The following is a 72089-nucleotide window of genomic DNA, read 5'->3' on the forward strand; positions in this document are numbered from 1 at the left end:
TATTCAATGAAATCAGCGATGACATTAACAAACGATCCAGAAGAGAGGTGTCATCGACTTTGCAGCGCAAATATGCTGATAAAAGCTCAGCGACACAAAAAAAAAACCCTGCGACAAATGCACAAGACAAGGCCTCACGCCTGCATACACCCATCGACACACCAATTCTGTACAAAAAGCATAACTGCTGCTGAATAGCAAAGCAGACAGCTATTTTAGCTATCAGTTGCATATATTGCTGCTAGCAACCATGCAAGGTACAAATTCTCCCCAAAAATGTAGAAGTTCTTACAGCAGGTACTTGAATGCATTCTACCGGGCCTTGAATAATGCCGCGTGATCTGCTTCGATGCATTTCTGCCACGTATAGTGCGTCGCAGCTTTGCAGCCACGTTCTATGCAGAATGATTCTGAGGGTCTCCGAGGTTGCCAATGGTTCTAGAATGCCCCAATACCCAGGCCTAAGTACTAACTTCTCATGTAGGCAAGCATAGCGTATCAGCCAAGTGTGTCGGGCACTTCCGCTACCATGATCAAGCTATTGCTTTCTAAGTAAGCTTTTGCTGTACATCCTGTGTCTCGTGACAACTGCGATTCTGTGCACATTTACAAAATGCATTGCGCGCACACGAAAAAGTGGGCATCAGAACTACAACCAACATGAAACTACACACCTACAGCTCCACAATGCCCAACAGTTCAATCCACGTTAAAAATACAGTTCCCTCGTGGCAAATAATGCATAGCTAAAGGTGACTCCAGCGGAACCAAACATAACATGAAGAAAGAAGTGCCTTGGAGCAAGACACTTGGGGGCAGTGGTGTGCATTGCACACCATTCATCTATGTTCTGCCTTTCGCAATGTTACTGAATCGCTGAATCAATGACTCCAGCTGTCTCAAGCGCAAACTAACCCTGCGCCGTGCAAGAGACACAATATTAGCTTGTTTCCACATGCTCCGGTCAAACTGGCATGGGCTAGAGCAGATACCAGTAGGACCAATTAAAACTCCACAGTTTTGTGACAGTCCAGACTGCTATGGACTCAGGGACATTCTAGAGCCTAACCACAGCCACATCAATTAAAAGGCAGGAATGTAAACGCAAAACCGTAATACCTTTAAACCTGAAAACCATGCACTGATCTGCAGCATGCTGTAGGATAGACTAAACAAAATCAAATGATGTAAGCAAGTTCAGAGGTCGCCTCAAGTTGAAGATATCTTCTGTGTAGCCATCAAACACGGGGCTTCTCTGCATAGATTTTCGTTTCAGCTTAGTATAGGTTTTAGCACTGTGCAAGCGTTTAAGACATTTCCAAGCTCACCAAGGGCTTGACAGAAAAAATCTATACGTCTGTGTTTTTAAGGTATCTTCTACTACAGTTTGTCTCCATTTGCCTAACAGGACTGTGCCAGAAAACAAGCAGAATAATAAAAGTTTAAAAGTACTCATATTTGGTACAGATCAGAAAAAAAATATTAAAATAAAAAGCAGGGTGTGTTGGGAAGGGACAACAAAAGATGCTTCACCACAAGAACTTGCAAGAAAATGATGTGAAATGCCACTGACCAACAGTGTCAGTGTGAGCATGAACACTATGATGAAGGTCGATGAGAACTGCAAACCAAGGAAAGTGCTGATGCAAGCTGTCAGCTCCCTCAAGGTACTTGGAAACGATGAGAAGGATGTAAAAAGTGCTTCATGGACAATGTTTCAACTGAACCGCACACAGCTGGCATGCCTGCAGGCAAGCACAGGTACTTACTTTCCTCGTGTGAGGCAGAACAAAAACAATAAGCAGTGAAAGAAAAAGGATGGCAACGCTCAGGGCTAGCAGGGCAGACTGCTCTACAGTCACTGCCAAACTGAGACATAAACATATAAAAGGAAGGCTCACTCCATTTGCAGGCCACGACAGTGTCACAAACAAGATGACTCATGCAGATCCATTAACATGTGGTGCCACAGGTGACCTGAAATGCAACCATACCTACGGACTTGTCTCCAGAACGGTTTGACCATACCAGTGGCAAAATTCTCTATGAGACCCATGCATCGAAACCCAGGACCCCTGACTGGTCCATGACTCTGCGGTTAACTCACTGTAGTGCTGATGGACTCTGAGGTTTGACTGGTCCATGATTCGGAAGTTCTAATTCTAGTGCTGCTTGTGGAAGTTAGGGACACCTAAACAAAGTAACACTGGCCTAGATCAACTTATTACCCCTTTCTAATGACCAACAGGCCACTTTCTCTGAAAATGAGGCTAGAAAGACAGACAGGTATAGTCACCACAGGCTGTTACGGCGACCAAACTGCAGTGATATCAGGTAAGACTTCGTTAAATAAAATCGAAGACAAAAAGTGCCTGCACATATATTAACTTCTACATCACTACCGTTGAAACATTTTTACTGCACAAAAAAGAAGACGAAAACTAACCATATAACAATTTAAAAAATGAAGCAAACCTATTAACACTCAACAGCATCACCAATGTCATGAGTTCCAAAATAGTCCAATTTTAGTTTCAAATTTCTTAGCCATGAAAGGCCTAGCTATCAGGTCTAATTAAAACCTGATGGACTCCTTCTCCATATCCCTTTAAACAAACTCTCAAGGCACTCAAAAAACCAAAGCTTGCTGTGTGGCACTCATAGCCTGATCACACAGGGTGTTTAACCTTTATATATTGGCTGTGGCGCAATCTCGGGCTTCGATTCAGACTTTCATAAAAAGTTTGGCTAAATAGCTCCGCTTTCTACTACGCTCATACCGAGTAAAGTGCTTCAGGGCCCCTTTAAATTGCGCCCATTAATGTGTTTTGGTGTCACTCCTCATGGAATACATAAACGGAGGGATGGCTCCACTTCGAGTTATCCGGTGCCTCCACTGTACAAGCCTCAATGGGTGCCTTCTTAATATTATGCCTATTTTAATATCTGCCGGCGGAGAGGTGACTATTCCATATATGCCTCTTCATAATGTGCCATTCTCCACTTAACTATACAGAGAGATGACCTTTCCATATGTTCCAGCTCAATCCTCTAGGTGTCGCCACAGCATGACCACCCCCCAAGGTAATTCCACTTAATCAGCCAGTGTCCACTTATTCACTAATGGAGAGATGCCCTCCATATATTCCACTTTCTGTCTCTAGGTGTCACCACTGTGAGACCCTTTATTGGTGCCTCTTCATAATGAAACAGCTGTATCTTACCGGTACTCAATTATAGGGCAGAAACGTGGAGGCTAACGAAAAAGGTCCAGCTTAGTTAAAGGTGCACTGAAGAGGAATCTGAACTCGTCTTTTTGCCGCGGGAACTCGATCTACACGTTCCGAGCATTCTTAGAAACTTCGACTTATTGCCCTGTGTGGCCGATTTCCCTAATTAAATCGAATTAACATCCGGCTCCCGCCTTTATTTTTTTAATTCTCCCCGTACGGTGGGCGGAGTTGACCAACGTGTGGAGTGCCTTTCAGCCAGCTCCGTGGAGGCTTTGATTTCGCTTTATTTTGTTTTTTAGGTTTCCGTGAATAAATAGTTTCATTCACAGATAATATGGCCACAAAATAAGCCTGCAGAAATAAAAATACGCGCGGACTATTTGCCTCTACGGATTACTACGTATTACTCCGCTGGTGGCAGAGCGGCAAGCCGCCACGGGACTGGTTGAAAGGCACTCCACGCGTTGGTCAACTCCGCCCACCGTACGGGGAGAATTAAAAAAAAAAAAGCTGGAGCCGGATGTTAATTCGATTTAATTAGGGAAATCGGCCACACAGGGCAATAAGTCGAAGTTTTAAGAATGCTCGGAACGTGTAGATTGAGTTCCCGCGGCAAAAAGACGAGTTCAGATTCCTCTTTACTGCACCTTTAAGGACAACGCAGTGAGCTATGGAAAGAAAAATGATAGGTGTGACGTCAAGAGACTGGAAGTGGGCGGAGTGGGTGAGGGAACATACGCGGGTTAATGACATACTCAAGAGGAAGAAATGGGCTTGAGCAGGGCATGTAACGCGAAGGCAAGATAACCACTGCTCCTTAAGGGTAACGGAGTAGATTCCAAGAGAAGGCAAGCGTAGCAGGGGGCGGCAGAAAGTTAGGTGAGCGGGTGAGATTAGAAGTTTGCGGGGACACGGTGGGCGCAGCTGGCAGAGGACAGGGTTAATTGGAGAGGCCTTTGCCCTGCAGTGGGTGTAGTCAGGCTGATGATGATGATCCAGTTGTCTGCCAGAGGTGAAATGCCCCTTCCATATATTCTTCCTCTACACTGCCAGACAGTCTTCAGGCAACAAACAAATTAAACAAACCTACGCCTGAAGCTCTCTTCCAGACTGCGGAAATTGGAGAACAGAAGAGCCCAGCCCAGCCAAGTAAAATGGAAAGGTAGTGCGCGTATGGAAAGAATAAATAAAGCACCCCAGCTACGCCATTTTCACAACTGGACTTTCATGCAAGCTTAAAGGTGCACTGAAGAGGAATCTAAACTTGTCTTTTTGCCGCGGGAACTCGATCTACATGTCCCTAGCATTCTTAGAAACCGCGACTTACGGCCCTGTGTGGCCGATTTCCCTAATTAAATCCCTAATTAATTTCCCTAATTAAATTAACGTCCGGCTCCCGCCTTTATTTTTTTAATTCTCCTCGTACGGTGGGCGGAGTCGACCAAAACGTGAAGTGCCTTTCAGCCAGCTCCGTGGAGGCTTTGCTTTCGCTTTATGTTGTTTTTTAGGTTTCCGTGAATAAATAGTTTCATTCGCAGATAATATAGCCGCAACATAAGCCCGCAGAAATAAAAATACGCGCGGACTATTTGCTTCTACGGAATACTACGTATTACTCCGCCAATGGCAGAGCGGCAAGCTGCCACGGGACTGGGTGAAAGGTACTCCACGCGTTGGTCGACTCCGCCCACCGTACGGGGGTGAATTAAAAAAAAAGGCGGGAGCCGGACGTTAATTCGATTTAATTAGGGAAATCGGCCACACAGGGCAATAAATCGAAGTTTCTAAGAATGCTCGGAACGTGTAGATCGAGTTCCCGCGGCAAAAAGACAAGTTCAGATTCCTCTTCAGTGCACCTTTAAGTGTTAGCTTGCAACTTATTTACACTTAATATACGGCGAAATGTGATTCCCTTTGAGGAAACTTAAAAAGACTGGCACTCAGCATATACAGCCCAACAATTGCTGCCTCAAAATTGCATTCTTACAATCATTACATTACATTACACTCATAACTTTTAACACCTAATTCTGCTCACAAAATATGCGAAGCTGACAACAATGAGCTAAGAACAAAACTGAAATGAATCACCAAAAGCGAAGCTTTGACTGCCTATAATGATCTAAAAGTCTGAACAGCATGCAAATTTATATAATTCACGTCTTCAGTATGAAAAAAGTAAAAAGAAAAGCAAAGCAATAAAGGAAGAAAGAAATGTCCTTAGAAAGCAGCTTGCAAGATTTGTACGCTTTCTGCTACTGACTTGTAGTCCAAGGCCACCCACTGTGGGCTTGTTTTTGCTTTAGGGACAGTCTGACAATGTTCGCTAAAATATGGCACCATCAAAAAAACTCCAGGAATTTTTGGAAGCGCACATAATTTAACAAAATTTCTACCGTAGGCTCCCCTCTGTCATGATAGTTTCTGCCAAATAACACAGCCATATGACATTTTGTTCTGACCCAAATAACTTTTAAAGCTGACCATTTTCGTGGCATCAGTTCTCGTGATTTCTATGGGCAACACTGTACAACATCACACATATTACTAGCTCATTAGTACCTACTGCGCGTTTGTGGAACAAAAATAGATGGACACGCATTTGGTCGCTTCGGGAATTCCACGAATGGAGCCATTGCTTCCAGCTGCTACTTTAGCAATTCAACAAGCATATGTGAATTTTTCCAAAATATTTGTGACGTCGCTGCATTGCCTTTGACCATGCAGCCAAGTTTCGGTTTTCGCCCCAAAAATATTTTACCAAGTATTAAAAAAACAAAGTAGTGTAAACATAGAGGACTCTAAGGAATGTAACGCAATCCAAACAAAATGTTAAACATAGAAAACACTGTGGTTGCTCTTTAAATTGCATTAGAGCAACGTTTTCTGAAGAAACGATAGCTTCAAAGAACACGAAAAAAGAAAACAAATCTCAGATCTTTCGCCTTCTATCAGAGTGAACAAGTCACTACGATTTATGCATCTTGCCTACCCCATGAATATTCACATTTCAAAGCCCAGATGACCCCATCAATCCTCCTCTCACTAGACAATGCCAAGAACCACTGAGAAAGCCTCTCAGACATCAGCTTTAAGGCGGGACACTGCCCTAAAGAGTGAACTTTTGAACCGCTTGCGAAACTTGCAAGGCTAGTTTATATCACCGCTGAGACTATCTCTGCCAAATTTCATCATTCTAGAATAAGCATGAAGCCCGTCATGCAACCTTTATGACAAGGATGACTAAGCTTGCTAACGAAAACTATCGTTCGGGAAATAAGTGGAATTTTCCCAATTTTTCGCATTATGTGGCTTCAGGAATGTCCAGAGCACATATAACTAGAGAATTATTTTGCTTAGTTTTGCCACATTTTAAAAGAATGCTGCCGTATATAAACGACACTGGTTTTTCATTTCAACCGTTTTGTTAAGCTCATTCTTTAGTATTAAAAAAAGGAAAAAACAGACTAACTGAATGCAGAGTTGTGTTCTTCCTGCCTGCTACAGAACTAATACTACCCAGTAATTTTGTGACAACAGTTTTCCTAAGCTGACAATTCAGTGAAGAAACAGGAAATGACAAATATGGACCCACAAGATTGAAAATCACCCCACTTTTTTTTTTTGCACTTCAATGTTCAAGAAAGTCCCCCTGCCGAATAATAAAATTTGGCAGAGATGGTCCCAGCAGTGATATAAACCAGCCCCATAAGTTTATCAAAATTGAGCAAGCAGTTGAAAAGTCCACTCTTTATTTATGGGTAGTGTCCCCCCTTAAAAAAAATAAGACAGGGAAGGGTGGGTGATACTGGAATATGTTAACCTGTATAAACTAAATTAACCTGTGCAAGCTTAAGCTCAATCCAGAGAGTCAGGCAGGCCCCTTTCCTGCTTTACTTGCCAAGATTCAAGAAAGCTTTCTAGAATGAGGTTGTTAAGATTTCGCAAGCCCAATGCCCAGCTTGAATACCAAAGAGTGAATCTCTCTGTCCACTACTAAGCAACCTCCGGATAAGCCGGCGATTAAAGAGTGCACTACCAAATGTTCGTGCAGGAGCCTCGCAGTCCGGGCTCATCCTCAGCTCACTGTGGACCATCCTGAACGACCACAGTGGCACCTTTTGTCATCGCACATCATTATCGGTGCCAATATGGAAGCAAACAATGACACAGCCAGTTAAAGAAAATGAAACAAGTCACACACTCATTTCAATTTCGGATAAAAAAAAACTAAATGTGCAGCTATGGTACAAGCAGGGCAATGAACAATGAAAATGACACAGGAAGCAATGACGGACAGATGGGAACAATGTCACAGCTTGCATGGTTTCGACTTTTAGCAGGGGGGTTAACCAACTGCACAAGACACTTTCTCAGTCACTTCGCAAAGTGGGGGTTCAACAAGAACTGGGAAAGGTAGGCAGCAAGAGGGAAAGACTGCACATTACACCACTGCAGAAGCGTGAACCGTCACGACGGGGCTTGTGTGAGGGAAGAAACGAGACGCCTTTGCAATTGGGGGTGGGGGATGGGGGCACTGCACAGCTACTAAACACCATGGTGGGACACACACACACGCACACACACGCACTTGCACACCACCAGGGGGCACTCCAGTCACCACCAGGGGGCACTCAGCCATCGGCTGCAGCGGAGGCTGCACGCTCTGCTGTGCGTTTTCGCTTGGCAGGGGTTGCCTTCTTTTGTTGTTCGCTGCCGTCCTCTTCGTTGCTGTCGTTGTTGCCGTCCTCGTCGTCCTTCCACTCATACTCGTCGCCCGACTGTTCCCCTCTCTCGTCTTCTTCCTCTTCTTCCGATGATCCTTTCACCTTCCTCCGCGGTTTTGCTGGTAAAGGCAAAAGGGTTTTGTGTTCTGGCACAACTCTACGGTTGAAGAGGAGTTGAACCCAGTTTATGGGCTACGGGTTGCCGGCCAGATCTTAGAACAGAGCTCCGAAGGTGGCAGTGAATTATTAATGGCATCTGTCCTCCAAAATGTAGGCATAGACACCGCAGAAGGTTTAACTCTAAGACAGTTAGGCTCCAGGACAGTTACGTTATACAGAGCCGTTTAAAAAAATGGTATTGCCAGTAGTTTTCAAGTCGATGCGGAGTATACTGCACGACACAGTAATGATTAGTATCCGCTGGCGCAGAGATTTATTTTCCAGCTCGTTTTGTTCCTGTAAAAACTAAAGGCATTTCAGAAGATATCTGAGACATGTGAGGATAAATAAAGAAAGGTGGACTTTACAAAGAACGCTGACAACTAGTGGCAAGCCCAGCTAGTGGCAAGCCCAGTAAGGGGGCGGCCTGCCGACACTGCGGGGAGAGACCAGAGCAACACTGAGCAGATAGCGACCAACAGGACATGCTGAAGGATCGACAATTTTTCACATGGCACTACTCCTATCAGCACTATTGTCAACTGTGAACAACGTTAGTTTTTGTCATGTAACAGCCACAAAAGCTGAATGGATCACCTTGGAAAAATGCCACTTATAGGAAACGACACCAATTCCGTAGCTCAAAAATGGTATAAGCCGTCAGAGAACAGACAATGCATTACAATGAAGGAAAAAAAAAAAGTTGATTCAGATTCCGTCCCATTTTGCGGAATATAGTTTCATACTACTACTACTACTGATTCAGATTCACTTCATGATTTCGCACATCATCACTAGTGGGAATCTGATAAGCCGCTGCCTTCAAAATCCTTGCCACCGCTTTCAAAATAGCAGCCAGCTCAATGTGATGGCAGAAACTTTCTGCACTTACCCTTCTTGCTTGTCTGCTTTGGGGACTCCTTCTTCTTGCCTGTTGCGGGGTGCCTGAAGTTCTTCAAGTGTTGGGCGTTTTTTCTGCGAAACGAAGAAACACCAAATTCAGCACAACTGTCCAGGCGCTCTTTGCATTCAGCCAGTTACCCAACCCCTGTGTGCTGAAGTGTTGTCCAATGGCCCAGAACTGCGCTACAATAACAGACCCTTTTACCTTAACGCCCTGAATGAAATTTACAAAAGTCAATAACTACAGACTTTCCACACAACCTTATCTCAGATATGACAAAACCTCAGTTCAAATATGGACATCCGTCCCGATTCAAGAAAAGGTAGCGACACGTGTTGCCTCCAAAGACTAGCACATGGGACTATATACTTGGTTGAACAATTATACAACAGCTGTATCTTACCGGTACTCACCTATGGGGCAGAAATGTGGAGGCTAACAAAGAGGGTTCAGCACAAGTTAAGGACAATGCAGCGAGCTATGGAAAGAAAAATGATAGGTGTAACCTTAAGAGATCGGAAGGGGGTGGAGTGGGTGAGGGAACAAAAGCGGGTTATTGACATCCTGATCGAAATCAAGAGGAAGAAATGGGCTTAGGCAGCGCATGTAATACGAAGGCAAAAAAATTACGGAAGACACTTTAGAAATTTTAAAGTGTGCTTGGCGAAAGCCTTCTGGTCAACCCACCGCCGCTTCCCCAAATCACTTGCCAAACCGCTTGGTGCATGGCGGCTTCCAGCATGTGCGGTTTTTATTGTCTTTGGCAACTGTGGTCGATTTTTTATTGTAGTGATGTAGAGGCAGCTCTTTTGCTGTGTCTCCACTGTTTGTTTGTTCTGTTCATTAGCATTGGCATTGACCATTAAATCTGCGTAAGAAATTACCTAATTACTCTCTAGAATTTAAGATAGGTAACTCTTGATCTAAGAACACCAGCTCAATTATGACTACATTTTTGAAATAAGAAGAGAAAAACACATCTGTATGCAAAATGTCATCAGATTCTAGCCACAAATAAAAAGGTCAGTTTTAAGACCCTTGTCCCCCTTAATAGCCGCTGGGCCTCAAGGGTAACGGAGTGGATTCCAAGAGAAGGCAAACGTAGCAGGGGGCGCCAGAGAGTTAGGTGGGCGGATGAGATTGAGAAGTTTGTGGGGATACGGTGGCTGCGACTGGCAAAGGACACGGTTAATTGGAGAGACATGGGGGAGAGGCCTTTGCCCTGCAGTGGGTATAGTAAGGCTGATGATGATGAGAGCAAAAGCAAAGAACATTACGTGAATATGGTATGGTCCAATATGGTATGAGAGTTAACTTCCAAGAGCCGCACATGGGCTCTGAGAGATGCTGCAGTGGATGGCTTTGGATTAATTTTGACGGCCTATAGTTCCTGAACAGGCACTGACATTGCATGGCATAAAAGCACTTTGGTGTTTCCACTTTTCGACGAACCAACCGTGCAGGTATGCAAGCCACTGCCTCCTTCTTGTAGCTTCCAATCCGCTCCAAACAAGTATTGAGATGAAATTCGGGCTCTGCAAGACTGTGTTTTTCGTCTCTCTATTTTGCCTCGCCTTTCGAGGCCGCGCACCAAACTCTCAACATAGAATGCTAGGACGTTGCACAAGAACCTTAGCCAACACGACGCACATGTGCACCATGCAAAGTTTTTTTTTTTATATTTACGACGAAAGGTGCATCTTTTGTTCATGCTTTTATGCTACTGATTTGTGCTGTGCTTGCACACTGTTCTGAGTCATGCACAAAACCTTCGGCCTCTCACTTGACTTGATGTGGTTTTTATAAGTCAGTTCGCAGAGAGTTACCGCAGGTGTAAGAAACAAAAGTACTAGACCAGTAAGAGCGGTATACAACGAGAACACAACAAATTCTCAATCACCAACTACTGGTTCACAGTAAGAGCTACGCTACGAAATAAGACAACAAACAATTCTGAAGTACAGGCCTACAGTTCCGCAATGCAATGGATCGCAGCAATGAAAGGTGAGTGCAACTTCCACTCAATACTGCTTTAGGAAAGGTAGTATGCTTAAAGTAACAATTTCACACAATAAGTTGGGTAAGACAATGGTTATGAAACTAAGATTAAATTTCACTACCAATTTCAAACCAAAGCAAAGATTTATTTACAATTCAACCAGTCACAAATTATGCAGACATAATTAAGCCTCCAGTACGTTGTCCTTAAGGGGGGACACTGGTCTTGAAAAAAAAATTTTTATTAATGAAGTCACAGTTACAAAATCTTCAGGGAATATGTATTTTTGTGTGCTGATTCTAAATATGTCATTTAATTTCATGTAAAACAATTTCTTGAGCACTTATGCACTTTTTATGCAAGTATTCTGCGGAGAGTTTTGAAGAAAATTTGCTGTGGGAAACTCGCTGAAATGTATGCCATTGGGTTCTCTTGACACCAAGGAATACAATAAGGGTGAAATTGTCTTCCTGCCTATGATAGAACTTTAGTTATAGAGTTTTGAAGTTGTCGCTTCAGAAATGAGAAGAAAAGTGTGTACTCCTGTTTGTGAAGTGGCAGCTTTAGTACCCTGTAACTCAAATTCTATGACAGCCAGGATGATAATTTTACCCTTATTGCATTCCTTGGTGTCCAGAGAGCCCAATGGCATGCATTTCAGCGAGTTTCCTGCAGCAAATTTTCTTATATGCTCTCTCCAAAAGACTTGCATAAAAATTGCACAAGTGCTCAACGAATTGTTTTACACAAAATTAAATGACATATTTAAAATCAGCATACAAAAATACATGTGGCCTGAAAATTTCATTACTATATCTAGATTAATAAAATTTTTTTTCAAGACCAGGGTCCCCCCTTAAAGTAACAATTTCACACAATAAGTTGAGTAAGACAATGGTTATGGAAACTAAGATTAAATTTCACTACTTCCAATTTCAAACCAAAGCAAAAATTTATTTACAACTCAACCAGTCACAAATTATGCAGACATAATTAAGCCTCCAGTACGTTGTCCTTAAAGTAAGCGTGGGTAGGCCAGTAGGTTTACAAGGTTCAGTTCAGTCCAAGGGTTACGACGAAAGGTGCATCTTTTGTTCATGCCGCCGCGGTGGCTCAGTGGTTACGGTGCTCGGCTGCTGGCCCGAAAGACGCGGGTTCTATCCCGGCCGCGGCGGTTGAATTTCTTTGGAGGAGAAATTCTAGAGGCCCGTGTACTGCGCGATGTCAGTGCACGTTAAAGAACCCCAGGTGGTCGAAATTTCCAGAGCCCTCCACTACGGCGTCTCTCATAGCCTTAGTCGCTTTGGGACGTTAAACCCCATAAACCAAACCAAACCAGTCCAAGGGTAGTAGCTACTTGTACGCACCATGCCATACCATGTTGTTCTTACTTGCTCGTGTAACAAATAAGGTTTGATCTGTCCTTTTTCGTGCGACAAGCAAGGCCCCTCTAACCTGAAGCACTCCTTCCCGTATCGGCACATTGGTCTGTCGTCCTCATCTCCGCTCTCGTCGTGGTCGCTCTCTTCCTGCAGTGGCTTGGTGCGCTTTTTGCTGGCAGCAGTAGCAGCGGGTCGCTTGGAGGCTTTCTTGCCACGGTCGCTGTCACTCTCCGCTTCGCTGTCATCGGTGTGGTCCTTTGCTTCTTCCTCGTCTTTGGACTCTTCCTCGTCAGCCGAGGAGCCCTCGTAGTCAGAGTCCTTGGGGTGACTAAACTGCTTCACGTGCTGTGCATTTTTTCTGCACCCCGGGAAAATTAACGGAAAATGCAGTTAAAATTGTTGGCCATCACAGAGGGCACGTTGAAACTCCAATGAAATGTTACCGACCAGGCCCAAAGAGCGCATTCATCACGCACCAAACATGCCGCATGCTCTTGGTGGCTGCTCTTGGTGGCTTGTGTGCTGTGTACTGGCTTTGAAAGGTGTGTGGCTTCAATGAGTTAGTCACACACACACTCCCTCTCTCTTGCACATACACACGCAAGCATGCACTCACACATACTTAGCCTTTTATCTCCTGCCCTTTTTTTTTATCACTTCAACTTGAACTCTCTACAGAACTCAGCGTGCAACACAAGGTTCTCGTTCATAAGCTGGCATAAACTGTTACTCTTATAGTAAACCACGATAACATGAGAAGCGCCTGTCTCCTGTTATTCTTTGTCTGTGTGCTGTCTTTTGTGCGCTTCATCTACTCATGGTACCGTATTTACTCGCATATAGGTCAACCTTTTTCTTCCAGAAATGTTGCCCATAATTAGTTATCGGCCTATATTCGTGACCAAAGAGCCTCGACCTATATTCGTGACACAGGTCTTCATCATGCGGGTGCACACAGTGAACTGCTGTGTGTACCCGCATTGCTTTTTCGCTCATTTCTGTGGTCTTATCGTGGTAGACAGCTTAGGAAGCAGTATATTTTGGCGTTCTGGGCAGGAGCGGCAATAGTAAAGCACGGGAGGTTTTGGAGGCGTACCACATAAGAAAAAGAGGAAAAAGTTGTGTCAGCGATACATCTGTGAATCTTTTTAAAGATGAGATTCCATGAATGGTTCTGTTGATTGCACATCAGGTTTCTTTCTGCGCATGCCTAGGTTTCTGTATATTTTCTCGCTTTTCAGAGATTAGAGTCAGATGAAGTGAGTGCTTGTCCTACGTCGTATGTGCATGTTTTTCAAAAGATATGGGTCGACTTATATTCGAATGTTTTTTTTTTTATTTCTCGGTGAGCCCAATGTATAGGGGTCGACCTATATTCGTGGTCGACCTATATGCGAGTAAATACGGTACTCTTCTAGGTGACACTTTTTCATTCCCTCTTGCTACAAAAAAATCTGTTCACGCTTTTCTGTTTTGGCGCCAAACGAAAGCATGAAATCTGAAGATCAGCCTCGCATGCATAACAATGTCCCAAGTTCAGAGCACCCTTAATGCCTCTACGTAGAGGAGAGAGAGAGAGAGAGAGAGAAAGAAAGCCGGTGACTGCACTGGACCGTGTGGGTGCTGACCTGAAACACTTCTTGCCATATTTGCAGGTGGGCCGCTTCGCAGGCTGGCGCCTCTGGCCCCTCCTGACAGGCGTCTCTTCACTCTCCTCGGAGCTGCCGCTTTCCGAGGTCGACCTCTTCCGCCTGTTCCGTGTCCTCGTTGCAGGCTGAGCAAGAAAAGAAGAACAGCAAGCAAACATTTCCAACGCCAGAACACTAACAACCAAAACAGAAGTGGCAAAGGTTGACAGCTTTCACACGTTGTGCGACGTTATTAAGAAAGAAAAGGTAAACATTCTCAAGCTCCAGTGAAGACAACCTGACAGAAAGCAGGAGCTCCCAAAAATGCAATAAAAGGTGCCTTCTTTAAAACTGCTGCTTTCCAACATTGCCCCCTTCCTCCCGTTCTATGTTGCAAGAAAACGCAATGCTTTAATGCAAACATTCCAAGAAGAATGTAAGTATAGCAATGCACCACTGCATCCTGTCATAATCGCTTTTATGCCTAGAGAACATAGCTAGCAACACTCAGCAAAGGCCACGAGAGTGACACTGCAACAGATTCAGTTGATCCACCAACATGCTGCACTGATGGGAATGGCGCAATTTCGACCAAACTACACATCTTTGCAAGCTTCCATCAAAAGGTCCTACCAGTGGTTCTCAAACAGGGACCTACAAAGCGTGAGCGCTCACCGTGCATTGTGCCCGCGTTGAATTCGACAGTAGAGTCCACAGAGTGTCACACCTTTCGCAGTGCTATGCGAGGTGGCACACAGTGAGAACCCTTCCTCTTGCCAAGTGTTGACAAGGTTTGTGTTGATGATCATGACACGCTAACAGCTGGCATGACACACGCTGAGTGTCGCCACAATATCGAAGTTACGAGAGTACAAAGATTAGTTTCCTAAAGTTCAGGTTTGCCGAAATCAATGGCAATGCATTTTGTGCGGTGAAGTGTTTGCACAAAGTTCCCTCGTGCCAATTGCCCGCCACCTTTGCCCAAAGCATGCAGCCTATCAGGGACATTGACTTCTTCGAAGTGATGTCTCAGAAACTGGATACCCAAACAAACTAAGATCACACTATTAGACAGTTTTATAACAAGGCCACCAATGCTTTATTCGTCAACTGACAGAAGCATGTCTGCTGGCTTTCCACATGCTGTGATCGTGACAGCAGGCACTTTCACAGGTGCATAACTGTAAAATTACACTTTGCTAATCCACTTCACTGCCTTAGTGCTTTACACATAATCGGCACCTACGCCGCACGCCGCTGTCAATGAGCCTGCAGACCGCATTATTTCATTTTGGCACTTCTGACCCAAGCCTCTGCATAAATTTTACTATAAAAGACCTGTTTCTGCTCTTAAGCGATAGTAAAAGCAAGCTACATCATTAGCTATCACGTAGCCAAACTGATGAAATCTCACGACATCTCTGAGACACTGATCATATCCTGCATGAAGTAAGCTGCCGGCTCTGTCATTGGAAATAAGCATGCGAGAACATGTGAAAAAATACCATGCTAAAATCATTTGGTTGCACAAACAGTAAGAGAAATGGCGTCTGATGTGCAAAATCAAATAACTCAATAACTGAAGTCCACAGGGAAGTTTTCTCTTGCCGTGGATGAGAGCTGTGACGCGTATGGTAGTGCATAGCTCATTGGGTTTGCATGTTTCATTGATAACATGGTCAACACCCAAGAGTTGCTTTTGTGTACCCAGTTTGAAACGACAGTGGAAAGTCAAGACTTCTTCAATGCTATTAGCAGTTTTTTTGTTCTGCACGGACTTAGTTGCGATATGAAATGAACGGTGGTGCAACAAGGACACTAACAAGAGAGAGGGGACACCACATGTGCACACTACCAACTGTTTACTGCATGGAAAGGTGGCATATTTAAACATACAGCTCAGGCATGACACTCATCGCATTATCGCTCCAAACCCAACACGTGGAAAAAAACAACATCAGGATAACAGACAAGAAACCTTTAACCTCTGCATAAAAAACTAAAAGATTCTGATAACAGAACTTAGAGGAGGCCATCTCATAGCAAAAGCAGAGTAAAACATGAGAAGCAAAAGCAGTCAAAAAGAAATTACAATCGTAGCAAAGGCAGAGTCAAACGCATTAAGCAAAAGCAGTCAGAACCCGAAAAAACAACAAAACGGAAAAGACAAAAACGGTAACAAAATTAACAACCTGCCTAAACAAGCAACAGACGGCCGCTAGAAATGCAGGGCTGAAAAGATGCACAGCACATCTTTGCATCTTTTTGTTGTACTGTGCATCTTTTCAGCCCTGCATTTCTAGCGGCCATCTGTTGTTTGTTTAGGCGGGTTGTTAATTTTGTTACTGTTCTTGTCTTTTCCGTTTTGTTGTTTTTTCGGGTTCTGACTGCTTTTGCTTAATGCGTTTGACTCTGCCTTTGCTACGATTGTAATTTCTTTTTGACTGCTTTTGCTTCTCATGTTTTACTCTGCTTTTGCTATGAGATGGCCTCCTCTAAGTTCTGTTATCAGAATCTTTTAGTTTTTTATGCAGAGGTTAAAGGTTTCTTGTCTGTCATCCTGATGTTGCTGCTTTTTTCCCCGTGTTGGGTTTGGAGCGATAATGCGATGAGTGTCATGCCTGAGCTGTATGTTTAAATATGCCACCTTTCCATGCAATAAACAGTCGGTAGTGTGCGCATGTGGTGTCCCCTTGTTAGTGTCCTTGTTGTGCCGCCATTCATTCCATCATGCACCAACTCGCCCCTCAGGCCATTCTTCTTTAGTTTGGATATGTGTGTGGGAATGTGCACTGATGGTACCCACGCAAGCTGGCAGATTGGCAGGTTTGCTAGGCTTTGTCAAGCAAGTGAAAAGTTCGGTCATGTTTCACAGGGAGGCTTTGGCATCAAAGGAACCGAGGCAAAAACTACCAAGTGTGAAGCAGCATGCTGCCAAAGTTGTGAACAACCCCAAAGCAAGGTCCATGGCCAGTCAACTTTTCAAAGTGCTTTGTGAAGAGCTCAAACACAAGCATGGAGATGCATTGGCTGCCATGCAGAAGAGTGCTAGCTAGGTTTTCTGAGCTCCAGAAGGAAGTGAGCATTTTTCTACCAGAGGACAGGGGGCTGGGAGAGACTTTCAAAGACCCTACCTTCCTCACTAAGCATGCCCATCTGTGTGACATGTTTGAGCAGCTCAATCGCCTAAACTCCAGAACGCAAGGGGTTGCACTGCAGTAATGTATAAAACAGTTACAAAGTGAGGGGCTTCTCCAAGAAACTTCAAGATTGGCTGAGCCGGTGGGAAGAGATGACTATTCTCCATTTAAATAACTGACCAACTTTAAAAGACCTGGAACAGTATTCACAGCTTACCAAGAGACAGTGATGACACACTTGGGAACACTCAGGTGTCACCTAATGAGTTACCTCACAGAGTCTGCTCTAGACAAGACTTGTGACCCCTGTATGGGCATCGGTAACTGGCTTTACTCGTGAAAGCGTTGATGCTGAAAATGAGCTGATGGAGCCTCGAGAAAATGTTGCAATAAAGGCAGAGTTCGCGCTATGGACCTCTTATACGATTAGTTAGGGGACAGCTTAAATGTTTCCCCTACTCTGCGAAAAGGTTGCAAGATTGCTGTTATAATTATCGACAACATATGCACATGAAAATGGATTATCAAGACTTGCTTGCTTGAAAAGCAAGTATCGCAACTGGCCGAACATCGGTGCAGACATTCACCTATATGTTTAAGCAACCATACCACGAATTGACGAGCTAGCAAAAGCAAAGTAAGGGGGCCGTTCTGATGCGGTACTTGTGCGTGCCAATGAATAATGTCCATTTCATGTACAGTCAAACCCACTTATAACAATACCGGTTATAACAATATATCGGATATAACAATGGTCAGTTGCGGCACCGTCAGCTTTTGCATGTGTTCTATGGTATTTTCGGCACAACCCTGTTATAACAATTATTGGTTATAACTATGGTATTTCCATGGCACTTCAGTATTGTTATAAGTGGATTTGACTGTATGTGAATCAATAAACAGTGTCCCTTTCACATTGCAAATATTTACCCCCCCCCCCCCCCCCCCCCCTCTCAACCTCGGTCACCAAATCACTCGGGGCAGCCCACAAGGGGTCCCCAACACACTCATGGTTGAGAACCACTGCCCTAGAGTTTACATTGCTGTCATCGTTGGTTGTAGTTGTCATATATGCATGTTGTGGGAGAACAATCAGTGACGCACTCGAGGAATTAAGGACTTCTTGCATAACATGCCATAGAGGACAGACACCAGATTCAAAGTGTACAAGCCCCCCGCCATTGTTTGGTCCCAATACTTGGCGAAAGACACTGCGGCCACCCACCTTCTTCCTGCGGCTTGAACGCTCCCAGTCACTGGCGGACTCACTGTCTGATGCAGCGTAGCGCACAGCAGTCTTCTTGGTCCGGCGGTTCTCCTCTTCCCAGTCACTGCCGGAGTCGTCCGCCTGTCTTCGCCGCTTCTTCGGCTTCCATTCATCGGAGCTGTTGTCCCACTCATCGTCGTCACTCGCGATGAAATCATCTGCAGGTGAAAACCACGAAGAACAAATGTAAAACACACACACACGGGGGAGAGAGAGAGAGAGACAAAGAGAGAGAGAGAGAGAGAGGTGGTAGGGTTTGAACGCAGTTAAACCGAGCAGACGTGTGAAAGCATGTGTTTAGCCTTATTGGCTTATTAGAGTCAGGTTAAAGCTCTGATCAAGGTTATAAGCCAACCTGATCCGTTCGCGTCGCAGATGAAAGTTGATGAAGACAACAATGTGCAAGCACAGTGCGAGATTGTGTTGCAGTTTAACACTAGCCGTGATTGGCTGCGGTGATAGCATAGTGCTCTCGAGCAATGGCCAGCAAAGCTGATCTGTTCAAGCTGCTGCGGGTTCGAATCCGTGTCATGGCAATATTTATTTATTTCATCAAGGTGAAGGCTTCAGCAGTGAATCGGCTTTTGTAGCTTTAAAAAAACTTTAATCTTCACACCAGTCTGGAGTAGGACCTGCGGTGCTCACAAGAGAGGCATCACATGATCATACATTACTAACACTACCATGCTCAAAAGCACGAAACAATACAGCAACCTTCTAGTCCATGAAGAACAGGAAAATTCTCAGATGCAGCCAACATCAGTCACTTATTTCCAGCTGTTATATGCTTGGCCTCAGTTTGAAACACAAGGCCTCCACAGGAAGAAAGAAATTTTTTTGCGGATTTCTCTAATGCCGGCAGCTGGCCATGCTGACAGCATTTATTGGTTGGGCTTCTTTGAACACACAGTGCAACATTGGTTAAGAGGACAGATGAGGCGTATACAGTACTAAAGGGCGGGCACGTAATCAAGAGGAAGAAGTGGCTGGCACAGGGCATGTAATGCGAAGGCAAGATAACCGCTGGTCCTTAAGGGTAACGGAGTGGATTCCAAGAGAAGGCAAACGTAGCAGTGGGCGGCAGAGTGTTAAGTGGGCGGGTGAGATTCAGAAATTTGCGGGAATACGGTGGCCGCAACTGGTGAAGGACAGGTTAATTGGAGAGACATGGAAGAGGCCTTTGCCCTGCAGTGGGCGTAGTATGGCTGATGATGATGATGATGAAATTGCTTGCGCTCACATTTCGGTATATCCACTGTGCAGTTCGTTACAGAAAGCGTAGTCCACATGAACAATGATAAAACAGCTTCGAGTGTTTGATATAAGGTTGGTTTATTGGTTTATGGTGTTTAACATCCCAAAGCGACTCAGGCGGCGAGGGACGCCGTAGTGAAGGGCTCAGGGAATTTTGACCACCTAGAGTTCTTTAACGTGTACTGACATCGCAAGGTACACGCGCCTCTAGAATTTCGCCTTCATCGAAATTCGACCGCCACGGCCGGGATCGAACGCGTGTCTTTCGGGACAGCAGCCAAGCACCATAACCACTGAGCCACTGCGGCGGGGCTGTTTGATATAAGCCCAATTCGCTCTACCTGGGTTCGTTTAATTTGGTTTGACCACACGGACCAATGTTGCGAAGGCGCTGAGAGAGGAGCAATCACGAGGAATTGTTCTGAGTGCGCTTCCTCCTTGCCGAGGCAATACACTCACCCAAGGAGATCTTCTGCATGAGTCCCCGGTTTTGCCTCGAGGATCGACCACCCTTCCGATCGCGAGCTGGGGCAGTAGGGCGCCGTTCTTCTTCCTGCTTCTTCTTCTTCTTGGGCTTGTACTCTTCCTCAGACTCCTCCTCGCTACCCTCGTCCTCCGACTGGTCCTCGGGCTCATTCTCTGGCTCACTCTCGGAAACCTTGGCTTGCCTTCCGCGGGCCTTGGCTGCTGGTTCCTTTGCGCCCTTTCTGGGGCTCGTCGGTTCTAAGAAAAAATAAAAGGAATAAAAAAAAGAAAAAAACACAGGTGAGGGGGTAACACTTTAAGGAGAATACTTTATCAACTACTGTAACAAAAATGCAGTGCTATATAAAAAATCTATGCCTCTCCAGTAACCAAGAGTAGAGTAAGCATGAAATGTTTACGGGCCTAATGTCATCTCGGTGGACACCCGAAACGCACTGTACAGGGTAAAGGAAGGGCCGTTGGGCGCGATGCCTTGCCCTTTGAATGCTGCGCTTCTCCCCTGGGCCCCTGTGCGAAGCCCCTAAGAGATCACGTATGACAACGAAGTGTATCGTGGCATTTATGTGCTTTTTGCACGCGTTATTAGAAATCGGAAATTATAATTCCGTGCATTACAAACGCACAGCTCGATTGATATCTTGATAAACATTGAGAAGGCACTGGCAGCAGTTATTTTTTGCGACTCGTTTGGAGACCAACCGGCGCTTGCATGCCGGTCGCGTAGGAGGGCTTAGAGAGTCTCGTCCAATCTCGTACGGTGCCCGGATGTTCTCGTTTCAGAGCCCGGATGTTGGCTGTCGGTCTCGGCGTGACGTCACCACACTGCCGACAACGGGAGCTAAAAGCATTTCATGCTTAAAAAAATTTGTAATCGCACTATTTGCAAAACGAAGTGCAGGTGCTCCCTGTGGCCATTTTTTTCAAGCTAGCACACAGACCCACCAATGGGCTATGGCATCACCAACAACAGACACCTAGATTTTTCCAAAAGGAGCCCTCAGTAGTTCACTTCGACTGCTACAGGTGGCATGACAATTTGTTGACCAGCAAGTTTCGCACCAGTCAGAGCCCTCAGTTCCAAAATATCAGGTACAGTTGAACCACGCTGTAACGATGTTGAAGGGGCCTGGTAATTGCTTCGTCCTAGCCATAGCTACGTTATAGCCTGTGTTGACTGAACTTCAGAGGGAAACCGCCATTCTTTCACTATATCCATTACTTCGTTCTGTCATAACGAGGTTCCACTGTATACACAGGGTTCCACAACTGACATCAGGGGCCACTGCTCTGTCGCTTTCAAAAATGAGGAAAAGAACTACATCAAACTTAATCATCTGGCTTCAGTTCTCCTCGTGCAGAGTCCTGTATTACACAAAGAAGAACAAATACACAGTTTCATAATGTTTCAATTGCTCAACAAGGAGCCCTGTCCTTCCCCACACACAGGCAAGAGCCTAAGGTGCAAATACTGGCTCTAGTGTAACAGCAACCACTGAAACTGCAATGTCACAAGGCCAAAATATTAAATACAGGTGTCGCCATCACTGCCAGCCAATTTCGCAAGCAAACTGCAATAAGTCGAGACAGTTTTTTCGCACGTATCACTGAGGCCGGGCTACACTGCCATTTAATTCGCTGCAGTGATCACAGAGGCCTTTTCAGTCTTGACATCATGAGTGTGAATTTGCTGCCACACAAACATCAACGTAGCCAGAAAGAACCACGGGACCAATTTTCGTCAAGACCAAAATTTGGATGGATTTGTCCTCAGCGTGCCTTTAACAGTGGGAAAAACGTGGATGTAAAAACGCCGAACAGCAACTGTGACTGCTTGTTGCGTCCAACTGAAAAAAAAAATTCCTCCTCCTGAACTATCTTGTCATGCAATCATAGCGACTTGCGGGCATATGTAAAATAGCGAATAGGGATCAAACAACGTCATGTAGCTACCATCGCTGGGATCTACCAATCAGGTGAAACAAAGGCAATGAAAGGGGTACAAGGCTACAAACTCAAATGTGTTCCGTTTTAAAAGAACAAAAAGAAGGTAGCAAAAAGTGAGAACTGTACAAAAATCATACAAGCCGCGACAAGCAGGCGTATCTACACCCTTCCAATTTTGTAATGACAACACGTGTTGTATTGCTAAATGCGACGTGTAAACTGCTGCATTCATGCTATAATTTAACACATGACGTGGCATTTAATCGCCCCTCTTTTCTAAATAACAAGCTACTTGCCCGATTCAACCAGAAATGACTGAAAATGTGCATCATCTGCTGCGACAAAAAGCCAAACAAGCAGCAATCACCGCGATGATTCTTCAGGAATGTCTACCCTAAAAAGTTTGCTGCCACTTCCACTTCAGAGTGGTCGCTTACCCAGAGGAAGTGAGATGGATCAGAACCACTGCTGTGTATGCTGCTTGATCTGGCTCTCTGTCACTGCAGACGATGCAGATTTTTAATTCTGACTGAATCAAGCAAGTACTGCATCCCAACACATTCCCAGAAAATAGGGACCATTAAATGGCACGTCATATGTTGAATTGCTACACGAACAGGCAAGCTGCGTAGCCGAGAGAAGCATTTCACCCGTTGCATTTAGTGATGCAACGTGTGCTATTATATATATATATATATATATATATATATATATATATATATATATATACATACATATTAACCAGACAAGGGAAGGGGAATGAGGGGCTCGTTATACATACGAGAGAAGCCAACAGCCACAGAAACCAAGGGACTCAGGGGGAATTTTTTTTATTTATTTACTTGTGGTGTTGATCAATGGAGAATAATACTGAATGTGTTATCACTTAAAGATAATTGATTACAAAGGCAAAAGAAAAAAAAAAACCACATGCCGTCGGTGGGAACCGAACCCACGACCTCCAATTACGCGTCCGATGCTCTACCAACTGAGCTACGGCGATGGCTGTCAGATCTTCTGCTTTCGGGGGTATTTATGTTTACAAGTGACCTAGCCTTGAGAGTGTTCATCAGCGCCACCCACGTTCATAAGCGGAGGACGTAGCACGTCCTGAGTTACCGCTGGTGTGACGTGGAACGTCATCGAACGGCGAGGGTGGAAGCTGTGGAGAACCCTCTTATGCTTCCTATGGCATCAAGGCTGCCAAAACCGAGGCTGCTCCTTTTATTCTTGCACACATGAAGTCATGTTTCACAACTGCCATTGCATAATTATGACCAGCAATTTACTAAAACCGCTGCACCCCCCATTTAGTGTCCAACAACGGAGGATTTGAGGTATAAGTATAAATAAAATAAATGAATAAACTTGCCCCATAAGGCGCACGCTTTATAACGAACGCCTTCAAAATCTGACGACAGTCGGCGTCTAGCACAGTATAAGGCCTGTATTCTGGATGTGTCCACAGAGTATGGGCATGGATTAAACTGCGTGCATTCTCTTGGTACACACAAAAAAAGGAAGGGGAGGCAAACGCCGCTACCATCTCAGATCACGTTAGTTTAAAGCATGGCAACTTCCGCTGCCTCTAAATCTAGCACAGCCACCCATTTCTGCTTTTTGAAAGTGTAAATGCTAATTCTGAGAATTCCCAGCACTAGTTTTGTAACATTCGCTTACAATCATTATTCCAGGGAAGATGGTACGACATGGAATGGTATGTGGAGTTCAACAAGATGCCACTGTGGAGGGCTCCAGATAAATTTCAACCGGTCACCTGACGTCACACAGCTTCCACCTCCAGATGGCGGTGGGTGCAAAACCGATCTGAGCGGATTGAAGCCGGCACGTCGACTTAGTGAGCACTACCAGACTTATACCTGTGCCACACGCGCACAAGAAATGGCACTAAATGCTTAAGGCCTTAAGTTTGTTAATGCCATTATTTCCGGAGTTGGTGCTACATGTCCACATTTAATGCCATTATCGGAAGTGACGATGGCGATAACGCTTGCAACGTAGTTAAAAGTTTCATCTGAATATAAACATTCTTAATGAGCACAATATATCGGGAATGTTGTTCAAATGTAATGTAAAAACGATTTTCCAGAAAATACGGCTGTTCCTGCTTTACAAGTCGAAAAAGTAGGCATAAACTCGCATGTCAGCACATAAGTCGAAAGTACCTGTCAATAAGGGTGTTTAAAATGGCGCTCTTCGCATCGAAAATGCAGTATAGATGCCTCAACTGACTGAAAGTTAAGAATTAACCATTTCCTACTGGTTAGGTAGTTGTTACTAACAAAGCTGCATGCTTTTCTGCGTGTGGAATGGGAACGAGAGTACGCATTGCACGGGCGAATGAGTTGTGGCGAACTCAGTAGGTCGCGAATGGCAGTAAGGCTAATGCCATTAAATTTATGCGTGTGGCAGCGCACGAATGCCATTAAAACTTAAGGCAGTAAGCACTTAATGGCATTAAGTCTGTCCGTGTGGCACGGGTATAAGGGTCTAGCTTGCTCCCACACCAGGCTATCCACTCACCGGAGGTGGCCTGCTTCCCTTTCTGTACACTCGAGGCCTTGGCTCTGCCGCTGGTTGGCGCTGATGAAGACTTGGCTGCACTGTCCAGCAGCCAACGTGGCAGCGTCCTCGTGCCCCCAGACGCGGCCTTGCTCTCGCCATCGTCGCTCGCCTTGGCAGCGGCACTGCCCGCACCCTTCCGCACCGCCGCCGCTGGTGGCGCTTTGGAGACGGCCTCGGGGCTAGCCTCTTTCGAGCTTCCCCGGTCCCCGTTTTCGGTCTTGGTGGTGCCGGATGTCGTCACGTGGTGGTTCTCCTCGGCGCTCCCGTTCTTCTTCGCCTCCTCAGATGGAATGACTGCTGTCGCCGGCTTCTCGGCTGCAGAATTCAACGAGCATTTAAGGGGGGATGAGGAGATCGATGGCAACTTTTCTATTTTTCGACTTAGAGTGATGAAATCTGGCAGACTGGCTTAAAACAGCATCACACAATCAGATGTAAAGTTTCACAATGACAGCTTCAGTAGGTTCCCTTTTAACATTGTTTATATGTTGTCCCCATGTTGCTTGCTTGTGGAAAGCCTAGCATGACAAAAAAAGAGGCTACAGGTCTGTAAATGCTTTTAATATTTACTAAGAAGTGTGGTGCAAATCAAGACTCTTATATTTTTTAAAAAAATTTCTCTGCTCTGTTTTTTTTTTGAAGGACACAATATGCACCATCTTTTATGTCTCGAATGTACCACGCTCTAATTACCATGTAATAAAAACATAAGAGCCTGAATGGTAAATCTGAGACTGTCTTGACACAGAACACATTGCAGAGATCACAACAAAACAAACAGGGTAAAAATCCATGCACCCATTGCTGTGCTACGCTTTCCACAAGCAAGGTATTAAGCTCAAAGCAAACTTTTGAGAAAACAGGCCTGAAAGTTCTAAGCTAGCACACACTGTCTATGTGTAGATGCCGACAAATACCTTTATTTGAAGCGCTTAAAGTTTTTTTTTCTTGAGAAATATTTCAGTAATTTCAGTACAACACAGAAACATTGTTGGAGATGCCGAAAAGTGTACTTTTCAAAAATCAGCTTCTTTTGCAATTTTTGCGATCTGATCCCCACATCCCCCCTTAAAGGGGCCCAGAAACACAATCTTAGTTAACTGTTTTGCCTGTTTATTGCATACAGTGAGTTATAATGGTGCTATTAGCGTCGGTAATACCGCGTACATTCCGTTTTTTAATATTTTAATGTCCTCCCAAAAACAAGTTCATGGCTCTGATGGTGTCGCCACACAGTGGCGGGTTTTTAGCAGCGGATATGACATCACCTGGCGCGAGCTTGATGACTGGACAAACAGTAAATATACTGCAAATTGTGTGAATAAATAGAGACACATTTTGTCACCTGTCTGCGTTTTATATTAGATCAAAAAAAACAACTTGCTTGTCTTAGATAAAAGCCCTGCAAAGCAAGTAAAATAAAAATACACCACCAGGGGCGCTCTGGCATGGAAACAATGCTGCCAGTCTCAGCAAGAACGAGTTACAGAGAGCAGGCAACCATGGAGTACAAACTTCCGCGACGTGCTCTGGCTGGCTGTTTTGATTGGTTGCGCCAGGTGCCGTCATTGGGAGAGTGAAATAGGAGTGGGAAGCCCCGCCAAAATCGAGTTGAGGGCAGCGTTTTGTTTGCTTGTATTTTGAAATTTCTTCACTGAATAACTCCAGTTCCTGTGCATCGATTCCTGTAATTCTTTTTAAGTCAGCATCTGTGTGACATAAAGAACCCACCTGAAGTATAGCCGGTATTCCCCCAGGCAGTGTTTCACAGCCCCTTTAATCCTACCACACTGATGACCAGTGCTCAAATGTAACAAAACGCAGTCGGTAGCATTAACACTGCGAACAGGCTAAGCAAGACGGTAAACTGGACAAGTGTTTACAGTTTCACGGTCAAACTGCCTGAAAGAACACATGCACAAGGAAAGAGCCGAACAAGAACAGTAGTTCTGCTTTGCTTACTTTTTCTAGTCAGTGTTCTTTAATGCTCTTTGACAATGACAGAAAATAACAAGGAAATACTATGAGTTTGCTGCCTTCGCACTTCGGTTCCATCTCCCCATCCAGTCCTCTTCTCCAACCGAGTGAGATACCGAATCACAGATGACCACTTATTTATTGCCCCTGCATTCTTTCTTTCTTTCCCAACGTCCATATTAACAAATTGCAACAACAAAAAAAAGTGCACCGACGGAGGCTCAAATGACTCCATGCATAAATACACTTGATGGGTGGCTTTTGCGCTCGGTCTCTTCTAATAGTCAAACTGAAAAATTGCATTTCTCTTGTTCCAGCAGTGTGATTCAAGCAAGCCCCGGTGAATAACTGTCTCACCAATGCTGTCCTTGTTGTCAGCATCGTCGGCAGGCCTAGACTCTTTCAGGTCTGCTGATCTGTAAATGCAGCGCCACACAAGAGAGGGATGAGTACTTCAAGCAAAACATGGGACGCCGCTCAAATGAAAAAATATGATACCCTACCTTACTTCCATGTCATTTTTCTGTGCAAAATATCGAGTGACAAATAAGCTTCAAACATAACTACACACATCAAGAAAACATGGGTAGACTTTAGACTTGTGAAGAAAAGGGTGCTAGTACACTGTAATGCATAAAAATTGTGTCTATAGCAATATTCAGGTGGTTTCATAACACCTTTATGCACTGACAAACTTCACTATTAGCTAAAAGGCCAATATAATTTGCCATCCCAGTACCCCACAAATTAATAGAATGCCAGATTTACATGATGCACCTCATTGCTTTCTTCCCTTTTCAAACAAAGAGCACACAGCAAGAGAGAATGACAAACAAACAAACAAACAAACAAACAAACAAACAAACAAACAAACAAACAAACAAACAAACAAACAAACAAACAGCTCCTGGTCACTAAGGTTCACATTAAGGAGGAAATAAAGAAATAATTTAACAGACAAGCTACATAGACCATTAGGTGCTTGCCCTAAGTACTCTTAGAACAAACTTGAGCTAAACCCTGAGCTAAATGGAAATTGATAATCACTGTAAGCCTGATGATACAATCACAGCAAATGACAGTCATACAGCATGTATGTAATGAAACAGTTTGACTCTGCTGTCGTGCACTTTACGAATGTATTGAACCAGCAACTACTATCTCGACAAAAAAATGCCTGAAAAGGAAACAAAACTGCTCAAGCATGACGTACATGGATGAAGATGATGATGAGTTGGTTACTTCCACAATGTACTTGTAACTATTTGGCAGCAGCGCTATGGAGTCACCAGACTGCAGCAGCTGTTGTTTGTCCTTTTTCATGACTTTCGACGGCCCTTTGCCTTGTGCTTGGAAAAAGCAAGGGTTGACATGGGTCTGGAAACAGAAAGGTGTTCGTTCAGAGAAGGTTTATCAAAGAGTAAGGGCTTTCTAGTCGGAGCAAACTAGAAGATGCCAAGTCTAAACCTGTAATTCCGCAGGTTTCTAATGCCAGAAAGACACCTTGAGTACAAGACAAAATTACTTGCAACAACTGATTTGCACACGAGATGATGGCCTCATAATGCTACTGTGATAGGTGCTCACATTGCAGTTAGTCCCATGCTGGGTTCTATAAAGACTAATCCGTGTTCTCCTCTAGTGATTTAGCTTTGCAACTATAGGAAATAAACTTTTTGCTGATTTAGCTTTGCAACTATAGGAAATAAACTTTTTGCCTTTGTGTATGTAGTGAGCCCAGTAATGACTCTCTGAACCTCATTTTATCATGGTAAACACAGTGTAGAAAGAACACAGCTTTCCGTTTCATTCCTAGTCTTTCTGTGCTGTTTGTACAATAGATCATAACCACCTCACCCAGCTATCTGTTCTACTCATTATTTTATCTACACAGAAAAATAGAAAATGTATCAGACATGCCTTCACACGCTTAGACTGTCAAGCTGCCTCAAATGGGCTCATCCTATTGTAGCCCCATTTTCAGCGCAGCTCCATAACTCTAATAGCACTTTAAATTAAAGCATGCAAAGTTGCACATGAGCAATGTATACAGCTTAGGATCATGGGCTTTCAGCTTTTGCAGCAAATTAAGTCAAAATCTTGTTGAATGTAGCTTGGCGAGTGTTGAGACTAAGAGTACCATTTACAGGAGGCATTGTGCATATGAAATAACTGCTGTTACAAACAGCCGGGCAGACACATGTTTAATAAGCTTGAGGTGCGATTTCCGGGTACAATTACAAAACAAATCAAGCATCACTTACTCAAAACATTCTCAACTTATGCTTCCAACATCACAAACATTATAGCCAGCAATAAATCAGCCCTATTCAGCAACCTGTTACAACATAGAAAACATCTAATATGTGACGTTAATGGATGCAGAATGCTTTCAGCAGCACTGGTGCCTTCTTTTTATTGAGCAATAAAACATAGTAGGTTTTTTTTTCTTCTCCTTAGAAATGGCAACAGAGCATCACAATCATTGCCAATACGCTTCACAAACCAACAAAAGGCCTCAGCTTGCATGCATTCACTCAAACAAGCAGCAGGATGGTAAGCAGCCTACGCTTACTCGTTCCACACAACAGTATGCAACTTGAATGTGAGCACAAAAGACTCACAGGTGTGAGAAAGACTTCGCCCTCTTGTGTGACTTCCAAGACAGCATGGTTTCTGGAAACCTTCTTGTCGCTGCACTGTATGAAAATATTAGAAAAAGGTGATAAGGGAGTGATATGGAAGTTATCATGCAGATCGAAGGTGGGGCAGTTTTCAGGCAAGCCTCTGCCTCTGAAGTGATCAGTTTAAGTAATTATCGAGACACCGAAACATCCGCTAGCGGAATATCGCTATTTAAAACTGTGATCGGTGTAAACTTTCGGTTGCATGTTCGTAACAGGTGCTTAGCAGGGAAGGAATCAGCCTTTTCTACACACCGCGCATAGTCGGTGGATGTCGGCTATGTTTTAGACATCCCTGCATGCTTTCCCAATATTTACTTGTCTTTTTTTCCGAAGGTTCTAAAGAGACTTATCCTGTTAAGTCATCACGAACCATACGTGCACCGCATACGCGATGCGAGTTTAAAACGCCGGTTTCGTCGGGGTCAAGTAAACAGGCAAGTCGAGCGTCGGGAATTCCACGCGTGTCCGAAGCACCTTATCCCAACGTTCGAGGCCTGGGCGATAGCGAACCCGTCCAATACTCGATCGGACCAGCGAAAAACCGCGCTGCACCACAAACCACAGTGTGTCGAAGGAACGGCTCAACTCAAGACGCGTTGTTTCAGCCCTGCCTGTCCGGTCAGTCACCCGCCACACTGTTGCCGTGAAGGAAGAACTATGCACATAAAAAAAAATACACTAAAAATTTGGGGACGCCGCCGTAATGGATCTGGGCTGTTTTACAGGGGTCTCCAGAAACGCTCAGGCGTATCGGGTTGCATGCAACTGCGAGAACTTAGCAGATTGAAAGTTCCACGATCGAAGCTTGGCGCAAATCTGTACTACACCAGCAGCGCGCAGCGCAGTTGAGAAACGAACAGTCAGGCGCGATCGGCGACTTACTTCGAGAAGCGGTCCCCGGCCAATGATGGTTTTGCCGATATTAAGCTCCACTGTCTTTTGTCCGCCTTCGACGGGCCTCAGGACGATCTTCTTCATGTTTGCGTTAAACTAGGCGCATCGCGTCACGACACAAGGCGTCTACCGCAATGAAAAATACACCGCATCACGAGCAACAGTCACCAACGCAGAAAGCAGCGCACACTACCGCCCGCCATTTTGTGTTGCTCCGCGCGGCGGCAGCTCGCAAATAGTTTCTCCATAAATCATTGCTTCTGCGCTTCCGAAAAAAGCTGTGCGGGACGTTTTTACGCCACTAAGCCCACAAGCACAGTGCTTTTGCAGCGGATGCGGAGCATCTTGCAAAAAGTGCTACTTTCGATTATTAATCACAGCTTGCAGCGAACGCCATAAACATCGACGTATACGTCAGCGATCCGTACGCGCTTGGGTTCGTTTACCTCACAATAGATGGGAGTACGGCGCTAAAGGCGCAATTATTCAATTCAGTCATTCAAGCTAATGCACCGATAGCTCTGCGAAAATAAAGTGCAACGTTTATGTGCGGCCCCAGTATGCTTTCCATCAGTTTTTGCTGCGGTGCAGACAGACAGATTCAGCTCAGGGGCTCATCTGAACCTAAAAGCATGAAACGGGCGGTTTTGAACTCCTATAGAAGTCCATGTTTTTGGTATCTGGTTTTAACGAAGCATACTTTTCAGATAATGGGATATGAGGAACATCCAATGAATCCCACTGGTCATTTCGTGCTGAGCATGTCAATCTGAAGCGGTACCCAGCATTTATTTCTTTGCTTAATCAAAGTTGCAAATTGCAGTTCCCCGTTCTCCAAGCTCCTGTCTAAGTTCTCGTTTTTTTCAGCATCAACGAATGGTTCAAATTTCTTAGCAGCGCTCTCGGTGTGGATGACGTCTAGCTGGTTTCACAGGGTGAAGCGGCAGAAAGCGAATCTCCGTTGACCACAATGCGGTAATCATCAAAGCTCTCGGTCAGGCATACATACGCATATTCTTCACAAGACATTCCCTACACACGAACTGCTGCCGTTGCCGTGTCTACTTAGTTACATTTGCCGTACGGTCGCAGTTGCCGTAGTTAGCATACTTACTGTACGATAATGTTGTGGCTCGCTTGCTCGTGTGTTGTGAGGCGAAGCCGACAACAACAAAAAGATTCTTAAGAGGGAACAGTGTGAACACAGGAACGAACAACACAGGCGCTGGCTTACAACTGAAGTTTATTCGAAAGGTGCGCACACAAGAAATAGTCTCGAGGACAGCTTTCAGCTGAGTCAACGTCAGAGACGGTGTAAAAGGCCGGATAAAAGCGATAAAATCTTAAAAGCTACAAAATTTTTAACAAGGGAACGATGCGTGTGGGTGAGAATATGAAAACAACAAGACAGGTGAAGGATGGATAATGGGCATGCGGTTGGGTAAGAAGGAACGTGGCTAGCACTTTATGTAAAAGGGTTAGAAAGTTAAAAGTGTTCTACGAGCCCTACGAGCGATAGGGGCACTTCTTTAGATAGGCAGTCTCTTTCGATAGTAGGTTGATGCACGGACTGCTGACACACGTACGTGTCACCTCGGTCTTGAATTAGGTAAGCTTCATGTACCTCACGTGTGCGCTTCCCGTGATATCTTTTCAACATCTTTGTCTTGTCGAGGGCTGGCACGCAAGAGCATTTTGTCCAATGTAGGACGCACCACACGATAGAGGTATCTCATATACAGCCGAGGTCACACAGGGTTTTAGAAATAATACCTTGTGCTTGATCTTGCACGCGCTTTTCGGCTGATCCTCTTGATTTACTCTTTTACAGAGACCTCCTGATTTGTTAGGCGCCGAAAGAGCTATGCGTATTCCGTGTTTCCCCGCTATTTTCTTGAGTCTATGGCTTGCCTCGTGTACGTAGGGAATTACCGCTGTTCTTGACCGATCCGGTAAGCATAATCGTGGGTAAGTTTTTTTGAAGCGAAAAGCTTCACTACGAGGGTCGGAGCCGAGCTTCGCGTATGCCGTGGAACCGAATGGCGAGTTCTAAGCATGCGAGAAACCGAGTGACGTCACGCGTGGCGCAGGTGGCCGCAGCCGTCGCCACCGTCGCCACCGTCGCCGCCGGCGACTCCGCCGGCTGACCTTTCGGCGCAGCCGCGCACTACTGCGCATGTGCGCCGCCTCCTCACCTCTGCTAGTACTGCTCGCTCGCCTCCTTGTCACCATTTGAACTTTCTTTGATGCCGCGTGTTTACCACAGTTACTACACATGCGGAAGGAGGGCTGTATAACAAGCTTGCCTACACCGTTATCGTGATGCTCCCAGTGCATTGTGCGCGAACTGCGACAGCCGTGACGTCAAACAAAGCACAACTGCAGCTTTTCCCTTGTATATCCAGGCTTAACCACAGCTAAGCCACTGCCATTTTTTTTCTCGCACTGCTGATTATATTACGACTCAAATAATTTCTCATGCTTTCAACAGACCGGTTCAAAATGAAAGATTACACTAAATTGCAAATTCCTCTATTTACAGCACCCAAAAAGTTTCAGCCAGCTATCGGGGAGCCCTAGCTGTGTGATCGCACCTGCCCGAGGTGCATGCGGAAAGGCGAATGCGTGAAAAAGCACGGCTTTGGCATGGTGTGCGCTTTGCTCTGGCAAGGCGACAATGGGATTCAAGCTCCTGGTATGTGTGCGCAAGGCGCGGTATTAGTTGATAGCGCAAAGTCATGGCATTGGGTGTATGAAATTGGCAAAGGAAATTTGAAATAGTCCCATATCTTCATTGTGACCTTTGCGAGTAGAATGACTTTCGTTTACACGTTCCGATCTTCATCATTCTTTTTGAACTGCATGACCTACTACAAGAACAATAAGAACCACAACAACAACTATGCCTTCTTTTCACGGTGACATAGGCAGTGGAAAAAACGTCGCAGTGCCACTTTAAGGAGTGTGAGGAGACGTAATGGACACATGTAACGTAGACACCCAATTCTGGTGGCGTTTTCTTCTCTATAATGATGCGGAAGGCACCACTATGCATGAATAGCCATGTGGCACTCGCCTACAACCGCTAAAGAATTTATAATGAATTTTTCTGTGATGCTGTTTCGGTTTCAACAGCCCAACGATGGCTGTGACGTCAAAGAGTAGTTTTATGTCACGTGAGACATTGAAAAACGTCAATATAATCGCTGGTTCATTGTTTTAATTCACTACAGCTGAAGTCAGCCTTTTTCAATAGCCGAAATGATAGCGTATGTAGAAGCACCGATTATATTGCAGTTTTTATTCCTCATATGACCTATAACCTCTCTTTGACGTCACAGCCATCGTTCGGCTGTTGAAACCGAAACAGCACGAGAAAGAAATTCGATTATAAATTATTTAGTGGTCGTAAGAGGATAACAGGTGGTAATCCGTGTATAATAATGCCTTACGCTTCATTACAAATAAGAAAACACGCACCCGAAAGTTAGGTGCCTATGCTCCTTTTAAGGTCTTTGGGCTTCTGTACCGTTTTACGAAGGGAGCTGATGTCAGAAGCTCGCCTGTTCTTGACTGCTCATCAGGGATCGACGTTATCATGCGCTGCTGTGTATAACCACTCTCTCGCGTCTTCGACACGCCAGCCATGTGGCCGACAGGTGTGTTTGCGCATCCGGGGGAACAAAACGTCGTGGCTTGCCTGGAGCTCCAAGTTGCAGTAAACGACACTATGGTCGATGATTTAGCGCTTGTTGCAAAAGTTGAGGTTCTCCATTGTCATGATGGAAGGCTCAGTCGCTATTCGATAAAGCAAAAAAGAAACAAACACAGAAGAAAAAACTTAGCGGGGGCTTAGCTTTATATGCAGCGCCTCTAGTGGGAAGAGCGCGGCGCGCCGTGTCAAGCGGCCGCCGTTACCCGACGAGCCGAGTTGGTAGCCCGTCTCTCGCTCCTGGTATGACGTCACGCCATAACGTCAATAGCGCCTCTAGCGGGACGAGCGCGGCGCGCCGTGCCAAGCGGCCGCCGTTACCCGACGAGCCGAGTTGGTAGCCCGTCTCTCGCTCCTGGTATGACGTCACGCTGTGACGTCACTAGGCATGGTATGACGCCAGGGGTCATTCTAAATGTCAAACGTGCCAAGTGGCCGACGCCACGCGAAAGGCTGTTCTTGGGAATAGTATTGCTTTCGCAATAAAAATCGGCAGAGACACATAAGACTGCTTACGTGTGGGAATGCGAAAACATTACTGTCCCTGGGTGCATTATTTACGAGTTATGTTTGTACATGGGCGATAGAAACAAACGCGAACAGAGCGGAGCCTAGGTGCTCCGCCGTTCGTATTCCTTTTCATCACGCTTTTACTTCAGTGGCAGCAAAAAGACGCTAGAGTCATCCGTGATGCATTCTAGGACAACTCTAACCTCTTTTGTAGCGAAAGCTACATTGGTCACGAACTTGCGATTTCGCTGTGGCGGTGCTCCGAGGAGGCACAGATACCGACCTTGAGCCGTTGCCTAGCAACTGCCGCAGCTGGCGGAAGCCGTGCGCTCGCCGCGCCATCTGGCATGACGTCACACCGCGCGCCTCGCCGCGGAGGGTCCTAGACGCACCAATCTCGGAAGCGGAGGTCCGCGCCGAAGTGCTAAGTCTAAAAACTAAATCGGCTCCGGGACCGGACGGGATCACTAACAAAATCCTGAGAAACATAGATGACGAATCTATAAAGCTCTCACAAAGTATATTCAGGGAGTATGGGACAAAGGCATGCCTCCCGCAACAGTGGAAAACGGCAGATATAGTCCTTATCCCCAAAACAGGCAAACCCCTGAAACTGGAAAATTTGAGACCTATTTCCTTAACATCATGCATAGGAAAGCTAATTAATGGAACTCGTAATCCAGACTAGACTAACACGCTTTATGGAGCAAAACGATTTGTGGCCGCACGAAATGGTTGGGTTTCGGCCCGGCCTGTGCACACAGGACGTGATGCTCCGTCTAAAACATGACATCATAGAATCTAGAACCAAAGATGCAAAGGTGATGTTAGGCCTAGATCTGACCAAAGCCTTCGATAATGTGAAACACGCAGCGATTCTCACTGGCCTCCAAGAAATTGGGGTTGGTAAGAAAACATATGACCACATAAAGGGCTTTCTATCAAACAGAACAATAAACATGAAATTTCAGGACATAGAATCCCCCACCGTCAGACTGGGGAGCAGGGGTACGCCGCAGGGATCGGTGCTTTCCCCCTTCCTTTTCAACGTAGCCATGCGAGACCTCTCGGCACCGTTAACTTGTATGCGGACGACGTCAATCTCTGGATCAACCGAAGCAGCGACGCGAGCATAGAGGAACGCCTGCAGGCAGCAGCGGACATTGTCGTGCCCTATGCGGCCGAGAGGGGCCTCCATGCTCTCTGCAGAAATGAACCCCCTTTTATACAATCCAAAAGCGCTCAGGTGCAAGCGCGAAATAAATACCAGCGTCACAGTAGACGGACAAACGGTGCCAAGGGTCGAACAGATTAAAGTCCTAGGGCTTTTCCTACAAGCCGACGGATACAATGATACAACAATTAAGAAGCTTGACAATTACACCGCACAGGTAGCTCGGATATTCAGAAGAGACGCGCTCAAGGGCCGGGGCCTAAAAGAGCGTAGCCTCCTGAAACTGATGCAGGCCTACATTATCAGCCGCATATGCTATGCCACTCCATATCTGAACATCAGGTCAGATGAAAAAAAAAAAAACAGGATAGACGCACTTATCAGGCGATGCGTGAAGAGGGCGCTGGGGTTTCCCACTACGACCTCAACGGACCGCCTCCTCGAAATGGAGGTGCATAATAATTGGACTGAATTGGCGGAAGCAGTGCAGATGGCACAGCCAGAACGATTGAGCCGAACTAATACGGGCAGAACCATCCTGGGTTGGGTGGGGCTGCAAATCAGTCAGGGGTGCCAGCGACAAAACAGATATTCCCTTAAAATGTCGCGAAAACATACTCGTACTCCCTCTTTCCAAAAACATGCACCCGACCTATAACAAGGAACGGAGACAAAAAAGGGCGGAAGCGCTTACGAAGCGCATGGAAAATAAGAAACATGAGGAAGTCGCCTATGTAGACGAGGCTAGCGGAAAGTCGGGGGCGGCAGTCTCCGCGGTGGTCAACGGTAGTGGCGTACCAGTCACCGCCGCATCCATTAGAAGCCGAAACATAGATACGGCTGAGGAAGTTGCAACAGCGCTCGCTTGCGTTGGAACGAAAGCAAACATCATAATCAGCAATAGGAAAACGGCAGTCTGGAATTCGGCAAAGGAAGGGTCTCGAAAGAGGCAAACAAAATTTTAGCAAGTTCTCAATTGAACCGTAAAATTACGATAATCTGGACCCCCGCAGAAGAATCAGTCCCAGGAAATGAGGCGGCACACGAGTTAGCCCGAGCTCTTTACTTCCGGGTAACCGTAGAGCCGCCCGACTGTCGGGGACTGGATGAGCGCGCGCAAACCTACACTGAAATTGTCGAGCACTGTAGAGTTGGAAGAACGTCTCTGCCACCACCGCACCGAACTTTAAGCAACAGAGAGGCTGCCGCTTGGCGACGCCTGCAAGCTGGGAATTTCTCAATTCCAGTCTGGTTGTTCCTCACTCGATTAGACAATAGAACTGATGATAAATGTAAAATCTGCGGAGAGAGGGGAAATTTTGATAGATACAGAGAGAGGGGAAAGGCAGGGATGTTACCCAGAAAGGATTCCGGTTGGCTACCCTGCACAGGGGAAGGGAGTGAGGGGATTAAAGAGGGAAGAGAGAAGGAAGGGGAAACAGTCACAATCTGTCAATCAAGGCAGTCTCTCTCAAAAAACAAAACAGTGCCTTGTAAGCCTTGATGGCAGTCGACTGTTACGGCCACGGACCGAGGATATTGGCCTCTGTGAAAGGGCGAGGATCAAGGTGGTCCAGAACAGAACGCAGCTTATGTCTTTCGGTCACAAAGACAGGACACTCACACAAGAGGTGAGTGACTGTCTCTTCACAGGCACAGTTTACACAAGAAGGGCTGTTGGCCATCGCGATCCGGAAAGCATACTTATTTGTGAAGGCAACGACGCGCAACATCACACGGAAGACGGAGGCGCAGTCCGGGGTCCAGTGCCCTGAGGCGACGGTTGCAGAACTCTCCCGTGTACCACGCTGAAAGTGTGAGCTCCAGCCTCAAGGAACGAAGCCCACACGCTGCGTCAGCTCTCGTTACAGGGATATTGCCAGGGATTCCGTCATTGTGGGCAGAACGGGCAGCTTCGTCGGCCTGGTGATTGCCACGAATACCGCAGTGGTCCGGCAGCCACTGGAAATGTCCTTTCAATGTTGCGTCATGGTACAGCTTGCGGATTTCTGCAATGAGTTGTTCGTGTGACCTGCGGGCACTTTTGATCATATAATCTGGCAATGTCCTGACTCCCCAGGCGTCAGGAAGAACATTAAAAGTTGAGATGCCTGGAAGGCCTTGCTGCGAAGCGAGTCCCCCGCCGAACAGCAACAAGTCATCCGCCTGGCGACGGAAGCCGCGAAGAAACACTGCAACTTCGCCTGTCTTTAGTCGCGGAGGCCCCGCCCCTTGAGCCTGCGCGCCAGGGACGGGGAGTAGCGGGCCTCCTACATCGGTGGAAAATAACGTTCTTCTTCTTCGCCGCGGAGCCGCCGCCGCCGTTTGGTATGACGTCACACCGCTTGCCTCGTCGTTGCGCGACCCTTCTAAATATGCCAAGGGCTTGCGTGGCAAATCCCTCGAGCCCTTTGAGTGTCACATCGCTGAAAGGACGAGGCCTGAAGGAAAGAAGCTTGCTTAAACTAACTCAAGCATACGTAATAAGCCGCGTGAGTTATGCCACACCTTACGGCTGCGGAGAATAAACTAGACTCGCTCATTCGACGGTGCATAAAGAGGGCCCTGGGATTACCGATTAGCACCTCCACAGAGAAGCTGCTCTCTATGGGAGTGCACAATGCCTGGGACGAAATAGCGGAGGCTGTCAGAATTTCACAGCTCGAAAGATTAAGCCGAACAACCACAGGCAGAGCCATCCTTGAAATGGTAGGCCTGCAAACAGATAGGGGACTACGAGTCAAATCGAGCATTCCGCAGGACTGCCGAGAAAATCTAATCATTCCCCCACTCCCTCGTAACATGCATCCCATATTCAACACTGAAAGGAGGGAGAAGAGGGCAGAAGCACTTATCAGACGCTTCGATCCGATGGACAGCAAGTCCGTTGCGTACGTGGACGCAGCAAGTGGCAAGTCGGGTGCGGCGGTCGCCTCAGTGGTCGACGGCCGAGGTGCCCTCGTATCGGCAGCCACCATTACAAGCCGCAATGCGGAAACAGCTGAAGTTGCGATAGCGCTCGCTTGCGTTGGAACGGAAGCCAATTTTATAATTAGCGATAGCAAAACGGCCATCTATAATTTTGGAAAGGGTAGGATCTCGCCGGAAGCGGCAAGCATTCTGGCCAGTAGACAGCTAAACAGAAAAGTTAGCCTAATTTGGACTCCCGCACACGCGTCCATTCCTGGCAACGACGCGGCCCACGAGTTAGCCTGAGCTCTCTACTTCCGGGTGGCAGTGGAGCCGCCCGACTGCCAGAACATGGACGAGCGTCTGCAAAATTATACGGAAATTGTTGAAAATTATAAGTTACAGAGGAGACTGGTGCCACCACCGGATAAAAGTCTAAACAATAGGGAGGCAATTGCATGGCGACGCCTCCAAGCTGGGAACTTCGTAAACCCGGTCTGGGCCTATCATGTTCATAGAGATAAAGAAAACGATAAGTGCAAGCACTGTGGGGAGAGAGGGACCCTCGACCACATAATCTGTTAATGCGCTAGCTCCCCAGGGGCTAACGAAAACATAAATTGTAGAGAAACCTGGGAAGCCCTGCTGCGGAGCGAGGCCCCTGCTTCACAGCAACAAGCCATCCGCCTGGCGGAAGAAGCCGCGAGGAATCAAGACCTTTTCGCCTGTTTCTAATCGCGGAGGTCCCGGCCCCCGTCGCCCAGGCCTGCGTGCCGGGGACGGCGAGTAGGGGGCTTCCTTATCTGGTGGAAAATAAAGTTGTTATCATCATCATCATCTCGTCGTTGCGCTGGCCTCCGCTCGCTTCGCCAGCCGAAATGCGACGTCACTACCGAAATGTCATTAGACGAAACTGCTTTCGCTAAGTACATCCTGGCCTAGCTCAGCTAAGCCACTGCCATTTTTTTTACCACTCAGGTAAGAGCGCGATGAGAAGAAATTCGAACAGCTAAGGAGGCGCCGCGTTAAAGTTCTTTTTTACGAGTTTACGTCTTTGGGCGTATGATAACACTCGGAGAGCTGTACGACGGATGGTTGCATTACAATTTTAATACGAAAGTATGGAAAGGCATACAATTGGAGGTGTATATATGTCGTCGGTTCGAATACCTGTCGCAAGCTAGCCTCCGACAAAGGAAGGAAGAAACAAGAAACAAAGAAAGGAAGAAAAAAGAAAGAAATAAGGAAGGAAGGGAAGAAAGAAAGAAGGAAAGAAACAAAGAAAGGAAGGAAAGAAATAAAGAAAGAAAGAAAGGAAGGAATAAAGAAAGAAGGGAAGGAAGAAGAAAAGAAAGAAGGCAAGAAGGAAAAAGAAAAAAGAGAAAAGAAGAAATAAAGAAAGTACAGCGCATGTCTATCGTACAGCTACGTCACGTTTTTATTTCGGTTTTTATACGTGCTTAATTTCCTGGCGCATGCTCACCGAGTGAGAGGTGTTTTTTCGAGCTCGCATCAGTTGCTAGTGCACTCCTGCCCTGTCCGTTCTCCCTGGGTTTTCCGTGTTTTTCTGTGCGCCATATTTTGGTGGATCGTTACCAACTAGCCCAATATTCTGCTTTACTGAATTACACAGATGGCGCCAGCTTACTAAATTCCATAGATGGCGCAAGCTTACTGAATTGCATAGATAGCGCCAGCTTACTGAATTTTATAGACGGCATCAGCTTACTAAATTCCATAGATGTCGCAAGCTTACTGAATTCCATAGATGGCGCAAGCTTACTGAATTCCATAGATGGCGCCTGCTTACTGAATTCCATAGATGGCGCAAGCTTACTGAATTTTATATATGGCGCCAGGTTACTGAATTCCATAGATGGCGCAAGCTTACTGAAATACATAGATGGCGCCAGCTTACTAAATTTTATAGATGGCATCAGCTTACTGAATTCTATAGATGGCGCAAGCTTACTGAATTCCATAGATGGCGCCAGCTACACCAGCGGCGGATCGGAAACCACTGATTCTCGGACCCTCGGGTTGCGAGTCAGAGGCGCTATATACGGCTTGGTTAAAGCGGGTTTTTGTATGTATGTCGTGTGGTGTGTTCTGCTGATTGTGAGCACAAGGCTGCCAAATAAAGGATTCATAAGAGTGCTGCGCCAGGCTGCGCTTCTGTTGTCCCCGGCATCGTCCGTGTCTGTCGTCATGGTCACGTGACAATACATACCAAACTAATAAGAGCAGAAGACGGCACAAAAGCTTATGCTTTTGAGATCCGTCGCGTTTTCAGTGATTTCTATGAACTCGATTGTTCGAAGCTGGAGAGAGGCGGTAGAAACTAAATATTTTCTGGAAACTCTGTACCCTGCTGGCCTAGCTGCGCGCCATCGTGTCAAGAAGACGACGAGGATCAGGTTCGCGCAAGCAAGCCACAGTTCCAACGCCATGCACAAGTGATCTTCAGCTGTAAGCGACATGGAGCCCAGCCATCATCACCCCAAGTCCACAGCTAGCCGAAAGCCGTCGAAATACTTAAGCCCCGGGGAGGATATCGGCACTCGGGCACCGGTCGATAAAAGACGGTTTGTCCAAGACGACCTCGCAGGCGAAGCCGCGGCGCTGCATGGCCGCCACCTTAAGCCTTCAACAATCGGAAGCAGAAGACTGTCCCATGTAGAAACGAAGGCAGTGGCAAGGGGACCGGAAGATCCGTGGAATCGCCCCGCGTTGCCTAAGGCCTGCAGGAAGTCACTAAGAAATGCAGAACCCGATGGAGCAGAGGCACAAGCCGTTGCCGCGGGACCTCCGTCAAAGGCGGGCGTTTCCGGGAGTCCACATCTGAAACGGCCAGAGCAAAAACCCACGAAGGGAGTGGAAACACCGTGGCAGTTCCCAATGCCTGGTGAGCTTCCATGCAAGTCGCTGCCGCCGCCAGATTCCAGATACGAGGCCGCCAGGCACTCACCGAAGCCCACTGCTACTACCAGCAGGAAGCCTGTTAAATGCGCGCCAGAGAGAGCGGTTCCAGAAGGCCCTCCGCTGCATACCAGACGCTCCTCGAAACAGGGGCCGACACTCGATCAAGACGCCATCCCTGCCACCACCCGGTCCCGTGGTCTCAGCAAGCGCAAGTTAACCCTGCCTCCACTGACACCAGAAGAAGCGAAGCAGGACAATAAGAGGGATCCTGCTGTGGGAGTGCTTCCGATGGTAGGAGCCCTTCCCTCGACAGGAAAGGCTAACTTAATCGTGGTGTCCCCAGAAGCCGTGGGCGGAGGAGGCGTGAGGAGCCTTCCCCGGAAGTCGGCCATGCTGTCACCTAACTCGCGCAAGCCCACTCTGGCATCGCCGTTGGCGGCTTTGAAGGGTAGGCGCTCTAGGGCAGTCTCTTTCCCAGCGAAGCCCGTCTACATCAAGGAGAAGACGCGCTCGACGCGTCTGTTAGACTACGATGAACCTGGCTGGCAGCCTTACCACTACGACTGTGGCGCCGGCTGGGAACCCATACGTCGCCAGCGACCAGAGGCGGTGGAAAGCGACGACATACTCGCAGACCTTCGAGGCATGACAAAACTGGCAGCCGCCCCGAGGTTCGACCCGTTCCAGCGGCAGTCAAAGTGCGAGGTCGGTTTGCCAGCGGGTGTCGGCACCATGACGCCCACCATAGCGTCCTTGAAATACAAGAAGAAGCGCATGTCCTCTATACCGGGCTTCAGGTATCCCCTGGCCCCGCCTCCCAAGCGGACTCTGGTCTTTCCGGAACGGGAACAGTCCTTGGCCATGGAGAGGGTGGCTGGTCTGTGCGTACTAGTGGTAACTGCGGCCGCCGTTCTCTTCCTAATCTACTACATGCTGAGGACCGACGACACGAGCCTACCATCCAGCTACGCCACCCCGGTCATTGTATCTGACGCTTACAACCAGTTCTTCGACCGAAACGGCAACCGTTCGGTAGTGCAGCACCCACTACCACCCGGACCATATGAATGGGACCCGTGGGAATTACCTGAATATGGTAGCCGCGGCGGGCACCCGTACAAGGTCCAGGACGCCGCTGTGGAATCCGCCGGTAGTTGGGAAGCTTCCGCGGAAGGCGTTGACAACAGTGGATAGTACGCAACACCCCAAAATCAAGTCCAGCCCATATGTTTCGTCGTCCCACTCGAGGGCAAAATGCTTTTACTTCTTGGATCATGGTATCTGCCACTTCACGGTCTAATAAATGTTGAGGGAGCACACCTTCCTCGGGTGGTGACGATATCAGTGTCAGTGAAGTTCAATCATACTTGGCGTTCATGTGTGCGTGTGGCTCGTCATACTGCTCAGAGCAATGCTAAAAGCCGCACCAGATTCGGAGGTTGTGGGTTCGTGTCCTACCGGCAACATGTTGTTGTTTTTCTTCTGCTTACTAATCATTTATCTTTAAGCGATGAAATAATTACACTATAAATCTCCCATTTATCAGCACCACAAATTAAAACATTTCCCTATGTTCCTTGCTTTTGGCGGCTGTTAGCTTCAGTCATGTGCACAAGACATGTTGTTATCATACAATGGCACATGCCCACACAGGTTGATCGGCCAAGAAATGGGGTGCACAGAGAGATTTGCAGACGAATTTTTTCATGGGCGAAAATGATTGCTGGGGTAGAGAGAAAAAAAAGAACAAACACCGAAATAAAACGGGAAAAGCACAACGCACGAAGGAAATGGACATTGTGGGATTTATGTATTCCTTAGTCAAGCCGACTTTTACTCGATCACATATTGCGTGTAGCAGAGCAAATCTATGCGTCAGATGAGCACGGAGTGCAATAAACGAAATTAACTCAGTGAACGCCTAGTTGTACAGACGGGACTTCGTTTCTCAATTGTAACCCTCTTAAGAAGCTCGCTTTAATTGAACTTTTTTTTTCATGTAATACGATTGCTTGAATTCTTCCCAACGTTTCTAATCTGCTACCACCGCAATTAAAAGGACATCGAAATGATTTTGATGGTTACATTATATATAAAAAACTGGTCCTTGTGATTATTTTAGTCGAATTTGAAAGCTCTGCGTGGACCGTATAATTAATTTTTCTTTACTTCTCGCAAGCACCTCACCATATTTCTTAGCCCCCCCCTTGTCGTTTGACGTAGAGAGGGTATCTGGGCGAATGTTCTCCTTAGACGTGCCCAAGTGACGTGGGCGGGGTGGGGCCCGGTGGAGAGGAGTCCAATTCTATTTTCTTTGTATTTTTATTTTGACACGTCGGCGCGTATGGGTTAGGGCGAGAGAGGAGGATCATCATTTTTAATCGCCGATATTTTCGGTGTTAACGATGTCAACTTAAACATTTTTGCAGGTCGGAGACAAATGATAGAATAGCACTCACTCTTGCTCTTTTCCTATAGCCTGAGTAAATATAATTTGATGGCGCCATTAAGCGGTCGTTCAATGCAAAAAAAAAAAAAAAACACAGGATGGTTACGAGTGTGTAATACAAATATTCTAGCGTTAGCTGTGGTGTGAGAGCAAAGAATATTTATGGCCTTCTGGCCTAAACTACTAGTTTCCCTCCGATACTCGGAGTTATGTATTTCAGGAGACGAACTGCAAAACACGATTAATGAGTTAGGCAGACAAAGCAGTACTGTGAGTCTAAAAATTAAGATGCAGAAAACCAAAGTATTGTGCAGCAGTCTCGGAAGGGAGCATCTTTTTACTCTCGGTAGCGAGGTGCTGGAAGTGGTAAGGGAATACGTCTACTTAGGGCATGCAGTGACCGCAGATCCGAATCACGAGAGCGAAATAACCAGAAAAACTAGGAATAACTAGAGAGTATGTCTACTGAGGGCAGGTAGTGACCGCTGATCGGGATCATGAGAGGGAGATAACTAGAAGAATAAGAATTGGCGGAGCGCGTATGGCAGGTTCTCTCAGATCATGAATGGTAGCTTACCAATATCCCTGAAGAGAAAAGTATACAACAGCTGTATCCTACCGGTACTCACCTATGGGGCAGAAACGTGGAGGCTAACAAAGAGGGTTCAGCTTAAGTTAAGAACAACGCAGCGAGCTATGGAATGAGAAATGATAGGTGTAACGTTAAGAGATCGGAAGCGGGCGGAGTGGGTGAGGGAACAAACGCGAATTATTGACACCCTAGTCGAAATCAAGAGGAAGAAATGGGATTGGGCAGGGCATGTAATGCGAAGGCAAGATAACCGCTGGTCCTCAATGGTAACGGAGTGGATTCCAAGAGAAGGCAAGCGTAGCAGGGGTGCGCCAGTAAGCTAGGTGGGCGGACGAGATTAAGAAGTTTGCGGGGATAAGATGGCCGCAGCTGGCACAGGACAGGCTTAATTAGAGAGACATGGGAGAGGCCTTTGTCCTGCAGCGGGCGTAGTCAGACTGATGATGATGATGATGATATTTTCAATGCCCGCTCATCCGCTCATCTAGGTGGCATCGATCATCCGCTCCGGTGCGGCTGTTCAACACCGACTGACTTCCTCATTCCTCGCCGCAAGGGGCGCTGGCATCCGAGAATGGTTTCGCCGAGAGTCTAAGGGCGCGTGTCGGTTCACTCGCATTCCAAGCACTTCACCCTGACCTGTGCAGCAGAATAATGAACTTAAGTGTAAAGAACATGCGCACGCGACTGTCTATGCAAGCGCATTTAGCTAACATCCGTTAAGACAGTGGAAAAATGATCTAAAAACTGCAGGTGCTATCCAGGAGCGCGTACGGTAAGAACCATGCGTGTAGAGAGGGTGAACACGAAAAACAAATGCTTACAAGGGAACAAAGGGACCCTGATAGGGCTCTGAACACGAGAAACGCGCAAACGACAACACTAGCGCTGTAGCTGCCCTACTTTTTCTGCGTTCCTTCAATCGTCCTCGTATTCCCGCGCTGCTTTAATTTTGCTGCAGGTCCACTGAAAAAATGGCAGGGGTTCAACGTGACTTGAACCTAGTTATACGAGCGCAAGCTCCGTTAAGCATGATTTCCACTGTCTCAAATCAAATATCAAGGTCAAGGTCAGGTACCCAGTCGTCATAGACATAGGACCACATGGTCATACTACCGTAGCTTGAGCCATACCACCACGAAGTTAAGTTCGGTTTGACCTTGTGAGATATTAAAGGTCATTGTGTTATTCACATCGAAATCGGAAGTTGTACCGTGAGGACTAGTGATCTCGCTCTAAAGCCTGTGACCAAGGCCGTGACAGTTTTCAGGGCGCATTTCTGCTCGCGCACCACCGCGCGCCTCCATGCCGAGAGACGACAACGAAAGCCGAGCGCGCGCCAGCTAAGCTTGAGGACATCATCATCATCACCGCTTGAGAGGCGCTCACGAGAGATCTTGTTCTGAACGCCGTGGAGGAAGCCACACCTGGACACCATCCGTCCATGTAATCTAGAAGCCTAATGTCGAATCAGCGCCAATCACACAAGGAAACCAGTGACAACCGGTAGCGGCGTGGAGCCTTTAGGCACCGTAAGAAGAAGGCCGTCCTCTCGAGCAGAGTCTAAAGTGGATAGGGGACTGGAAGGGCCATTGAAATCATTTTGCCTTGCCTGGGTCTGATAGGGAGTCGCCGAGAATTGCGGAACCTGAGTGGACTTACAGCCCATTGCAGCAGGACCTCAGTAAAAGGCTGGCATTTCCGGACGCCTGCGACTTAAACATTTAGAACTTAAACTTAAACAACTTAAACATCAGCACTCCGCGAAGGGAGTGCTGATGCTGTAGCCGTTCTCGATGCCTGCCGAGTTAAAACGCGAGTTGATGCTATCGCCAGGTGACTAAAGCGAGGCTGTCGAGCTTTCTCCTAAGACCACCGCCAGCCGAGAGCCTTTTTAATGCACACCAGAAATGGCGGTTCCACAAGGCTCCTTGAATCACAATAGCCGGGTCTCAAAACGAGATCCGGCAGCTGACGAAGCAGGCGACCTCAGCACTACCTCACCGCGCACTGCAAGCAAGGACAAGTTGACTTTACTGTCACTGTCATCAGAAATGATGAAGGCCCGCAGGAGTGAACACACAATAGAAACGATTTCATTGGTAAGGTCTGCTTCAGCGGCAATAGAAACAGACTCCATCATCGTGTCCCCCGATGCTGTAGACGGTGGCGCGAGTCTGTTCAGGAAGTCCAACAAGCCCTTCATAGAGTCGCCCCCGAAGGTGTCTCACGATAAGGGGTGCAAAGCAACTCCGTCAACACCGTTTGTAACTCAGAAGACCACTAGTTCCTGGGCGTCCTACTTACTGGCGAAGGCCTCCTACCTCGCCAAGGAGAAGTCGCAGTTAGAGTTTTCAATCTACTGCGACGGACCGGGCGTGCAGCCCTACCACCGAGGCAGTGGTTCCGACCCATGGGACCAAATAGCCGCCAGTATTGAACACCAGCAGCGCTGGAACTCATTGACATGCTCGCCTACTCCCATGGCCTGGTGAAGCTGGCTATACCGGAGACGTGAGGCTCAGCATGTTCCAAACCCCGGTTAAGTTTGATGTCTATTCTACTACAGGCGCCGACGCCGTGACGACCACCATCGCGTCTCTAGAGTACAAGTATCATCAAATGTCGTCTCAGAGCTTCGGGCCTTCCACGGCTCCGACATCCAAGTGGGTCATGATCTTTCAGGGACGAGGACAGGCCTTGGGTGTGGAGAGGATCGCCGATTATCGCGTCTTCGAAGTGATTGTCACCGCTGGTAATCCCACGCGGAAACCAGAGAAGCGCCCAGCGAGCAGCAATACCCCGCCTGAGACCCGCCATCCGGATTTCGATAACGACGACAAGGATCCGACACCACCGATTGCTACACTGACCTTCTGCCCACAAGATATGGTGTCAGTTGGAAGCGCTTGAACATGGTAGCGTCGGGGGGCGTGAATGATGTCGTGAAGGCCGAAAACGGCAACACGAAAGCCAAAAGTGTACGCTTCCGCCGACAGCGCGGGCAACAGTGGATCGTACGCAACGCTGTTAAATCAAAGCTAGACCCCAGTTTTCGCTTTACAAATCGAAAACAAATTACATGAACTTATTGGACTACTATATTTGCTAATTTAGATCAATAATTTTAGAAACCACTGACGTGTCGTGGAAATGGCGCTGCTCTTTCGTGCGTTCCACTTTGTGGGATTTCTGTGAACTGCTAACTTGGTGCTGTGCTCGTACGGTAAAGGACACACACTGCGGCTTACTGGGCCAATGACGTCATTCTCCAGACTAGCCTATGCAGCTGACAGGAAACCCGTATGTTCAATACGCCTGCCTCGCATTCCAGCGAGTGAAATATCGATGGCCGCCTAGTGTCCCGTTTTGTAGAAACACGTGCAGATAGTTTAAAAGTAATTTTTATGAACTGCGGCTGTCTTAAGACTCCCTCAGCGTTGAGCAGCTCCGACTGGTTTGATGATAAGCAACCACATGAAGTGTGGTTGTTTACATTGATAGCAAGTTTGCAACGCATGAGGCTAAAGAACAGTGCAGCGAGTGACGGGTAGTAAAATCGGGTAAAAGAAGTGGGGATAACAGTAGACACGAGTTAATATTTTAAATAAAAAAAAAATTACGGGCAATCAGAGCTATTGATTCGTAGAGAATGTATTAGCATGTGGGCTCAGATTTTGTGAGCGCTTTTTGTTTGACTGAATTCGCTCACACCGATGACATTTGTCTTTGTTGCCATTCTGTGGCGGTTCAAATCTCCCGCCGCTTCATGTGATTTGCCCCGTGCTCGTTCGATGGCGCTGGTGGTTCAAATCTCGCAAGGTATGGACTACAGTAAGCTAGAAGTATTGCGAAACAGCGATAGATTTTGTTTATTATGGACTCCGAAACAACTGAAAAGTGAAGAAGGCAGTTGGTATTAATCGGAAAAAAGTTACTGGTTGGGACCTACGTGTCCCTACGTACCGTCTTTTCCATATGTAACCTTTCGGTTTTTAGGGGCGAGGTAAGCGATCCACTGTACACGGTTGGGAAGCAAACACCTGTTGTTCGGTTACTTTTAGGGTGTACCTTAAGGGAGCGAAATCTCTCCAGCCCTGACTGCCACTTTTTCGCGCCGTCAAATCGTAGAAAACAGTTTCCAGCCGCCGTAAAACACAAGGGCACTGCAAACACTGCGAAATACTTGAACGTGTGGTTTGCGACCTTTGACTTGGGCCAAAGCTGCTTGGGCCAAAGCTGCCCGGCAGTATTTTGAAATAAATAAATAAATAAATAAATAAATAAATAAATAAATAAATAAATAAATAAATAAATAAATAAATAAATAAATAAATAAATAAATAAATACACTTACACGCAATTCACGCAGCGCGTTCGAGAGTCTATGTGGTGATGTGGACAGGGCACTAGTTCGAGGGTGTATATGTGTGTGTTTGTGGGGGGGGGGGGGATTAGGAAGTAGAAGTGCCGAAAGCGTGCAAGAGGTTCAGAAATAAATGAGCGTATTAGTGGCGCGCCTTCTGTTCTTTACTCGCTACTCGGCCGACTCGAGTCAGCCCAGTGAACCGACCGTCAGAAAGAACCAGCACAGCCGCGGACCTCCGCTACCCAGCACCTCGACGCTGCAGTCACCGTCTCCGTGGTTCAATCTTCACACCAGATCTGGCGTCACAAAACTACCGGCAACTGCCGTGGCTCTCTGCCTACCAAACCGAGCAAGTAGAGCGGCCTTAGACCCGTCACACCATCATTCGCCATTTGGTGTACCGAGCCTACACGCTGCGTCAACTTTGTGACATTCATTCATTCAATCATTCATTCATTCATTCGTTCGTTCATTCATTCATTCATTCATTCATTCATTCATTCATTCATTCATTCATTCATTCATTCATTCATTCATTCATTCATTCATTCATTCATTCATTCATTCATTCATTTTATTTCTACTATTGCCATACAAATGATCAAAACACTGACTGAACCCATAGCCAGAGGCTAGTGTGGGGTTAGAAACAAAATACATGAAGGCAATGACACAGCACTTGTGCAAAATGAAAAGCACAAAAACAAGGCGAAAGACCAAAATATATCATACAACGAGGAAGAAATAAAATAATGTGCACTTTACAGCAGAATGAATAAAAATCTTTCATGAACAACATAGTACAACAGACACAAACCGAAAACGACTGTCACATATGTGAAATAAGGCTCATAAAGTATGTTCGTAATGCTCTATTTGTTTCATGGGACTATTTTATTTCTGGGGGTAAAGCATTCCAAACCTTGGCTCCTGAAAACTGCACCAATCTTTCGCTGTAGACGTTATTATTCGGTGGCAGATTAAAGTTACTATGTGTATGGTTTCTTGTGGGTCGAGAAGAAGAGCGAAACAGGGAGGCATTGAAAGGTTGATTATATTTTACTATGTTGTTTACACACACCGCTATCTTTAAAGAGCGCAAAAGGTCAAAAGGAAGGATATTTAATAACTGGAAAAGTGGTTTACTTGGCTCGGTATACTTGCTTTGTGTTATAATTCGGTATAACCCGCAAGACCTTCTGCGTAAGACCTGTAATTTCACATTGCTGACTAAAAAAAAAATGGCTGAGGCTTAGCTAAGGTTAAGCCTAGTCAGATGCGAAGCATATTGATGGCTAGGCTTGGTAATACATGGCTTTCCTTGGTTGAATACTTGGTCATTTTAATACAACGACTAGAAGCCTTCGTCGTGGGGGAGACAACGGCATGGCTACAGCGGAACGCCGACTAACCCCGAGACGTGCGTTGGGTGAGCGCCTGGATTGCCACGGAAGCCGCGTCCGCCTACCCGGTGGAGCGAGCGTTTCACCTACACCGAGTGTGAACGCGCGTTCGAAATGCACGGGAGTGTGACGTCACCATACCACGTGATTCACACGGCGTGCAACTACAGCGACGGCACAAGTTGGAGCCCCGTCTCTCATCTGTCGTGACGTCATTGCGTCACGTGGTGTGACGTCACCACACCACGTGGTCTGCACGGCGTGCAACCGCAGCGACGGCACGAGTTGGAGCCCCGTCTCTCATCTGTCGTGACGTCATTGTGCCACGTGGTGTGACGTCACCATACCACGTGGTCTGCACGGCGCGCAGCCGCAGCGACGGCTCTAGTTGGAGCCCCGTCTCTCATCTGTCGTGACGTCATTGTGTCACGTAGTGTGCACGGCGTGTAACCGTCACGAAGGGCTTGGGTTACCTATTGTAATATGCTTCGCATAAAAACTGTCGACAAGAGAGCGTGCCACTATCTGTCGAAAACCTTTCGGCCCTTCGGTCTTCCCCCTCAGGGTCAGGGTCTTCAGGGGTATCAGGGCCTTCTTCCTATATAGTGTTCTATGTGGATCATGCGTTCTGTTTCGCGTTCGTGAAAAAGCGTTCCCCATTGGTTTTCTATGGTAGTCTTAACTGCTCGATGCGAGCGATGGACAAGCCATAAAAGAAAGATTATGCTACACGTCGGAACAATATAGACCATTACCTTCAATGTTTCCATAAGAGTACCGTACAATTTTCCCCATTTTTGTCCGAGAATGTTGAGCATGTGCCCGTGTGAGACCCACGAGGGCCCACCATCGTGTGCTAATTGGGTAGGGCTGAAAATGGAGAATTACGAGGACGAAGATATGGACGCTATATACAGGGCGTGTTCACCTAAGACTTTACACAGATTTTGAAAAATCAGCTTTTTGAGCTAGAACAGCGCTTTTTTCGGCATAGCATTGTCAGCGGTGTAGTACATCAGAATACAGCCAAGGCGTGCTAACTAGCAGGATGTTTAACTAATATTGAACAGTTAACTTTTTAACTATTACTGTTCGGGTTCTTAATTATTGAGAGGCGTATGGTAAGTAATACCCATATCAGTTTTTAGGATTTTGTAAATGCGATTACTCTAGGCTCTGTGGTCCTACAAGTTTTGGCTATTTCGACGAGTTACGTTCACTGGAGAGGTTGCTTCGCCTACAAGGTTCTCGAATGCACATGCATTTTGGCGCGATGTAGCCAAAATTTGTTGGGCCGCAGCGCCGAGAGAAACAGTGTTTTGAAATTCTAAAAAAACTTATATGAATATTAATTACGGTGGGCTGCACGCCTTTAATAATTAAGGAGCCTAACAGCAATACTTAAAAGTTAACTATTCAATGTTAGTCAACCAGCCTGCTAGTTAGTAAGTCTCAGCTGCACTATGATGTAACTACACCGCTGACAATGCTATGACGAAGAAAGCGCTCTTCTAACTGAAAAATCCAATTTTTAAAAATTGTGTAAAGTCTTAGGTGAAACACTCTTCATGTAACGGGTGCACTGAGAGCCCCCATTTGGCCAACAACTCTGCCATCTCGATCGTTTCATGAAACACCGCAGTGCCCTGGGACCCAGATAAATCTCACTCCCTTGCACAGGGCTAAATTCTCTGCTTTTTCCCTAAAGGGCTTCTCTCTCTCTCTTTCTCTGTGAGGAACAAAGAATCCTAGAGACGTACTATGAACATTGCATGCAGAAGCTCTGCCTAGTGCCCGTAACAATGGACAAAGTTTTAGGACCCTTAGCCTGCCTTAGTCAACAGAGACTTGCAATGAACTTTCTATTTACATATTTAAAATACATTGGACATCTCGATAAGCTTTAAATTCACTTGCACGTTACCTTCATGCATTCTTTATGCAGTGAACTTCGTCAGCCCATTTGTCGGACTACGCACTCCATCATTCCATAGGTTACATCAATACTCGCCATTGCATCCTTAGTACCCATTTAATGGCCACATTTTATCTCCGTTTTTTTTTTAACCTCTTCCACACTGCTCTCCTTCTGTCTTTACCTCCCAAATTCCCCTCCTTACGCAGAGTAGCATGCCAGCGATTTTTAAACGCCGGCTAAATTCTCTGTATTTCATTAAAGAGTTTCTCTCTCTCTCTCTCTAGGGACCGGCTCAAAAGAGCATACAAGGCCCATTTCATAGAAGCAAAAGAAGAACCCGCCGCGCTCGTTGCCTCGAGCGTCGACTGCGCGCTCAGTGAGCACGCGGCGTTCAGGCATTTCTTACGCGCGAACTGTCTTCCTCGACGTTCTTCGTGGCCCTGTGAGCAGCTACCTCTTCAGCGTCTCTGTCATGGAGGCAGGTAAGCGACTTCCCTGTTGGTTTATGAGGGTTTAGCGGCGACTCAGGCGATGAGGGACGCCGTAGTGAAGGGCTCCGGAAACTTCGACCACCTGGGGTTCTCAAAACGTGTACTGACATGGCACAGTACGCGGGCCTCTACAATTTCGCCTCCATCAAAATTCAGCCGCCGCGGCTGGGATCGAACCCGCGTCTTTCGGGTCAGCAACCGAGCGCCCAAACCACACAGCCAACGAGTCGCCTATTCCTTAGGCACATGCGCCGCCGCGGTGGCTCAGTAGTTACGGCGCTCGGCTTCTGACCCGAAAGACGCGGGTTCGATCCCGGCCGCGGCGGTCGAATTTCTTTGGAGGAGAAATCCTAGAGGCCCGTGTACTGTGCGATGTCAGTGCACGTTAAAGAACCCCTGGTGGTCGAAATTTCCGGAGCCCTCCACTACGGCGTCTCTCATAGCCTGAGTTGCTTTGGGACGTCGGCGCACTCCGTAGTGTACATAGCATTACTCTAAAACCAAACCAAACTAGGCACAGGCTGCCCAGCTGGTCAGGACTTTACCACTCAAAGGACAAGCATATGGCGACCTGCTTTTTAACGGGCTTCAGAGGGACGGAACGGAGCAGCTTTGATACGTGGCGAAAACATGGAACTGGATTATGATGAAATCGCGAAGCCTCTTCGGTGAGAGGCGATTCTCCGTGCCGCTACATTTGCTCATTGCCTCAACGATGTGAATTGCAGGGGTAATTGATATCTGCTCATGAGAGGTCGAGCGGTGCCGAGCTGTGGGATGTGGAGGCCTAATATTTGTTCGCTACTTCTTGGAATTAGCAATTATCTTCCTGCATGTGCACATCGGTATGTTCCGGCGCTGCTTATAGCTTCGAAAAGATCTGTGTTTTCACTAGCGGCCACGGCGGTTGAATTTCTTTGGAGGAGAAAGAGGCCCGTGTACTGTGCGATGTCAGTGCACGTTAAAGAACCCCAGGAGGTCGAAATTTCCGGAGCCCTCCATTACGGCGTCTCTCATAGCCTGAGTCGCTTTGGGACGTTAAACCCCATAAAACCAAAACCAAACAAGCGTAGTGCATTAAAAATATTTGTTTTTAATAATAATAGTTTCTTTTATAACGGATAACTGTGCAGCGCTGCTATTCATGCAGTTCTGAGCGAGTTGGAAATGAAATAATTGTCCATAGCCCCAAGTATTGTTCCATGCATAACTCAAAATTTTTTTGCGGATGGATGGATGGAAAACTTTATTAAGCAAGCGAGCTTGGACCGTGCAAGGTCTCAGGGCCACCGCACAGCCCTCACATTACGCGCATGTGTCCAGGCCACGTAGGGCCACGGCACTGGCACCCCGGTTCACACAGCGAAGTTGTGTGTCCGGGTGCTGCGACGCAAGGAGGGCCTCCCATTCCTCCCATGTACCGATGGCGGGCTGTCCCTGCGGGGGAGGATCGGCAGGGCAGCCGAAGAGGATGTGGTCCAGGGTGGCGTGCGATTCTCCGCATGGCGGAAGTAGGATAGAAGTTGAGGGGTAGGAAGAGTTCGGGTCTGGAGTCGCCCGCATTCTTCATTTGTAATAACTATTCCGGTCAGCTCATGAATTAATTTTGGCCGTGGTTTTTCAAAAGCCGACGGCAACGATAACAACGCTACTTGTATTTGGCCAAATATTTCAATCCTTGGATCCCTTTTCGATCCTCTTCATGCGATCGTAATGCACACGGTACAATTATCTTTAAACCTTTCGGCGCACCTCCTCGTGCTATCAAGGATATTAGCTGCGAGAATATTTGACCAACTCTCGCCTAATGCTCCGTTTTTATTTGGGAGCATTTCATCGAACACTGACAGAGACAGGTGGCTCTGATGTTTTCTCGCTATTATGCTTGCCGATGAAGTTATTACGCAGTTATAATGCACTCGAATTTCATTCTTTTACGTTGCTGCACCCGTGCCTGTTGACGTCAGTGTGTAGCTGTGCATGTGGGCGCACTTATGATCGATAGTTTCATGCAGCTTATGCAGTGCTGAGTGTCCTGCCGATGCCTTTTGTTGCTAAAGCAACACTACATGAGTCGCCGAGCCATATCGTGGAGCTGACGAAAGGCCATACTGCGCATGCGCGAGGAGCAGGGACATCACACGGCGCACAGCTGGCGCGCCGCCGCCGTCGATGCGCGGGTGACTCAGAGGTGCCGCCGCCGCACTCGCCAGTTGAGCATGCGCAGTAGCGGCGCATAGCTAGCGTGCCGGGGCCGCCGCCCCGACGATCAGGACCTCGAATTCACTCCCGCTTACTCCTTTAAAGACATTGTTTTACTATATCAATCTGGCCACGGTCTTTATCCCCGCCCGTGTAAAGGTCTCTCAAAGGCGGAGGAGCGGCTTCTGCTTCGCCTGTATACCAATACTTTGCTGTGCCCGGCAGCTCTCAAACACTTCGACCCTTCTTTCTCGGGCAGCTGTCCGCACTGTGCGGAGAAGTCTTCGGACATTTACCACATGGTGTGGGCCTGCCCCTCCAACCCTGCTATCCCCCCTCACCCCAACCCAACCCGGGAGGACTGGGAGGCGACCCTGCTCGGCTGCTCTGACCTGCAGGCCCAACGGGCCTTTGTCGCGCGAGCCCGGGCGGCGGCCGACGCCACTGGGGTCCCGAACTAGGGACCTCCACCTAGTACTTGTAAGGGCTGGCCCCCTCTGGGTCAGCTCATGCAATACCTCCTGCATGTGTAAATAAATGTTTTCCACCACCACCGCTCTGCATCGCCTCTCTCCTCGTTGCTTTCGCAATCCTCCAGGTTTAACCAGAGCTAAACCACTGCCGATTTTGTTTTTCTCGTTCCAGGCAACGAGGCCATTGACGCAGCCCGCGCCCGTGTCAGCAACGCGTTCCTTTCGTTGAAGCAGCTGTACATCATCCTCTGGAAGAACGTGTACGTGAAGCGGCTGTGTCGCCACTACTTCACCACGCTGCTGGAGATTGCCCTCATCACGGCTCTACTGCTGGGCATCCAGGAGAACTCGGTGGTCAGGGAGCCCCTGATACGACGGGGGCCAACCATCTACCTGCCCATTCACACGAACGCCTACTGGAACACCCAGCCTGACCTGGCCACCATCCGACAGGTACACACCCAAGCAGCGCGGGTGAATTCGAATATTGGAAATGTATTGGCTCCAGTCCCTTGTAGGACTGATATTTGCCAATACATTTCCAATATTGGGACGATTGACCAAATGTTTAGGGGAATCCCCCAAGGTGGAGTAGATACACTCGCTTCACTACACTAGGTGGATAGGTGGATACACTAGGTGGAATAGGTCGATACACTACTCCACCTTGGGGGATTCCCCTAAACATTTGGTCAACACTGTTTCCTCTTCGAGTTATTGATCAATTCACTCTCGCCCTACCATAAACTTGCCGTCCCGGTTAGCTCAATTGGTAGAGCGACTGCTCCGGTGAAGCGGTGGTCCCGGGTTCGAGCCCCGGACCAGGACAAATTTTTCTTTAACGGCGAAGTTTCCGAGAAAGCTGTATAGCTACCCTTTGTAGCCGTATGGCTGCGCTTGGGTGGACGTCATTCGGCCGATTAGCTTGCATGATGGAGCACACATGTTTCGCTGATAGGTTTTCGCTAGAGCCCACTCTGCGTTTCGCTTTCACTGAGCGTGGCATGGCTTGAGGCAGTCATAGACAAAAAAAAATGCAGTGAGAATTAAACTGCATTAGCCTCTCCGTTGAATTTATTGGGGCCCTGGGTGATTTCGCGCCTATCAGGAGTACAAAGACCCCACAACAAGGACTATCAATGTGTATGACAGCTGTTCCCGATCATTTTGTTGCCGATGTCTGTTGTTAGCAACTATTAACGGGGACTGCACTGGATGAAAAAAAAAATTTGGGCTGAAATATTCAATATGGCTTTATTGCGGTTCGGTTCAGATTTTATTACCTCTGTCTTTCGTCACTGGTTCGAGCAACACCCTACCCCTCTCTCTATGAGATCTGTCAAACAAACAGTGGTTAATAAGGATTTATATATCATATGCAGTTAAAGGAATAAAAAAAAAGGTGTTATGAACCAACTCGCCCAGACGAAAGTGCTTATTGAACTGATTATACGCAGGTATCGGTCATGTACGTACAGTCGTCGTCAAAAGTAAATGGAAGGCGTCTTTGTCAAAAAAATTTAATTTCTTAAAATCTAAAGCATAATGGTTCATATCTGTTGGTGCACAGTGCAATTCGCACAATCACAATTAGTCTTCACATATGTATTCAAGAATGCATGAATTGAACGGGCAATGATTATATTTTATCGTTTATATTGCCTTCCATTTACTTTTGACAGCACCTGTACGTTGAGAGCAGCTTTCAATTTTGTGTCAAGTTCAGAAATGGCAGTCGCCCTCAGATGGGGGCAATCAGACATGTTTCATATTGTTATGTGACGGCAAGCCGATGAAGACAGGACTACATGACAGATGGCGATGGAATGATTTTAATGGTGGGCCTAGCGCGAGCGCTTCGTGCCGCGCCACTGCCCAATTTGTCGTCTTCCAGTCCGTGGCAATATGAAACCGGCAATCCCTCCTGAATCCGAACCCTTCGCTGCTTGCGTGGTCGCAGGTGTTCTACTTCCCTCCAAAGAACAAGTACCTCAGCCGGCTCACGCACGAAGCCTTCAGCACGCTGCGCGTGACCAAAGTCGTGGAGGTGCCCACGTTGAAGCAGCTCTCGCAGATCCAAAACCAGATCATCCAGCACTCCGCCAACGGCACCAAACCCGCCCACGCCGTGGCCCTGTTTTACGCCAACATCGGAGTCAACGACACCGACACGCAGCCCGTCAGCCTTCACGTCTCGTTTTTCGCCGGAAGCCTACCCTTCGACGTGCAGGTATACAATACGGTGCTATGCGCAGCATCTGTATGGTCTCGCCTGCCAAAGACCCGGTATCGTTTAGAAAGTACCGCCGTCTTTCTCATTCTCCACCACCAGACACCTAAGGTCCTCTTTAACGCCACAGCGTTTAACGCCAGCGTCGCAGAAAAGCCGGCGTCGTCGTAGACGTCAGTTGTCGGCGTTGGTTTCGTTGACCATGAGTGAAAAATCCACACAAAAAATGGCTGTGGTTTAGCTCTGGTTAAACGTGGAGTGACGTGAGAGCTGGAGTGGTTTCCTCTGCCCCTCTCCACTCGTCCCTCCCCCACTCGACACGGCGCATGCGCACAGCTGTTGCAGCTCGGTTTCGCCGGCGCGCCGCGCCGCCGGCAGCAGCAGCTGCTCTGAACCACGTGACTAACCCACGTGACCAACCACATGACCAACGGCGCCGCCACAGAGCTCATGGGGTGCCACACTGAAGGCTCGAAGAGCTGGCGTAGTGTAGCTCTCGCTACAAAACACCCCTCTTGAAGCAACCCAGGTGGCCATCACAGGGCACTGGCGCATCGCTTTACCGCAGCACCACTGAGCCAGGAGAGGCATGAGGACTACCAGGGATGTATGAATGCTGAGTAGAAAGTTGCCAACTTTTCATATATGGGCATCAACCCACCAACGCTATCGTGTCATACCCTTAACAGGGAGCTTAAGTGCCTCTCTAGTTTTTTGTTGCCGTGACTGATCTGCACTCAGCGCGTACTGATATGTTCCTGGAGAATTTTTGATGCCTGGAAAGCGGCGCGCAGCTCACACAAATCTAAAACGCGCGCTGCTTCGCTCCCTTACACAACTTTCTTTAGACAGTCTATAGACTGTCCATAGACATCTGTCTATAAAGTCTATATACTATTGACAAACCCTACAGAACAGTCTATAGGCGATACAAATCCTTTAGACAGTCTGTGGGCAATCTATTTATAGTCATACACTTTTAAAAGACTTTTTTTCTGTGGACAGTGTAAACAAAATAGACAAAAATATCCATAGGAATGCAGTAGAGTCTATAAGAAGTCTATACACTGTCTATAGACCATTTTTATTAGGGCAGATTTATTCCAAGCACTTATTTATTCTTACGATGCAAAAATTGTGGCGTAGAAAAGTCATAGCCGGGCTTCTTTGATATCGTATCAAGAGACAGCTTCCCTCATGAAAGTTTTAGAAAAATAATTTCTGTTTTTTGAAATTGGGCCAGTTGGCGAATGGTGCCGGGTAGAGAAACCAGTGGAACACCACCTGAGGATCTTTAACGTGCGATGTCAGTGCACGTTAATTTCCAGAGGCCTGCACTACGGCGTCCCTCATAGCCTGAGTTGCTTTGGGACGTTAAACCCCCATAAACCAAACAAACCAAACCAGGACGCGTACACAAGTGAAGGAATTCACACGGACAACACTGGAGACACAACTGAAGGAGCCACAACATACACAAACTGTGTAACCATTTTTCTACTTGCGCGATGATTCCATGATTTGGCAGAAATGTTGAATAATTTGCGTGGTGTACCGATAAGACTTCGTGACAGTGCCTGCAAGTGAGGAGGGTCAGTGTAGCACTTATTCGAAAAAAACAGAAAATGCATAGCAGGATACAAAACGTGTGCTTTGCCACTTATCCTAAAAATCTTGGATATCAATTATAAGACACTTTTACCCCGAAAGATCAGTATAAACATCATCCTTCAGTCATGCCTGCCATTTTGTTTTGAAATAGTTTTGCGCCTTAAAAGCGTAACCGAAATTTTCTGCCGCCTTTCCGCCGTCATCGCAGTGCCGCTCGAGTTGAACTGTTGAAAGCGCCTATTAGGACCCATCTGAAGTGGACCCGCCGCAGTGGCTCAGTGGTTACGGCGCTCGGCTGCTGACCCGAAAGACGCGGGTTCGATCCCGACCGCGGCGCGACCGAATTTCGATGAAGGCGGAATTCTAGAGGCCCGTGTATTGTGCGATGTCAGTGCACGTTAAAGAACCCCAGGAGGTATAAATTTCCGGAGCCCTTCACTACGGCGTCCCTCATAGCCGGAGTTGCTTCGCGACGTTAAACCCCAATAAACCAAACCATCTGAAGTGGGCAACAAGTGATGAAAAGTGACGGTCGGTTTGCATAATCAGGCCAAATCAGAATTAGGTGCGCTATAGTGCTATGTAGTCATTGTTTGCATTATCATCCACATATACCTATATACATACAACTGGGCAGGTTGCCCCCGACCCGGTAGGCAGGTGGGCAGCCTGTCAAAAAGTAGACTTGAGGCAAGAAAGCACACAACGGCTAAATGCGGAGAATGTGTATAAGTGCTAAACATCGTGCTTGAGTAGGCAAGCGTTCCTCTGAAGAACTCTTCCTCCAGTCCCCTTGAACGATGCTCTTCCCAGGTGAACTTCAGGCAGCGCCTCATCTCACAGCCCGAGGGACCTGTGGCGGAGGAGCGCTTCCCCGAGATGCACACCCTGCTACCCATCATGGGGGCGCTGCAGCAGCGCCACCTGGAGCTGCAGGCCGAGCTCTTTCGCTACCCCCATCCCCTGGAGGAAGTGCAGCTGCAGAGGTTCCCCTTTCCTTCCTACATCGAACACCACGACCAGAAGAACTACGCCCTTGTCCTTACCCGCTTCTGCATTGGCATGCTGATCCCCTTCTCGCTGTTCGTGGCCAGGCTAACCGACGAGAAGGCCACCGGTGAGAGAGGGACTTTGGTTACTTCAGCCATTCTCCGCCATATGTTCCCCCACTGGCGGAAGTGTTCTCTTATTTACGCTGTGCTTTGTGGCTATTGTTATAACAAAAATTCAGGGGGCACTTTGACTGTCTAAAGTGGGTAGAGGCGGAAGCGTCTTCCGCACCACCTTCGCTGTTTCTGTGGCACTGGTGGCGTCACATATATTTGAGTACTAATTACTAAGTGATGGCAAATCACTAATTAATGCTCAATTACTGATTAATGCCTGAATACTAATCAACTGCTAATTAATGACGCTTAAGCTTCTCCTTTAGGAGTGGAACGCGACAGCGCGTTGTAGCGCTGCCAGGGAGTCCACGGAACGCCACCACCCGTTCGACGCGAGGCCTTGCCCGTTGAACGCAACGCTTTTTGAGGAAAGGAAATGGCGCAGTAATTGTCTGTCATCTCGGTGGACACCTGAACCGCACCGTAGAGGAAGGGAGGTGGGAGTGAAAGAAGATAGATAAAGAGGGGCCGTAATGAAGAAAATGAAAATTCTATTTGAGGAAAGGAAATTACGCAGTAACTGTCTCACATATCTCGTTGGACACCCGTCAAAATTCAGGGGGGCACTTTTTTGACCTAAAGTGTGGTCACTGATGTGTGGTTAAGATGTTAAGCTTCGCCCCTAAGAGTGGAACGCGACAGCGTCTTGCAACGCTGCCAAGGAGTCCATAGAACGCCATCGCCCATTCGGTTCTACGCCTCGCTCGTCGGTAAATTGGTTTTTGAGGAAAGGAAATGTATCTGTCTCTCATTTGTCGGTGGACACCTAAACCTCGCCGGAGGGGAATGGAGGAGGATGAGAGTGAGTGAAGACACCGTATTCACTAGACCCGCCTTTGTTCATTCCAAACCATCGAGCTGGCATGGCGGAGTGGATAGCGTGCTCGTCTTTCACGCCGAAGACCGGGGTTCGATTCCTGAGCTCGACCAATTTCTTAATCGCTTTTATTTATTTATATGGCCTGACTAGTAAAGCTAATTAGGCTAATTGGGTAATTAAGCAATTAACTAAGCTCAGTCCCGCTTACTTGGAGCATCACTATACGATCCCTTCAATTGGTTGTATGGTTACTAGCCAAAGTGCAATTGGCCCCGTTTGAAATTCGCGCCCTGTGACGTCACGACCGTTTCCACCAATTGAAAAGCGTGACATTTTCTGTCGACAACTGCTGCTTACAACGATCAGACATTAAAGGCTTCCGCCTTAATAAAAGGGTGCTGTTAGCTCCCTTCCCTGACTGCTCTGATTACTCGAATCTGTTCCGACCCATTCTCTGTCTACCTTGCACTTCGTCATTCGCTGAGCCACAGCACACGGCCTGGAATCACACGGCGCGAACTAGCAATGAATGGCGAATGTGGAGCATGCCGTCGTTCCTGTCGATCACGATTGCCAGCAGGTACAAAAATTAGACACCGAATTCGATGAGTTCTATAAACGCGATGCAGACTGGAGTGCCAATAGGGCTCTCCCAGCCGCAATAAAGCGAGCAGCTGATCTCACAGTGGTGCACTATGCACTCATTGTGGTTAACAATCAGAATCAGAATTACGTGGTTTCCATACTTAGTAGAACGGAACTAATTAACGGTGGATGTGGATGAGACAATGACCGTAAATGCCTCACAAGGTTAAACCGAACTTAACTGCGGGTTGGTATGGCCTAAGGTATGGTAGTATGTCCATGTGGTCATATGACTATGACTGTGACCATTGGGTACCTGATCTTGGCCTTGATTTGAGACAAGGAAACGAATGTCGACAATGACCTTCAATGCCTCGAAAGGTCAAACCAAACATAAGTGCGTGGTGGTATGGTCGAAGGTACGATGTATGGCCACGTGATCATACGACTATGGCCAATAGATACCTGACCTTGACCTTGACATTTGATTTGAAACAGTGGAGACCATGCTTAACGGAGCTTTCTCTCGTATAACTAGGCTCAAACCACGTTGAACCCCAACCTTGTATACCTTACGCATCGTGACTCTTCCCCGGCGTGCTGTCTCCGTGGGCTCTGCGCAGGCATCAAGGAGATGCTGCGGGTGGCGGGCGTGAACGACTGGGTGTACTGGGTCAGCCACTACCTGAGCGCCTTCTTCATGCACCTGATCATCGTGACGCTCATGCTGCTCTTCATGTGCGTCAAGCGCAACGAAGAAGGCCGGGCGTTCATGCAGTTCAGCGACCCCGCGCTCCTCTTCGTCATACTCATGTTCTTCTGCAGCCAGTGCATGGTGCACGCCATGTGCCTCTCCCTCTTCTTCGTCAATCGTGAGTGGCAGCTTCCTTATCGGTGCTGCATGGACGGAGTGCGAGTTTATCATGTTTGTCGTTTCATGCTCATGCTGCAGTAATCGGCCAAATATTGGAAAAAGATGGCTTCACTTTAGTCCTCTGTAGGACCGGCCGTTGCAAGTGCAGTCGTTGACCAAAGTAACCAGGCTGCATGGTTTGCTTCTAGCTTGTATAGTGGAGCTCTTGTGGCTTTCCTAAAGATCAAAAGGTGTTGGAAGGTAAGAAGACCCCCAGTCCTTCCCTTTAACGACCATTTGAGCTTCAGGGAAGCTGTAAGGTTTGGTTTGGTTTGGTTTATAGGGTTTAACGTCCCAAAGCGACTAAGGCTATGAGAGACGCCGTAGTGGAGGGCTCCGGAAATTTCGACCACCTGGGGTTCTTTAACGTGCACTGACATCGCACAGTACACGGATCTCTAGAATTTCTCCTCCAAAGAAATTCAACCGCTGCAGCCGGGATCGAACCCGCGTCTTTCGGGCCAGCAGCCGAGCACCATCGCCAGTGGAGCTGTAAGGGCTCCACTGTACGAGCTAGAAGCAAACCATGCAGCCTGGTTACTTTTGATAAAGACTGTACATTTCCAATATCGGCCCAATATAGGAAAATGATGGTCCTACTGTTGTCCTTCGTAGGACTGGCCACTTCCAGTACATTTCCAATACGGGGCCGATTACCCGTGCTTCTTGGGAAGGTGGTTGTTTTCATTAAAAGAGCCAGACGTGCAGTGGCATGTGCCGTAAGTTCGTGGGCACAGGTGAATACCGAGTTTGAGAAGTCCTCTGATTTTTACGAGCAGATGAATAGCTCGCTCACTAAAAATTGCCAAGAACATAAAACGTAGGGATACTGACGTTAGCTCGCTCGGGCGTACAGTATCATTATCTTTTGAAGTCGCCAGCTTTAAAAAGGTGGTCAAGTGTCCCCAACGTATTCTTCGCCGCAACAGAAAATTCTTTTGCAGTGCTCTACAATGCACTTTTTCTGCCAGTCTTTCCCAAGATCAAGCTTGATCTCACAAGTTTTTCTAGTAAAACGGCAGCTGTAGCTTGCGTGAGGCCGCGGCTTCCATTAGCGTCGTACACTGACCTGCTCATGAGGTTTGTTTGTTTGTTTGTTGGGGTTTAACGTCCCAAAGCAACTCAGGCTATGAGGGACGCCGTAGTGAAGGGCTCCAGAAATTTCGACCACCCGGGGTTCTTTAACGTGCACTGACATCGCACAGTGCACGGGCCTCTAGAATTTCGCCTTTATCGAAATTCGGCCGCCGCGGCCTGGATCGAACCCGCGTCTTTGAGGTAACCGCACACTTATTATGGCGTGTGTGTGTCTGTGGCGTCGCGCCATTGCCTCACGCACGTAACATCCACTCGACTGCAAGATTGCGATATGGAATGCGACGATTCTTTATTGTACTTTTCTTGGTTTTCCACGAGTACAAAGCGCGAAAAGTTGCTTTACGCACAGTACACGGGCCTCTAAAATTTCTTCTCCATCGAAATTCGACCGCCGCGGCGGGGATCGAACCCGCGGCTTTCGGGTCAGCAGCCGAGCGCCGTAACCACTGAGCCACCGCAGAGGCCAAAGCGCGCGTTTTTTTTTTTTGTCCAATGGCACTTCTGAGGCTCTCGCATTAATGGTTACATAAAGTTTAATACCCGTGCCACACGCGCACAAGAAATGGCAGTAAATGCTTAAGTCCCTAAGTTTGTTAATGCCATTATTTTTGGAGTTGGTGCTACACGTCCACACTTAATGCCATTATCGAAAGTGACGATATAACGCTTGCAAGGTAGTCAAAAGTTTCATCTAAATGGAAACATTCCTAATGAGCACATAAGTCGTTAGTACCTGTCGATAAGGCTGGTTAAAATGGCACTCTTCGCATCGAAAATGCGGTATAGATGCGTCATCTGACTGAAAGTTAAGAATTAACCATTTCCTACTGGTTAGGAAGTTGTTGCTAACAAAGCTGCATGCTTTTCTGCGTGTATAATGGGAACGAGAGTACACATTGCACGGGCGAATGAGTTGTGGCGAACTCAGTAGGTCGCGAATGGCAGTAAGGCTAATGCCATTAAATTTATGCGTTTGGCACCGCATGAATGCCATTAAAACTTATGGAAGTAAGCACTTAATGACATTAAATTTGTCCGTGTGGCACGGGTATAACATCCCAAAGCGACTCGGGCTATGTGGGACGCCGTAGTGGAGGGCTTCCGATAATTTCGACCACCTGGGGTTCTTTAATGTGCACTGACAGCGCACAGTACACGTGTCTCTGGCATTTCGTCTCCATCGAAATGCGACCGCCGCGGTCAGGATCGAACCCACGTGTTACGAGTCAGCAGCCAAGCACTATAACCACGAGCCACAGTGGCGGCTCTATGGGGGCTCTAGCCATAGTTTCTTACTATTACCTAGAGGGAAAGCTGGCGGCGCTGCACTTGAGCCACCATTAACGCTCAAAGCATCATGGGGCGGTGAGCTACTTGTTGCGGAACAGTCGTAGTTTTTCGGGAACATAGAGTGGCACTACTAAGACGTTTCATTCCGAAAACGTTGTTCGTGTGTGCGCAGACGGCTTTCGCGCGAACGCAGTGTGCAAAAACCATAGTAAAAACGCATAGACACACGACGCCAATAAAAGCTTTCACTTTTCCGAAATGCCATTACAAAACCTCTTAAAGTATTTAAGCAACAACATTTTTTTAAAAACATATTTGCTTTTAAGAATGCGCCTGTTAATTACGAAATATTAGCTTTTGTAGTGTTCATTACTTGGCCAATAGGAAAGCTAGCCATCTCATATTTTGGGCAAACTTTGCATTTACATGCTTTCTGCTCGTTTGTTGCAATCTACAGGCAGGATATTGAATGTTAGGACATTCGTAGTTATTTAACAGATTTATTTTTCGATTATTTTTTGGCCAAAAGTTGTAGTTCTGCAGTCGGTAGCTCACCGCCCCATGATGCTTTGAGCGCCCATGGTGGCTGAAGTGGTCTCTCCATGCAAGGGGCCTCCATGCAAACTCCCATAGACGGGTTGTCAGCTTTCCTTCTAGGTAATAGTAAGAAACTCTATGTAATAAGCTGACTTCTGTAACAGGAGTGCAACCACCGCTCTATCGCAGCCCACTCCGCCGTGGCTGGGGCCATGCTCTACTGGACGTTCAGCTGCGTGATGCCATTCCTGTTTCTGGAGCACGCCGGCGGTCAGGGCTACTACTACATATCCCGCGAAGACAAGCTGCTCACCGCCATCTTTCCGGGCATGAGCCTGCACTGGAGCTTCCGGGTGTTGGAGCGCTTCGAGAAGTTCGGTGAGGAATCGCGTGTACCGTACACGAGCGGAAAGTTCGATGTTGACCATTTACACTCGCTTGATTAGAACGGAAAGTTCGATGCTGACCATTTACACTCGCTAGATTAGAACGGAAAGTTCGATGCTGACCATTTACACTCGCTAGATTAATAGCGCTTCTAGCACTTTTCTTGCTTTTCAAGCAAGGTGCTCTGATGCGCCGAAAAGGCAGCCATTTGCAATGAGCGCTTGGCATTGGTCTTTCTCAGATCGGCGTTATGGAGGATTGGTGGCAAAATTTAACGTTTCTGCAGCTGTGCACTGCCTTACTGAGGTTGTGTTTTGAAGCGAAAAGCTCCACTAGGCTAGTCAACACCGCGCTTCGCGTGAGCCACACTACAGGTTTGCCACAGCTGCGCATGCGCGAAACCGAGTGACGTCACGCGGAGCGCAGGTGCCGCTGCTGCCGCAGCCGTCGTCGCCGCCGCGCGCTGACTCCGTCGCCTGACCTTTCGCCGCCGCCGCGTGCTACTGCGCATGTGCGCCGCCTCCTCCTCCTCGCCATCGTTCGCCGCAGCCGTGCGCCGTGCCAGCCGTGCGCATTTGAAAGGAGGGGTATATAAGGCGCGCTTGCCCATAGAACAGGCGCAGACACTCGTTATGGAAGGAGAAGAAGCAACAGCCGGACGGCGCAGAAACACCGATCCAGAAGTGGTAGCTTGGGAGTTGGCTGAAAAGCAGCGAGAGCTTTTCGCTTCGAGATATCCAGGCTTAATCCTAGCTAAGCCACAGCCAATTTTCATTATTGGATGCGTAGCCTCAGTCAAAGGGTGTCAAGAAAAACGCCTTCACCCTTCAGCCCTATCACGTCTAACATTCTCGTACAAAAGTTTTAAAACTGCAAAACTGGTAAGATACTGGTATCGAAGTATTGAAGGTAATGCTCCATTATTCCGATATATAGCAAAATCGAGCAGTTAAGACTGCCATAGATAAACACTGAAAAAAAAAAGATAGCAAAAACGTTAATAGGAAAAAAAATTTCAAGCCTGCCGACGGGATTTCTGCGGATGCATTGACTGTTACAGTGAAACCTGAATAAGAAAAATTTGCGCTCATATACCCTTCCCCGTTAAGTTTTCGTACAGAACTACTAGGTATGGGAGAGTAACTGCAATGCCTAAACACTGGTGAAACAAAGTTCGCTGTCAGCCTTCAAGCATATAAAGTACTGAATGTCCGCTACAAGCCAGCGTGCAATGCTCAGGAGCAATCATTTGGATCTGAGAACTTTTTACCAGGGCTGAAAACTTCTTGAGTCGACTACGAATGCGTTGTTTGTATTCAGGATCATAGAACATTACTCTTGAAATGAATTGAATTATTCAGAATCACAGAACATCACTCTTGCATGTCTCTGGCTACGTGCAGTCCAGCACGGAGCAAACTGGGGCAACTTCTACGACCGCGCAGCGACTCCGGACAACGTGACGCTCGCCGAGATTGTCTTCATCGGCTTCACGTTCGACTGTTTCTTAGTAATCGTCATTTGGTACCTGGACAACGTGCTTTGTATGGGGCCGGGCGTGCCGAAGTCCTTCTTTTATCCCTTCAAGGTGAGCTGTCAGCATAAAGGTGCTCTCTGCAATATTGTGAGACACTGTTATGAACACATTGATGCAACTGGTCTAACCTTACGATGCACAGCAAAAGCTTGCTTTTATAGTCGTGCACCGAGCAGTGACTGCCATATAAAGTGAATGGGGTGCGTTTTTGAAAATAATAGTGAGGCAACTGCAGAATATTGTAAGATACTGTAGCGAACATACTGATGGAAGTGATGTAATCTTCCGATGGGGAGCAAAACTTCGTTTTAAACTGGTCCTGGGCTCACATCGAGTAGTTATGAATGCCATTGAAACCAACGGGGTTGCATTTTTAGGAATAAATGGCTGAAAAGTACATGCGTCCGAGGTCTAGTATTGTTGCTGGTGTACTAAATATAAATCAATTGCTCACTATAATTGAGTTTTTCCGCTGCATTTGCTTGACAGCTAGTTCATGTTCTCAAAGCGGAATTCTTTTTAGCGCCTTTCTTGTCCCCTCTATGTGCTGCGGTAAAAAAAATTCTGCCTTGAAAAATTATACTTGAGGTACAGGTGGTTTCCGCAACGCCTTTGGCAACTATGCAAGAAAAACACGTTACGCGAGGGCTGCCGCTAGGCCTAACTTAGTATAGTTTAGTTTAGGCTTCAGGCTTCAATTTAGGCTTTAGGCGAAGCGCCACTTGCAGAGATGCGACGCGTCGTTCGACATATCGAATAACCGACGAAATTGGAGTTTGATATAATGCGCGAGTTTCCTATACTTTTGCACAGGAGTTTTAAGGAAATAATCTTTGTTCGATTTATAGCGAATAGTTCGAAATAACCTGATTCGATATATCAGTGCTTGGCCAGCTAGAATGATCAGAATGGTCTAGCGTTGAAGGTTACTGTGGCATTTAAAGCAATATATTTGTGCTGTTTCCTCACTAGGCCAGCTACTGGGTTCCAAGCATGACATTTGGTCCTGTGCCTTCGCGGAGGACGGATGAAATGCAGAACTTTGAAGAAGAGCCGAGGGATCAGCCCGTGACTATCAACCTTGTTCACGCCTGCAAGGTACAATGTCGACCTACATAAGCAACAAGACTGACACTTGTTTGAAATTCTGGAGTGTATCGCAAGTGGAATATACGGTTACAGTGGCGGCTCTATGAAGGATATTCTCAGCGGTAAAACACCACAGCTGAGTCTTATGTCGTAGCCAGAAACTCTAGGCTTCAGGTGCCACCAAAAATATTTTTTCCGCGGCAAAATGAAGCATAAAAGACTCATGCGACATAGACTAACATATGCACATGGCTCCTCCACAATACTCACACGATACTTGCATACTGTTAGGACGAGAAAGTTTTTTAGTCAATGGAGTCAGGCGTTATGTCCTTGCTACCTCCGATTCCAGCGACGTTTCATGTTTCATGTGATGTTTCATGTCGGTTCATGTCTCTTGACACTTACCGACAGCTATCTTTGGCCATTAATAAAGCCGGCCCAAGCACGCATGCTACCTTGGGCAGCACTGTACTTTTATTATATGATGGAGCTGAACTTTTCACAGCAAAATGATAATAGCCGCTAGACTTCCGGAGTAACACGGCTCTAATCACGTGCATTGAAGGCACACATGACTGAACGTCGCTCTAAACCGTCGACATCAACTCTTCGCAGGACTATGATGGCGTGGTTGCTGTAAATGACGTCAACCTGCGCATATTCGGCAACCAGATCACCGTGCTTCTGGGCCACAACGGGGCTGGGAAAACGACTCTTCTCAACATGATCACGGGTGAGCTGGTCACGCCTGAAAGAAATCGTATGGCCGATTGCAACATCAGAGGTGCATGTGTAGTTGGTGCTGCAAACCTCCAGCAATAATTGAGTGTCTCCTCCTGTCAATGCTCGTGAGCGCTGATCAACTGATCCCACCGAAAGATTTAAGCTCTGCAGGGGAGTATCCAGAAAAACATTTTTGCCTGCTTTGTAGCGAAAGCTACACTACTATAGCTGGGACGTATTTCGGTGTGAGCCTCCGAATTACCTTGGAATGACCTTGAGATAAGTCATCCATAGTGTTCATGTGGGCCACCTTTGACCTTGATAATTTGCCCCTTTTACTTTGACCTTGAACTTTAACATCGAATTTCGACCTTGCATATTGTCGGCAGAGGCAGGAAGAAAGCCACGTGGTAATCACGTTGTGTCACGTGATTCAGTTCACAGTTGTGACGTCAGGTATGGGGTGCATATAATAAGAGCACATGACTTAGACGCTATGGAAGAAAGATAGCGCGCAGAGGAGCGCAAGTATAGCTTTCAATGCGTGAAACTCAATTCGGCAGAGTTGAACCGCTGCCCAACTTTTTTTCCAGAGCACTTGTCAAGCTCACAACTGTAAATGCTCGGTGTTAAACCTTTGAAACGAGGTCACAGTTATCAAGTTCCATTGCCCTTTATAGCTATTTTTGTTTTGTTTTTTTCGGCAAGGAGACAGTATACAGGTGTACTGGCGTATATTTGCTGTCGTCCCCATAGGCTGTTGTTCTGTGTGTGCGTGCATTAGGCTGACGGCAAATATTGTTCCTGCTTTGCGGGTCCTTTGTCTCATCGACGAACGGCTCGTTTGCGCGAAAGCGTTTGCTTTGGAAAGCGTATGTGCCATCGGGGCTGAGCTATATTACAGAAGCATGGCTAACGATAGCACGGTTCTTCCATTTCCGTTACACTTCTTGGATTTGGAAAAGCGCGCATTGGGGAGCATTTGTGCGCTCTTTACAAACTCCACTGCAGAGGCCACATTCGCAGAAAAAGTCGTACCCAGGTTCTCTTGGTGTTTGACCTTACCTCTCGCTTCTTTCCCATCGGCGCTAATAATCCACAAAGCAACGTGTGCCGTCGAAGTATGAACCCTGTTTTTGCTTAAAGATAACTTGGGCATAACTTGGGCATTGTAGAAATGGAAGTTCAAGTCCAGCTGGTATCCATCATCATGGTCATGAAGCATTAACATCATTATCAATCAATCAATCAATCAATCAATCAATCAATCAATCAATCAATCAATCAATCAATCAATCAATCAATCAATCAATCAATCAATCAATCAATCAACTAATAAATAAATAAATAAATAAATAAATAAATCAATTGGTCGGTCGAAAATTAAAATGAATTTTAATTTTCATTTTATTTTTTGTTTCTTTCCTTAGTTTATTGTTTTCTTTTATTTTTCACATTTTAGTTTTTGTTCCTTTTCTTATTTTTATTTCTTATTTTCTTTCCTTATTTTTAATGTTTAATTCCTTTTATTTTATTTATGAAACCACGCATTCATTAGATGCGCCTTTATTCAAGCTCAAACCTTGAGCCTTCGTGGCGGAGTGTTAATAAAGAAAAAAAGCCATCGTGGCGGAGTGGTAGCGTCTCCGCCTCAAACGCCAAAGGGCGTGGTTCGATTCCCAGCCTCGACGCAGTTTCTTTTTAAGTAGTGTCGACGAAATGCGGACAAATCTGCCGACACGGTTGCTAACGACAGTATGATGTATTAAAGGCTTTCGCCTTAAAAACTGAAGGCTGCAAGGAAAAGTCCTCGCGACCGCTTGACAAGCCTCACCATCACTACAAAGAGGCAGTTTTGTAACGATTGAAATGGCTACATAACTATACGTTCTTAAAGATACATTGAAAAACAAAACATATTACATAGATGAAAGGTACTTTTGTGCACATAAATAATATTTAAACACAATAATACATAATGGTTGTACGTATGCATAATTTTATATGCATTTTCCCATATTGTAGGATCTTGACTACAAACGCATTCCGAACAGCAGCGCCAGATATACTGTGTAGCAAGTCAGCAAATGTTGGGTTCAAATATTTAGGCAGCAGATAATTTCGAAAAACAGTGGTTTGTACTGCCAGGCTAAGTTGTCTGCCGGTCATAGGTGTGTGCCAATAGTACTTTTCGAAACAAAATGGAAAACGAATAGGTAAGCTTTTATACCGAATCACAGACGAACCCAATCGAATAACAATTGAATATAGGCGTGATTGTCTGCTACTTGTGGGGATTATCGCACAAAACGAATAATCATGCAGAACAGCTGAGCTATAGAGGCTGCGCTAGAAGCCACGAAATTAAGGATGTAGCTACCGAAAGACGCAGCACTGATCTCCCTACAGGACATGAAACTCTATTGTCATCACGTCATACGCCCAGGAACATTAGATTTTACTATTGATGACTTATGCTAACACGCAATCGCCAAATCTCAACGGATGAGGGAGACTATAATTCGAGTTATGGCCTTCGAAAGCAGGCATAGAAGCCGAGATACGTAATCGTAGCGTAACCCTTTCGCGCTGCACAGTATTGAAGGCTACAGTTATGAGCATTAGTACCCTACTGGGCATTAGTTGGGAGCATTAGTGCTGTGTGCACCATGGGAGTGGGTCCTGATTTCGAAACAGTCGTCGAACAG

General features: G+C 46.9%; 2 protein-coding genes across 5 annotated transcripts in view; one reads left to right on the plus strand and one right to left on the minus strand.

Moving 5' to 3' along the window:
- Positions 1-5001: 5001 nt before the first annotated feature.
- Positions 5002-30560, minus strand: LOC149332572 (uncharacterized). 2 transcript variants are annotated; one of them, XM_089558213.1, is made up of 11 exons: positions 30256-30557; positions 29311-29385; positions 27900-28063; positions 27044-27102; positions 24668-25024; positions 20153-20416; positions 18398-18597; positions 14033-14178; positions 12478-12762; positions 9012-9094; positions 5003-8079 (listed from the first exon to the last, which is right to left on the minus strand). In XM_089558213.1, exons 1-11 carry the CDS (start codon positions 30349-30351, stop codon positions 7868-7870), a joined length of 1941 nt encoding a protein of 646 aa, XP_089414339.1. In that variant the 5' UTR covers positions 30352-30557; the 3' UTR covers positions 5003-7867. The 2 variants fall into 2 exon arrangements, with proteins under 2 accessions (XP_089414340.1, XP_089414339.1); XM_089558214.1 differs by lacking the exon at positions 12478-12762 and having other exon boundaries at positions 5002-8079; positions 30256-30560.
- A 29574-nt stretch (positions 30561-60134) lies between these two features.
- LOC149332573 (phospholipid-transporting ATPase ABCA3-like) overlaps positions 60135-72089 on the plus strand; it is a 53217-nt gene continuing 41262 nt past the window's right edge. For 2 of the 3 annotated variants that reach the window (XM_089555809.1, XM_089555811.1), the window contains exons 1-6: positions 60136-60350; positions 62428-62676; positions 65832-66020; positions 67433-67617; positions 68539-68664; positions 69274-69391. In XM_089555809.1, coding sequence (XP_089411935.1) covers positions 60296-60350; positions 62428-62676; positions 65832-66020; positions 67433-67617; positions 68539-68664; positions 69274-69391 — 922 coding nt within the window. In that variant the 5' untranslated portion in view covers positions 60136-60295. Of the gene's footprint in view, positions 60351-62427; positions 62677-65831; positions 66021-67432; positions 67618-68538; positions 68665-69273; positions 69392-72089 lie in introns of all 3 variants that reach the window. The other variant, XM_089555810.1, reaches the window with a different exon arrangement.

This window comes from Amblyomma mixtum, chromosome 8, assembly GCF_055824585.1.
Source record: "Amblyomma mixtum isolate Tamu chromosome 8, ASM5582458v1, whole genome shotgun sequence".
NCBI lineage: Eukaryota > Metazoa > Arthropoda > Arachnida > Ixodida > Ixodidae > Amblyomma > Amblyomma mixtum.

Coding starts and splice junctions, on each gene's coding strand:
- LOC149332572 (XM_089558213.1), bottom strand. CDS start 30,351: ATGAAGAAGATCGTCCTGAGGCCCGTCGAAGGCGGACAAAAGACAGTG. Junction 27,103..27,899: donor TCATCATCATCTTCATCCAT/GTACGTCATGCT, acceptor CTGCATTTACAG/ATCAGCAGACCTGAAAGAGT. Junction 18,598..20,152: donor CATGCAGAAGATCTCCTTGG/GTGAGTGTATTG, acceptor TTTCACCTGCAG/ATGATTTCATCGCGAGTGAC.